The following is a 72,089-nucleotide window of genomic DNA, read 5'->3' on the forward strand; positions in this document are numbered from 1 at the left end:
GTAGATGCTTTGAGTAGGAAGAGTTTACATTCGTTGTGTAGAGCTATGTCCTTGTTGAAACTGAGGGATGAGATGTCCAAGATGGGGATCCATATGATTCGAAAGGGGATGCCATCGGGGACTTGACTATCGAACCTGACTTGTATGATGACATAAAGAGAAAACAAGAACTTGATCCCACGATTCAAGAGTGGAAGTCAAGGGTAGAGAGTGTCACAGTTTCGAGGTTTTCTATCCATACAGATGGGAGTGTTCGTTTTGATTGGAGATGGTGTGTTCCTAGTGATACGGACTTGAAATGGCGATCATGACGGAGGCTCATTGCTGTAACACCCCATTTGTTCAGGAGTCTTTAGCTAGACATCCCAAGTAAATAAGAGCGTTATCATCTCGGTTTTCCGAGGTAGTGAATAATAAAGTACAACAAACCAAAGTACTTTAAATTAAAACTTTAAGGAATACATGTTTATTACAACTTTAACCAAGTAAAACTGAATATAAATTACAATACATCTCGCAGCGGAAATAAATAAAGTGATGTAATTATTCTATGTGATCTAGACTTCAACTATGGTCCAAATCAAGCTCTCATCCCAATGCTCCCAAGTCAGCTAATCTTTAGTACCTGTCAAATCTGCTCCCCATAAAACGGTTCACCGCAGGTGTTCACGAATACACAGTCAACCGCGAGGTTGAGTAGGAATAAATTCTAACAACAAAAACATACGATAAACAATCCAATTTCTTTTTTTTATTGCACAACCCCCTGACAACGTGCTTCTTCTTTTACTACTCGTTACACTAATCATCCCGCCAATCCCTGGCCAGGGCAGCCTCAACCCGAAGGTGAGTAAACACAAACTACATTACCAAAGGTAATGTCTGCCTCAACATATAGTTGATTAAATATCCACCAGATGGCCTGCACCAACTGGGCCTGCCGAGTAAATACGATAAAATATCGTCTGCCAGAATAAATCTGAAGTACGCCACCCGAAGGCTCTTACCATGACGTCTGCCAATATAACCGCAATAATAATCTACATCACCACGAAGGGATGTCTGCCAGTATTAAACTGAATAACCAATGCAAAAACAGTAACTCCATCATAACTAATCCAACCAACATATACAATATAACTTCTCCCTTCTAACAATTTCAATGATATCATCCAACACAATTCTCATATGATCAATTCACTTTAATATAAATCATCCAACAAACATTATCGAGTAAAAGTTGAGTAGGATTTATCCCTACCTGGCAAGCAAGCAATTCCAATTTAAGCGGCTCAAAGCGATCCAATAATTAAGCAATCAATTTAGAAGTACTATTCTTCAATAAATCTGTTCCACCAATTCCGTCACCTATACAAAATATTATAATTCAATTATTTATATATTTATTCCTTTTATTATATTAATTATTCAAATTAATTATTTATTATATTTGTTAAAGGTTACAACATTAAAAACCCGACTCAATTACAAACCCGAGTCATCCAAATAAAAACCCGACTTTTATAATTATAATGAAACCCAAACCCAAGTAACTACCCACGCATAAATACCCAAAACCACGTACAACCCCCCTTTAGCTCGTGTAAACCCGTCACAAACACTTACACCTATAACCCATTTAAAATACCAAAACCCGACACCACCAAGCTCCACCACCAGGCCCCACCGAGAGCACCCACTGCCGACAACCCAGACACACCACAACCACCAGCTACACCCGCCCCAATCCGCCACAACCTCGCCCCCTAACAACAACAACTACAAACACTCACTCACACACCCATAAACCCGACACCATCCTATACCCAAACCATACCACCTCTGGCCACCACCGTCATAACCACTGACCAACGGTGGTTTAGGGGTGGTCCTACATCCCCATGACCCGACGACAACACCCCAGCATCAACCCAATACCAACAGCAACACAACACGCAGTCCCTCCCCTGTTTTGCGTTTTTCAGACCACCACCACCACAACCCGCCACCTTTAACCACCAATACACCTCCACCATTTTCTAACCAACCACCAAGTCACAAACCCACCATACCCAAGTCAAGTCGAGTCGAGATATGGTGGTCAAACAACCTGGTTTAATACAAGCATACAACAATCAACAACAACCCACAACCCATACGAAATTCCGACCAACCACCGCATAAACCACCATGTCCGACCACCGCTAACCACCACGGTGGTCGACTATCATCCCTGGTCCCAACCCTAGTCACGGTCAGGTCTGGGTCACACGCAATAAGGGTCAAAAACCCATATTACCGATGATACATACACCCTCAAACACCTACACGAAAACCCATAAAAACACCTCTGCCCCGCCGGTCAATGGTGGTCAAACGGAGGTCCGGCTACCCTCTGGTGGTCCACGGTCACATTCACGGTCAAAGCAAGTCCTATGGTGGTCTAGATAACAAGTTATAACGAAGCGAAGTGTATACATGAGACGGTCTCAAAGTATTACCTTGAGGCGATAATAAAATTAATTCCTTTGCTTTTCTCTTCCTTAATTCCTTTCTTAGATATCTTCCTTGTTCTTTTATGAATTACTTTCAGATTTATTATGGTATTTATAGTCTATATTTAGAGATTATATGAAACCAATTAGAAAACTATTATAATTTACCTTATTCTAACTAGTATAGTAATTATTATTATAATTGCCATTATATTATTATTATTATTATTACATGTATTAGTCTTACCATAAGTAGAATTTCCTCATACAATATTTACTACTTTATTATTGTCATAAGTTTATTATTATTATTAATATAATTATTATTACCTTTACATATTAGTATTTCCATATTATATTATTATTAATTCCCGATATAAATCCCGATTACACTCATACCAATTTAATAAATTTCGGTCCAACTATCAACGGCATACGGCCCAATGCAAAATATTAGCTAAACCCAATTCCCCACTTGTATGCCTAATTTATTATTTAATTACTTGTCTTATTGTAATTATTATCAGAAATGTGTTTAATCAATTATTAATTTACATAAATTACTTCCATAATTTATTATCAAAATATGGGGTATTACAGTCTTTCCCTCTTAAAATGAACTTCGTCCCGAAGTTCGCCCACAACTACCACAACAACATTTATAAACAACCACACAACTGAACCTCATTCGAACTTATGATCATTGCAACGTAATCAATTTACTTAATTATTATGAAACCATATCATACTTATCAAAAGTGCCACAATAAAAATTCAAAATATTTGAAGTATCACAATTGCACTCCTTATTCAGTTCATCCGGGTGGTGACAAACTTTACAAGCACTTAAAGAAAACGTTTTGGTGGCCTAAAATGAAGAAAGATGTGGGCGAATTCGTGGCTAAGTGTCTAAATTGTCAAAGAGTAAAGGGTGAACGACGCAGACCACAAAGTAAGACTCGGTCACTTGAGGTACTAGAATGGAAATGGGAGTCGATCTCTATGGAATTTATCGTGGGGTTACCAAGGACTTAACAAGGTAACAATATGATTTGGGTGATCATCGACCGTTTAACGAAGTCAGCTGACTTCATTCCGTTGAAGGATACTTTGACCAAGATATAGTTAGCTTTGGGTTATAGGAAGCATGTGGTTCGGTTACATGGGGTGCCAAAGGACATAGTGTCAGATAGAGATGCGAGGTTCATATCACGGTTTTGGCAAGAGTTGCAGGATTTGATGAGAACTACCTTAAAGATGAGTACAGCTTTTTATCCTACGACAGATGGTCTGACTGAGAGGACTATCAAGACTTTGGAAGACATGTTGAGGGCTTGTGCCATGGAGTTTGGTGGACGTTGGGAAGATAGGCTGGACTTGATTGAGTTTTCATACAACAACAGCCATCACACCAGCTGTAACAACCCAAGAGTTTGAGATGAAAGTTGTCCCACATCGGGAAAATTGAGAGGCTTGGGATATATTTATAAAGAATTCCACCCACTACTTAGTAACAAGGCCTTGTGCTTTTGGGCTTAAGTGAGGACAAATATGGGCCCAAAGTAGACCTGGCAAAACGGGTCACTCGGGTCGGGTACGGGTCGGGTCAGTTTGGGTCGGGTCATTTCGGGTCTGCCATATATTTCGGGTCGGGTTGGGTTGGGTCGGGTCACTTTCGGGTTGCGGGTCAATTTCGGGTGACCTGTTGTCGGGTCATTTTGGGTCGGGTCATTTTCGGGTATAGGTCATTTTGGGTCGGGTTGCTTTTGAGTTAATGGCTAAGCACTTAAGTTAATACTAGTTTGATTAAGAAATGCTATTTTGCAAATTTAACCATTTATTAGGGATTATTGTAACCAATGAAACTTTATTTTGATATATATAATATTAATATGAGTTAGTACTAGTCGTTTTGGGTCACTTCAAGTCATTTGGGATCAGGTCAGTTATGAGTCGGGTCTTTTCGGATTGGGTCACCTCGGGTCGGGTCAACATTGGGTCAGACAATGTTCGGGTCGGGTCTGGGTCGGGTCGGGTCAATTCGGGTTTCGGGTCATATTTGGGTCAGGCAAGTTCGGGTCATTTTCGGGTCTCAGGTCAGCCTTTTAGGGTCGGGTCATTCGGTCTGACCCATTTTGCCAGGTCTAGCCCAAAGGTACACATCTTATCTTATTGGGGTTGTGTTAAGTCGGTGGTGGGTCGAGTTGTTATAAATGGTATCGGAACAACCCTGCGACCGTGTGGTGAGCCCGTGGTTAGGAGTACTCGGGTCACCCACCTAGCGGGAGAGGATTCTGGGCTTGGCTTCGGTCAAGTTCGAGGAACAACGAGGATGTTGTGTTCTTTAAGTGGGAGGGTTTATAACAACCCAAGAGTTTGAGATGAAAGTTGTCCCACATCGGGAAAATTGAGAGGCTTGGGATATGTTTATAAAGAATTCCACCCACCACTTAGTAACAAGGCCTTGTGCTTTTGGGCTTAAGTGAGGACAAATATGGGCCCAAAGGTACACATCTCATCTTATTGGGATTGTGTTACGACGGTGGTGGGTCGGGTTGTTATACCAGCATTGGGATGACACCTTTTGAGGCTTTATATGGCAGGAAGTGCGGGAGTCTGGTATATTCGGACGATAATGCTGAGGCTGTAGTTTTAGGGCCACAACTGGTGCAGGATATGATTGAGCAGGTTTGCATGATTCACTAAAAGATAAAAGCAACTCAAGATCGCCAAAAGAGTTATGCAGATTTGCACCGCATGGACATTGAGTTCGCAGTAGGTGACAAGGTTCTTTTGAAAGTGTCACCTATGCGAGGGGTGATGAGGTTTGGCAAGAAAGGGAAGTTGAGTCAGAAGTTTATCGGTCCTTATGAGATCCTAGATCGCATAGGTGAAGTAGCCTACCAGCTAGCTTTACCACCATCGCTTGATCGGGTCCACAATGTGTTTCATGTTTTGCAACTCCGGAAGTATGTGAACGATCCATCACATGTGCTTGAGGTTGAGACTATAGAGTTAGATGAATCTCTAACTTATGCGGAGGTTCCCAAGGACATCTTAGATTGGAAGTTGCGCAAGACAAGGAATGGTAGTGAGACCGTCTTACTAAGATACTTTGGTCTAATCACAATGTGAAAGAAGCCACATGGGAACCAGAGGAGGCTATGGGAGAGCGTTTTCCTCACCTTTTTGATCAGGTATATTTGGTTACAAGGACGTAACCGTTAAAGGGGGTAGGAGATGGTCGCATGCATGTTTTGGGGTTAGTTGAAGTTAACATAGTTGTGTTTTTGTCATCTTTTGAGTCTGAGTCGAGTCTTTTGTCATGTATAGTTGGAGTTGTTGGTACCTTTGAGTAGTTGTGGTTGTTGTCTTTAAGCAGTTAGTGTTGTGTTGGGTGTTTCGTTTTGAGTATGGTACGAACTTCGGGGACGAAGTTCTTTTTAAGGAGGGAAGACTGTAATAACACGGTTTTCTGGGTTCTATCACTCGGCCGAGTAGTGTGTCGTGTCTTTTCTGCTCAGGCTACTGTCCAGGAACACTCGGCCGAGTATGGTAATACTCGGCCAAGTAAGGGGTACTCGGCCGAATACTCTCAGTACTCGACCGAGTATCCGGTCTGATGGGAATTATTTCCGCAAGTTGGTTAAGGATGATTAGAGTTATAAATTACGTTTAACAGTTTTACTTTTCGCTTTTTACCAAAACCTAAATCATTTCTACGTTCTCTAATCATCCCTAATCTCTTCCAAGACCTTTGATTGTTCGTGAGTCTTTGTTCATCTCTCTCTCTCTCTCTCTCTCTCTCTCTCTCTCTCTCTCTCTCTCTCTCTCTCTCTCTCTCTCTCTCTCTCTCTCTCTCTCTCTCTCTCTCTCTCTCTCGCGTCAGTTGCATCGGTAAGTCACTAGTCTTGTATCTTTTGTTAGATTTGTCTTTTAGGGTTTTACCCTAGTATTGGAATTGGGGAAAAGGGGTGATTGCATGTTGTGATTATATTGTTGTGATTGTTGTTAAGTAAAGTATTTTTAGAAGAACGTTTCTAGCTTCTGCCTGTAGACTCGTATTCGGATCTGTGCTAAGGTGGTGTTTCCTTATTCAGTTGATTGCATAATGAATTTAAGATGTGGTGATTATGATTGTAACTGTAGATTAGTATTGTGTTAGCTTGTCTTTCTTGTTGTTAGAGTTGTGGTGGATTGGCTATGTTGATGAGGTGTGTCCTCGGCTGAATAGAGTCACTTGCGGGAGTGGCTTCAGGCCTTTGCACTACTACGAAAACGCGGGATACTGACGGCCAAAATCCATCCGTAATGACAGATTTTCCGTCAGTATTTCCATTTCCTGATGAACATTCCGTCAGGAATCCGCGTTTTTATAGTGATGAGCGTGGCTTAGGTGGGTAAGGCTACGGTCCCCCACTGGCGGTGAGGATTATCGGTTGCGGCAGTAATCTGGCAGGACTAAACATTTAAGTGTGTAATCAGTTATGAGGCATGATTGGCAATTGAGAATGGTTGTTGTTGTAGTGGTTTGTGTATATTGCTTATCTTTATTATGCAGTGAATTGACCCCATTGTTGTTTTATAAAACTGTGGTGATCCATTCGGGGATGATGAGCAGATTGTAACAGGTGATGGTTGACTTTAGCTGCGGGGACGAGGATGGGTTGTCATCACTTCGAGTCTAGCTTCCAATGTTACGAGTTTAGATGTTTTGGTTTTCAGTTGTATTGAGATTTTATAGACTTCATTTTGGTATTTCTTTGAGACAGTGTAATAGTTAAAACTTTATACTTTAATAAATGTTTCTGAATGGTTACTTTTGATATACTAACCTCGAACAACCGAGATAGCTTCGAATATGGTAGGCTTGTATCCTAACCCTAATGGTATCTTCTGGGAATAGCCTTCTTTGAATGATGGGAAGGCGTTGCTTCGGATAGGGTTTAGTGGCATTCTTGGGAAGTATCCCTAGGATTTGAGTATGTGGTTGACCACTAAGTTGGATTAGGGGTTGAAGTATAGAGGTGCCAATTCACTTTCCACAAGGTTGATGATTTGAAACCCTCCCAACTCGTGTACTCGATCCGACACGACCTGATTATTAGACATCTTTTCGATGACTGCTTTGATAGGTGACGAAGTGATTGTCACTATTCAGCCATCTAGAGAAATTTTGATCTTTTGATGTAGCGTGGATGTCACGGGTTTGGAAGCGTGAATCCATGGCCTTCCTAGGAGTATGTTGAAGGATGCCTCGATGTCTACTATTTGGAAGTTGACATTTCTTTCGATTGTCCCACTGGCTATAGTAAGATTGATGAGACCTATCACTTTGCGTCGCGTCCCATCGTATGCGCGAACACCTTGATTAGTTGGAGTCCAGTCTGATTCCTTCATGCCTAGCTTGTAAGCTGTCTTTAGTGGTATAACGTTCACTGAAGAACCATCATCCACTAGTGTCATGGGTACATTCTTCTTGAGACATGTGACTGTAATGTACAAAGCTAGATTATGAGTGACACCAAAAGGTGGCAAATCATCATCTGAGAAAGTAACTGGGTTACTTAGCTTGATTGAGTCCTGGAGGACTAGGTTGACCACATCTTCTAGAGTAGAATAGTGCGCTACATTGAGTTTTGCCAATGCTTGTAGCAAATCTTGGCGATGTGGAAATGAGCTAGCAACTATTTGCCAGACTGAAAGATCAGCCTTCGTCTTTTGTAGTTGCTTCATCAAGTGGTCAGTAACTGAGTCTTCGTTGTTCTCTGTTGGAGATACGACATTCCCATTTGTAGCTGAATTATTTGTTTGCACTGGAGTGACATTTTTATATGGGCGACCAGATCGAGTTAGGTGATCTATGTCAAGATCCTCCAAAGTTTTGACCAAGGGATGTTCTTTGAGGTAGACATCTTCGTCATCGTCGGCCCAAACGTCATTGATAGTGTTGAGTTCTTTGAGGTATAGGATTTCGGATTCTAGATGGATAATATATTTAACCAAATCGTCAACTACCGTGATGACTTCTTGCATTGTAGACTCACAGGATAGGATAATGACCATTTGTGTGGCTCTTGGTGTTGGGAGTTTTAACTTTTGCAAAGATGATACGATATCTTCTAGTTTAGTAACCTGTCTACTCACACTTCTTGCCCATGCGACAAAATCTGAAATAGTTGGTGTGATGTTAGAGTAGGTTTCTCCATGGTCGACAATATTGATCTCGTCTTCGACTGGAGAGATAAGGTGTGAGCAATACAAGGTGGATTCTTCATTCGAGATCATTAGAATTCCAAGAGGATTATTTGTATTGTTAGGCTTACTTGTAGGAGGGATAGGCAAACGTCCATCTTCAATCATGTCTTGGAGAGCATGCTTCAGCCTGTAACAGTTTTCTGTGTCGTGTCCTTTGCCCCCTGTGATACTCGCAATAAGCATTATCGTCCTAGAATTTGGTCTTTTTGTCTGAGTCAGGTGTAGGTCCTATTGGTTGGATTCTTCCTTGCTTCATCAACCTCTTCAGTGCATTTGTGTATGTGTCACCGATGTCAGTGAACTTCCTTGCTGTAACATTTTTCTTGGATGGCTCGACAAGGTTGACATCGTTGGTCTTGCTAGTGGAACCGTAGGAACGACTTCCAATTGATGTTGACCCTTGATATCTGCGTCCTACTGTTTTGGACAAGAGCCCTTTGCGAATATCGTCTTCAATTCCCGTACCTAATACTGTTAAGTCTTTGAAAGACTTGATATTTTGGTACCTCGAATGATTTGCATAGATTGCCCTTAATTTGTCTACAAAATTTTGTACAAGAATCGCCTCGTCTGGACGTTCAACTAGTTGGGTGCTATTCTTCCTCCACCTACTCAGGAAGTCGGTGAATCCTTCCTTTTCATTTTGGGTAGGAACCTCCAAGGTGCGCATGCTGACTTGAATTTCGGCGTTATCCGCATATTGCTTGGTGAACTCGATGGCTGCATCGTCCCAGGTAGAGATCTTCTTGTGGTCTAGAGAGTAAAACCATTGTTTGGGAAAAGTGTCGAGAGACGAAGAAAAGATCCTTAAGAACATCTCCGGCTTAATGCCCTTGATAGACATGTAATTTTTAAAAGCACGAATATGGTTGAGAGGAATTCCGTGCCCCTTGAATTTCGGGATGTCAGTCATGTTAAAATTAGTTGGTAGTTGGGCATTTACTTCTTCATACTTTCGGCTATTTTCCATGTAAATGTCATCCCCTTTGAGGTACATCAGTTGCCCTTCTAAATATTGAAGACGCTTTTCAGCTTCCGTGAGGATTGGGGAAGAATCATTTACGAAAGGTGGAGGATCGTCATTCATTGGGACGTTGAGAATATGATCTTCCGTAGGAGGGAGCCTTGCTTCTACAGCCACTATGCGATTTTCGATCGTTTGGAGGCGAGCATAGGCGACATCTTGACTAGTCTGAAGACGGAGTAGTGTGGTCAGGATTTGACTATTACCATTTCCTTCGGGGCCATGGACGCTTGCTACGCTTTCATTTGTTCTGACCATCTGGGGCTGAACATAAGAACCGACGACGAATCAAGACACATTCGACTATTTTGCACACTTACTCAGACAAGACTCGTGGATTGACTAAAAAAAGAAAAGAAGAGAAGAAAAGACACATGTGTGTCACGTGAGTTGGAAGAAAGTTGATTTTGAAATGTTGTCCTAAACGATCATTGTGTGTGCTCGTAGGAGTGTTGACTCTGAAGTTTGATTATTTTTTTTAAAGAGTTGACACATTTTTGAAATTTTGACAAAGTTTCGACTTGACTTTGTTGATTTTGAGCTATTTAGGCCGTTTTGAAAGATTTGCATTTTTGTATTTTGAAGAAGGATTTTTTTGAAAATTTCGTCAGAGTTTTTTTTAATAAAAGATGATAACATACAAGCTATAAACACAAACATGGGCATTATAACGGTATGTTGAGTGCTTTTCGAAGGTTTTGGTTTAAAGGGTGGGTTGCCATACCAAGCCATCATACCATGGTCTGTGAAGAGGTCCGTGCCAAACATGAGTCGGGTCGGTTCCTAGTCCATTCGCACGAGTAGTGAAAGCTCTTGATACAAACATGAGTAAGCATCATGGTATGGTTGACGTCAATCTCTATCCATCTTTGGATGCAAATGGGAACTTGCACCTTTTAGACGAGGCGATTGGTCGAATGGGTTGGGTTAAGCCTAGGAAGGCTGGCTAAGACGACCTAAGAAGGTCGAGTAATGAAAACTGACAACTGTCTCATATAAACTATTCCCTAACCTTGTTCAAGTTTTACCCTAGGTAATACTAGACTTAGTCTAAGTGTATCATCCCCAGCGGAGTCGCCAAACTGTGGACACAGCCACCCGCGCTGTGGGCACCCGCGCGTTGGTTTGGAGGCGGCGACACTTCTCCCACGGAACTCCGGCGCGAGGCCAAAGGCACGTCATGGGCCGTTACCGATTTGAAAGGCATTGAAACCGGTGAAAGGTTTGACAAGCCTGCATTTGTGGAGTCGCCACCAATTTTTATGGAAAATTGGAACCGTTCGAATACTTCGCGCCATGTCAAGACACAAAGTAGTGACATGAACACTAAGAAATCCGTTACCCTTAGCATTCTATGTCTAGAATGACTCTCGTGATGCCAGTGAACACGGATGTTCACAGAGATCTTAAGTAAGGGGTAAGGGTACGTATTAGGAAGCTCGTTTATTTGAACACCTAATAATCCCGCCCGCCTCGATAGCGGCCTCTACTAATGATCAGGGAAGCTGTTTATACTTGATATGTTGTCAATTATATGCACGCAATGCAACATCCATAGATTAATCCTAGCATGTGAGAATTTGGACTAAGTCGGTGAACAAAGAATTTAGTAATTAATTAGGTCGAAGTTAGATTCAATACATGTGAATTACCAAGTAAGTAAATCATACAAGAGCAATATTAAATAAATACATTGAAATAAATTACAATGGAATTACAATGGATAATTGAATTTACATCACAAGTACGCTTGAAAAAGGATTTGAAAAGAAAATAAAAGAATTAGAAGATTGTAAAATACGTCGGATTAGTAGTGATAATAAGAATAATAACCGAATAAAACCTAATTAGAAGGCCTACGTCAAAACAAGACGAGTTCAGAGGCATAAACCACCTCAGAACAGGCGCAACATCTGCTGCGTCCCTTAGAAGAGGCACATCAGTTCATACGACTTTTCTTAAGTTGGGTTTTGACTGTGAAAGTCAGACTCGTTAATTGTTATCGTTGGTTGATTGATTAGTATAAATTATATATATATATATATATATATATATATATATATATATATATATATATATATATATATATATATATATATATATAGAGTCAAGATCAGGTGAGAACGAACACTCGGTGCAAACGGTGAGAACGACCCTTCTCCCTTAGATTAAAAAAAATCTACGACCCACGTGACCCACTACTTATTTCACAATAACCCCCGCAATTCCAAATTTCCAATTACAAAACTCTCAATCATCACACATCCACATATCAGCCAACAAATACAAGCCCATCAACCCGACATGTCGGGTCGCCATTGTCAGAGGTCCGACATCACCTCGCCGGCGCCGGCTGTTGATGAGACGCTGGCGGAGAGACAACCACCGTCGCCACCCCTACTGGCTACTGCGCATCCGACCTCGCCCTTACTCCGTATAACAATCGCTGACAGTGACTGATTGAGAATGGGAGGGTAGTCAGTTGTGATCTTGTTGTCGGAGGTAGAAGCAAATGAGATTGTAATTGCATGATCAAATTTGATCTATACGAAATTAGTGTACCTGGTTTTAAAATTAATGTATCTCAAACCAATTTTAATGTACCTGATAACTAATTTTGTGTATTAATGGTAGATACATTAAATTAGTGGTTAGATATATAATAGAATAGTGTAGATACATGTAATAGATGGGAAATAGAGGCTGCAAGCATGTCGGAGTTACCACCGGCGTGGGTTTATAATATGGGTCGTCACCGAACTCAAGGAAAAGGAAGATGGTGCTTGCATCATCTGCGTGGCATTGGAGGGAACGGACCATCTCCGATGACTACCACCCAACCCATACATATTGTCGGTCACTTTTAGCCACCCCGTCGCCGGAGATTGATCAACGGTGACGAAGGTGTCGTTGTTGTTGGTAGCAGATAAGGTGGTGATTAGCTGTAGTTTTGTAGTTTTGCTGTAACTGCATGGTGGACGCCGACATTGGAGGTGGTCGCTGTCGGCAATTCGCCGGCGGCAGAGGCTGTCGGAGTAGTGACCGGTGATTCGTGAATGTGAGGCTGTGGGGGTTAGTTTGTGAGTATTTGATGGAGCACGTTGGTGTTAATAACAGGGGTATACATTTATATTTAATATTTAAATTTAGTTAAGCGTGAGAGATAGATAGTTAGGCGTGAGATAGATATGCGTTCTCACCGTTCTCACCGAGTGTTCGTTCTCACCGGATCCTAAATCTATATATATATATATATATATATATATATATATATATATATATAACTCGAGTGAAGGTGATTTAGTCAGATTATATGCATCGGGAGCCGTCGTAAAGCAATAAAAACGAATTAAAATGAAGGATTACAAGTTAGTCATTATATGATGTCGGAAACGGGTTTATATACAAAACTTCAAATTAAATACGGAAATTAGAAGATAAAAATTGAAGAAGAAACAGAATTAAAACCATATATCAAAGACGAATTCAAGGGATATGAACAAATCGAGCCTCTTAAATCCGGGTTCGAATTCAATGACGAAAACCCGCAAATATTGAATTATAAGGGATTTAAGTCGGAATTGTTGAAAAGTATCATTGAAAACGAATTTGTAAACTGGAAAAGACGAAAACTTGAAAGGAATAGGAAATAAAACGGAAGAAGACCTTTGAATGAAACAATAAAGAAACACGAGGAAGAAGAAGAAGAGCAACAGCGGCTAAGCAGCCTCAGGAATAGGCACAACAAGTGTTGCGACTGTGTCAACTATATCCCATGTGAAAGGATTTTCAAAGGATTTTAAGGTCTCGGGTAAAACCTCATCCTTTTCATGGTAATCGGGCTCAACCTCATCCATAGCTCGTGTGTCAATTACCTCCTCCACGAAATGGTTAATTGGAATGACAATAGGGGGAATTTCAATCAAGAAAGTCGGACCATAGTCCGAGTCATCCAATAATTCAAAATGGTTAGGAGGAGAAGACTCACATTAGGAGGTTGGGAGAGCATAAGGAAAGATAATAAGCTCACATTGGCTCGCTTCCTTTTGAGAAAGTTGTTCCAAACGACTTGAAGCACTTTGAGCTCCTCTTGCATACGACACACATCGAATTGGTACGCTAACTCTCGACATTCGGTAGCCATGAAATCTAAGAAATTCCAAAGTTCCGGCCCGGCCATGTAGTAGACACTCCCATTACTCAACTTTAGAGAAAATTCACGGGTCTCAAAATTCATGCCACAAAGCACGAAATGACCCAAGTAATCCCCATTAAGGACATGCCCAAGGTAGATGAGACCATCGCAAAAGTAGTAGAATCCGTCAAAATAGTCATGAAAAAGCTCATCTTGGAGTTGTGGGACGAATTCGTAATTCATTATGAAAGGCCAGGCTTTATTACGTACAAAATAGGCACTAAAACTACAAGGAAACCATGAGATGATCCCAAGGAACAAGTGTTCCTCGAGACAAAATAAAAAAGATAAAATTCAATAACTAATTAGCAAACAAAACCGTGCTCCCCGGCAACGGCGCCAAAATTTGATAGGCTTTGTCGCACACCTAATCAAAGATAAATTTCCCTAGACACAAATGAATGTAGTGCGAAGGGGTCGAACACAAGGAGACAGGAGTTGCTATATAAGTTGTTATGGGGTGAATTTTATCAAGGTCGGTTATCGATTAATTATTTTGTTTGGGTTTATGAAACAATAATAATAAAGGGAGAGTCTAGGGAGGTCAGGTCACACATGCAAATTATGTAAATGCTCAAATTAAACATAAGAGTTGCTAATGTCGCTAATTGTTTAGGCTTAAAGGCAACCACCTCTCGGCCTTATTGTCAACCATAGATCGGGTCCTAGAGAACTCTCGTTATGTCTAGGTTGTTCTACTAACACATGTTTAGTCTAATTCATTTTCATGTCTCTCGACTTATAAAAGTGAATTAACAAATTAAATCTAAGATAGTGATCAATTATTAAAGACTAACAATACAATGCAAACATGTGAAAGAAACAATGAAACGATATTATAACATCATAGTTCAACAATTGCAAAAACTATTTATGCATGGCTTCCCTTATTCCCTAGACAAAGTAACCTACTCTTGCATAATGTAAACTAAACTAATGACAAATGATAAAGTGATCATAATAACTAATTGATAATGGAAATGACAAGGGAGATAATAGAACAATCTAAGAAGTAGAATTACATTAATAATTGGAAATGAAACTTGGAAATGAAGAATAAATGCTTGAATGAAAATTGTAATACTCCCTCCTATCCATCGTTTTTTTCCCCTTTGAAGTGGGCACGGGAATTAAGGGTGGGGAGTATAAGATTGATAAATATATGAGTGGGGTTTTGGTAATTGGAGAGAGGTATGAATAATTATGATTAAATATTAATAAAGGTGATGAGTGAGGTTTGGTTATTGGAGAGAGGTAGGAATAATTAGAAATAAATATTAATAAAGTATATAGTTGGGTTTGGTGAGTGGAAAGAGGTAAGAGTATAATATTAATAAAAACTTTCTCAAAAAGGAAAGGGGAAGAAAAAAACCTGAATAATCCGTTTTAGGAAATAGGGAAGAAAAGAGTGGATAGGAGGGAGTATAATATTGAAATGCTAAAGGAAATGTAAATAACATAAGGTAGTGTTTGGAAACGGAGAATTGATTTCATTTTCATGATTTCAATTGTAGCAATTCAAATGTTTGAATTCAATTCCAAATCCAATTTCAATATTGCGTTTGGGAAACCCATGGAATTGGAATTGGAATTGAACTTGGGCGAGACGGATTTGGGTCGAGGTCATTGGATGTTTTATATTTGAAAAAAAAAATATTATCTCGGAAAATATTTGCGATCGGAAAAAATATCATAAATAAAAATATTGCGATGAAATTTGCATCACAAAATAAAACGTAAGAAGTGATGGAATTGAAATGACTACTATATGGTAGGTATTTGAGAACCCCAAATTTTAACTAGCTTGGAATTGATAAGGAATTGAGTCAATTCCAATTCCAAATTCTAGGGGTTCCCAAACACTTGAAATGTCTCAATTACGGAATTTAATTCCAATTCAAGGTTCCCAAACATACCATAAAGGAAATCTAACCTACATTTTATTCTAATCTAAGGACTGAAATAAGAGTAAGAAAATGGTGTAGGAAAGAGGTGTGTAAAAAGTGTTGATCAACACCTTTTATATAGGGGTCGTGATGTTCTAGCTATTTTCTCTTAATTTCCGTCTTTAATTGCAAAGGAATCCAATGTGTAGTCTTAATGCTCCTTAATTTTTCCGGTTGAAGGCTTAGTATGCATCCTAAGAGCATCAAATGAGCATCCCAAAGCTTGCTTCAAATCTCTTCACTTCTTGATTAAATGCCAAGGGGATCCAATGTGAGCCATTAATCCCATCTTAAGTCACCCGGTTAAATGTGATATTAGCATCCAAAGAGCATCCTAAGCTTGCTCTAAATTGACTTGGTCTTTGGACTTTCTTTTGGGCTTGACTTTTATTTCTTCACTTATTCATCAACCCAAGCTCGATGCTTCTTACTCGGGCTTGGAAATTACCAAAACACCATTCCGCGGTCATGCTTAGTCTTGTTAGCTTCGTGAACTTGTATGCTTGCTATTTGACGGGAAAAAGCTACTAAAAGCTTAATTTCCTACAAAACATAATGAATACAAGCAAATACAATTAGAACACGGAATTAGCTCACATAATCACTAATATTAGTGCAAATGACATTTAAAAATAGAGCTCAAATAGGGATAAAATCATATATAAAATGGACACATCAGCATGTTTGCATCCGTCTAAGGTTGGTAAAGTATGGTAAGTTGTGTTGGGTTTCATGAGTATAGATGATCTCAAATGTTTACTGGTTGTACATTTCAATTGTTAATGATTGTTGGTTGTATTCAATTGTTGCAAACATGACTGGGAGAGCATCTAGTTACTCCCGACTGATTATCGACCCCCCATTCTCAAGTTGTTTGGATGGGTGCTCTGTTGATGATGCTTGTTTGGGATGCATCGAGAGGCGAGATGAATAATGAATTAGGACTTTGTTTTCAGTTGAGATACACTTAATAATGTAATGGCTTTGGTTTTGGATTTAGTAGCGAACCGGATTGGTCAGGTGTTTCCGCCACCTTGACCCTATTATCAGTGTTATACTCTGATTATTCTTTTATAATACGTTTTTCCTTTATTATATAATCTGGGTTGTTACACCCAGCAGCACCATTAGTTGAAGCTTCGGCACTATATCCCTTCCTAATGGCGCTGCTTTTTGTCAAACGAGTTAAGTATTTGTATAAGTTGTACGAGACTAATAGTACGTTTTAGATTCAAAATTAGTATTTTTAAAAATTATTTTATTTGGAGAAAGGTAATTTGGCGGGTTAATGAATATCCGCGGGACGGGTGCGGGTTTGAAAAGTCCCACCCACACTTGTCGTTGGGCTGGTGTGACTTGTGAATATGTATTATAATTCGCAAATGCAGGTGCAGATTGCCCAACCTCCACATCCGCCCCGTCCCATTAACAACATCCCTATGAAAGACCAACACTCTTAGGGGGCGTTTGGTTCAATAGCATGAAATGAAATGGATTGGAATATGAATCTATAATGATATTGGGTTCTAAATCCATTCCCTCATAAACTTGTTTGGTTTATCTCAAAATTGTAAAATGGAGGAATGAAGTTTGATACCAAAGGGGCAAATTGAGAGGGCGTTTGGTTCGACGGGAAGGAATGAAATGGATTGGAATCTCATACCAATGTGGTATGGATTCTAAATCCCATACTTGGTTTATATTGTTTGGTTGAACCTTGGAATGGAATGAAATGTTAAACATTATGGAATGGAGTTAGAATCTTGGGTTAAAGGTTGGGTATGAGATTAGAGGGGGTTGGAATGGATTTAGAATCCATCCGGATTCTAACTCCATTCCAAAATAGCTCAACCAAACACTAGAATGGATTAAATCCATTCCATTCCATTCCAACTCCTCCAACCAAACACCCCCCGAGTATGTGATTTTAGGGGTTGGAATGAAGTTAGAATCCATTGGGTATCTAACCTCATTCCAAAAGACTCCAACTGAATATTAGAATGGAGCAAATCATTCCAATCCAGATAGTCAACCAAACGGCCCCTTAATTTAATGGTAAGAATGACTCAAGAATAAAGTGAGGTCTTCTTGCTACCCAAGACATCTGTTGCATTGTGTGAGCTCTTCTTTAAAAACCTTATTCCGAGTATTATTCTTGGTTCTTCTTCACCAATCTCCGTCTCTCATCTACTCACACTCCCACCATCTTCTTTCTTTCTATCCGTTGCAATGTCGGTAAGTTATTCAATTCCTCCGTCAAACCCTAATTTTAAACTCTATTGTTGTTCGATTCAACTTATTCAATTCATGATTTCTGCAGATCTTCGAGTACAATGGGAGTGCCCTTGTCGCAATGGTAGGCAAGAACTGCTTCGCTATCGCTAGCGATCGTCGTCTCGGTGTTCAACTTCAAACCGTTGCTACTGATTTCCAGCGTATTCATCAAATCAGTGATCGTCTCTTCATCGGTCTCGCTGGTCTTGCCACCGATTCTCAAACCTTGTAAATCATTCATTCATCCTCTTTGTGCTCTTACTTTCCCCTTTCCCAATTTTTCATTAGATTATGTAGGGTTTAGGTTGAAAATCACGTTGGTAAGACTGTTTTTCTGTGATTTGTTGTTTAGGGGGAAATATGATTATGTGACAACCTTATAATCTTTGATTTTAGGGTATTGGCTGGCTGGATTAATTAGGTTTTTCAAACTGCGTTGTCCGGGTTTTTGCATTTTATTTGTTGTTTTCGAGGGAAAATGATGTTGGAAAAGCTTATGGATTTGAATTTTGGGATGTTTTTTTTGAAGGTGCCAGCGTTTGAACTTTCGGCACAAGTTGTATGAGCTGAGAGAAGAGAGGAGCATGAAGCCTGAAACTTTTGCGAGCCTCGTTTCTGCTATTTTGTACGAGAAGAGGTTGGTTCCCTTGTTTTATCTAATTACATTCTTTGATTTTAGGTTAGCTGTCATTATTTGTATGTACCTTTATTTCTAACCTTTTGGTTCTATGAGATCTGTTAGAGCTCTTTGAGCTTAATATATTAAGAGTTTCCTAGTAGGGTTCAAATCTCGTTCCTTGCAAGGAAATTCCTCGTCCCTTCCCTTTCAAGGAATAACATATCTACTTACCGAAAACAAGGTCATATAGATTATTTCCTCATTATCTTGCTGAAGAGGATTCATTGGTGTTCAATACTCTTAGGCTCTTAGCATGGTAGTTCCTGGGATGCGTAAGAGGTTTATATACTTATTATTATGTGGTTGTCATGTTGCCACAACTGCACAAGTGATCTTGCTTTCTCTTCTCATCTAGTGGATGAAACCTCTGTGAACTGGAAGTACATTGGAACTCAAGTTGTTTGATTTCAGTATTTGTTGTCTGATTATAATATTTTTTGCACAGCTTATGGATGTGATTGATGTCTTTAAATGTGACCAAAAGTTTTTATTAATTTTTACAGGTTTGGGCCATACTTTTGCCAGCCAGTCATTGCTGGACTGGGTGATGATGACAAGCCGTTTATATGCACAATGGATTCCATTGGGGCCAAGTATGCTCTCTCTTCTCTGTAACTTTGTCTTAAGTTTGTATGAACATTGACTGTGATCATGAGACATTGAACTGTTTTAGACTTTTAGTATGGTAAAAGGAAAAAAAGTAGAGATAAAACAAAAGGCTAAATGTAATGCACAAATCCTTCTGCTGAGGGTTTGGTTTTACTCTTTTTGAAACTCCTTGGCTCGGCATGAGTGCATGACATAATCACCATGGAAATCTATATTTTGCAGTGTCATTTTAATCACTGGACACATCGCAGTTTTGTTGAGCTTTTTAATTTCTATTGTATTTCAATGTAGATTTTGATAGTCGTTTCTATGTATATTACTACATATAGCTTTTGCGATCTAAACTTGGATCCCAGCTAAAAGTATAGAAAATTGGAATGAAGTAATATAATAATCGTTCTTACTAATTTATGTTCTAAATTCTAGGGTTTTGGTTATTCTTTTTTCAACTGGACCATAAAAACATTTGTTTTTCTAAATCCACTACTGAAATAATTTGCATCCATTTGTGCCGAAAAAATTCCATGTTTCAGAGTAACAGTTGTTTATATGGTTTGGACTCTTTGAAGGCCTCAATTTTATAGTGATTTTATTAACAGTGGGTAATGTGTAAGTGTAAAATCCTGGGCAGCAGGGCTTTGTACTCCAGGAGATATAAAATGTAGGAGTACTTAGTAAGTTTGAGTTCCTTATAAGCAGCATACATACAATAGTATTTGATAAGAAGCTATGATTTTCCTTATTGAAAACTAATGATTGTGCAAGCAAGCTAAGGGTGTGTGAGAACAACCCCCCCCCCCCCCCCCCTCTCTCTTATTAGCACAGTCTTGATATTAAATTGAAGTTTCAGCCATGCCATGGGAATAATCCCGCTCGTTGCGCAGCCTAATTTTGGGGTTTTAGTCATCTTATACCCCCTCAAAATGTGGTCACCGGTTACCTTAAAAAAGATTATAAATGGGTTGCCATGAAGTGTCGGGATCCATGTTCGATAATGTTAGCCCTAATTCTTGTTCACATATCTAATACGGACTCTCTCCTTCAACATATTTGATTTGCCCTTTGAAAGTTAGGCATTGAAAGACGCAGGAAGTTGTTTACTTCTGATGAATTTCTATCACCCCTTTCTTCTTAGTGTGATGCAGTGGTTAAAACTTAAAACTCCTACAATACGGCCAATTTGTGGTGCTTTAATTGTGTTTCTCTAACACTCCGAGAGTCTGCAGCTGATCAATAATTCAAGCAGTTGACTTTCATAAAATGCCAAGTAGGAAGCATATATGCATATAGCCCCTTTTCCATGATGTAGGCCAACTCTTTAGATTAACTAGCTCCTGCTGAGTGCGTTTTTACTCTTAAGAAATATTGGCCTGATTATAAGAAAGGATTTGTTCTTCAAGCAATGCCAGATTGATCACTTGTGAAATAGTCATTCCAGTGTTAGTGTGTTACACGGTTTGGGGTGCAGCAGTGTGGCTCACGAATTAGTTCGTCTATACAGGAATGGAGGGAGTTCGCAACCTAGAACGTTGAGCCAAGCAAATTCCAAGATAAAAGCATTTAAAAAAATAGAAACAATGACTCCTTGGAGCTTGGAATTCATTGATGAAGGCCAGGGGTTTTGGCCTTGTGAATAAATTTATGAGGGAATAGGATACAATATGTATTTCTTTTTTACCTAGCTATTATATATAATAGGAGCTAGGGGTTGTGTTTGGTGTGGGAAACTGATTTTTTTTTTTCACACTCCTTTTTCGTTTGACTGTTTGACATGACTGGTTGATATTGGTTGGTGTCTTCAATCTTATTGCATTTTCTGCATGGCGGTTCAGTGGGTAGGCAGGTAGAATCATTGGGTCAAATATAATCCTGGAGTTTTCTTTTTAAAAAACTCAGTGCCAACAAATCATCTTAAAGTGACAATAACCCATCCGAACACGGTCAACATTGGTAGGGTAAGCTAGGGTTCTACGAATTCAAACCCGTTCCTTGAACCCAACTGAACTGGTAACCAACACTAGGTCATCCTCCCTACAGTCTTCAAATGTTGCTTCTTCCAATTTCTTGTAAATAATGTTTGTTGTCTTTGTTGATGATTTTGTCAAATGCAGGGAGCTTGCAAAAGATTTCGTTGTTGCTGGAACTGCGTCGGAATCTCTTTATGGTGCTTGTGAGTCCATGTTCAAGCCTGACATGGTTAGTTCATATCTGTTCTTTCTGCGTTTGAATTCCATAGGCCTGTGTACTCTAAATCTGAATCGATTTTATACACTGTGTTGTCATCTAATGATATGTTAAATGTGTTGGTGCAATATGCATTATCAATGTACTGAACTTTAAATGGCTGGTTGGATTTTGACCTTTGACTTGGCATCGCTGTTGTGGGATTATTGATTAAATCTCCTAGAATTCCATCTTTAGTTGTTGACTACAGGTTGTTGTCTTCGGGTTATGTGCTTCAGTTCTCGATAATAATGTTGAATAGAGGTGGAGTTTTCTGTCGTGATGTGTTTATGAGTATGTTTTGTATAAGGGTTGGGGGGAGGCTGTTGATTCCTTTTCTAGATTTGACAACCAATTATCCGATCCAAAAACACGACACAAAGTTAGCAGGTTAATATTATGAAGTTGCAACTCATTGAAGATTGGGGTTGACATGGATAAGATGTGAAATTTATTTAGGTTGGGTTCGAGTCAGGGATTTTCCGAAATCCTAAACAAACCTGGCACAAATAACCCATTTATTTAAATGGGTCAAAATACATAATTGGGATGGGTTCGGTTGGGTTGACTTGGTAAAAAACCTAACTTGTCTAAAAGTAAGCATCATTAATCATTTCTGAGCTAATGAGTTTGATAGGTTATACTGGGTAGTTGGGTTGTAAATCCTTGTAATACTAAAGGGTTATATGGGCTAAATGAGTTGAAAATGAGCTGCTTCAAATATATTGGTTGCATAAGTGGGTTGAGTTATAAAAAAAGTTAATGGGTCGGGTTAGGGTTAGCCAATGTACCTTATGTAATTGGGTCGAGTTGGGTTGGTGGAAGAGTGACCCCTTTTGAAGTTGACACAGACACGAACACGAACACGAACCCGTCTAGCTTTTCTTGTCGATGTCTTCTCTGGTACTTATTAGGAAAGAGTGTGTGCCTCGGTTTATTGGCAACATTTCCATGTAGGCTGCCTTTTACTTCTCCTGTGGCGGTGTATTGCATGGAGCATGTGTACTGTCTTAATTCGTTGTTTCACATATGCTTAGTATCTTTTTAAATTTTTAGTCTCTTAGAGACTAAGATATTAAGGTACTTTCTTTCAAATGTAGATCTCTATTTGGATATGTCATTCCTTTTAAATCGAGTATTTGCTTAGCTGTCTCCAGCTGTTTAGATTTTCAGTTTTGAAATTTCAAGATAATCCGGTATAATAAGATGTTTTCTTGTTGCACAGAACACATCCGCCGATAATTATATAAGATATTTGGAATCTGACTGCATGAAATGTTTGTATCACAGAATGGCTGATTTGATTTTCATCTGGTTTTGATTCAGGAACCTGAAGATTTGTTTGAGACAGTCTCCCAGGCTCTGCAGGCCTCAGTTGATAGGGACTGTCTTAGTGGATGGGGAGCACATGTTTATCTTGTGTGAGTAAAGTGGTCTTATTTCTTTTTGGTTTTGGAAACTTTTGCTCTTTGTGTTCAGATGTTTCGTTTCTGCTAATATGGGGTTGGGGAAATTGAATGTTTTTTTTTTTATCTTGTGTGAGTGAAGTGCTCTTGTTTATTTTTGCTTTCGGAAACTTTTGCCTTTTGTGTTCAGATGCTTTGTTTGCATTAATATGGGGTTGGGGAAATTGAATGTTTACCTTATGCTCATTGTATCAAATCTCGGCCTCTACACAGCATAGTAACCAGAGTACATTGATGATATCGGACTCAACTACTGAGATCACGCTGTACATTGTATATTGTACCCTAAAACTATACACAAATTCAAATATGAACTCTCGTGAGAATGTCAGATATGATTATTAAATAAGTTAATTATTATGAGTTAGTGGGTTAACATTTAGTGGATTAGTCTCACGCTATAATAAATCACGTATTCATCTCTCAAGGACCACTGTACCCTCCTCAACTGCTTTGTGTGTGTGTGTGTGTGTGTGCGCGCGCGCGCGTGTGGAGAATGAATCACGTGTGTGTGTGGGTTGGATACAAGTTTTTGGATGTTTATAAAGTCTTTTGTGGATGGTTTTGGCATGATTATTGATTAATTGTATGGTGAATGTGTCCAGGACGCCAACTGAGATCAAGGAGCGGATCTTGAAGGGCAGGATGGATTAGTTTCATTAATTAGTGTTGGAACCTGGTTACTCTGTTTCGATACTCTCGTATGCTTGAATTTGATGTGGCTCATTTTATCTTGATTTTTAATTTTCTTAGGGGTTCGAGTGTTCTATAGGACCTGGATTTACTATGACAAACCATTGTCACTGTTGGTTCTTGTTGAATGTAACCATATGTCAAATTAGTGGTGGATCACGCCATCTTGTCTGAATAGCGTATCCTAACTTCTCATATTACTTTCCAGCGATCTTACATTTTAGTATCAGAGCCATACATATATCAAGTATTATTGCAATGTACCGGGGTGGAGTAGGGGTGATAATGAGGCTAGTCGAGCACGTGCTTGGCCTTTTTCCCTCGGCTTATGTTCATGAAACAAAGAAAAGGGTTATGCTCTTTCATGAGCATGATTTACTCAATCATGGACATAATTGAGTATTCTACCCTTTCATTTCAACGCCTTTTTTTCAATTTCATTCTCAATTTCTTCCCTCTACTACTCAACCACAACCTTCCTAAATAAAAAATAAAAAATAATAAGCTACCACCACCTACAACCACCACAAACCATCCACCCTACTGGGTCACCACCACTCCTTCCCTGCCCATCGGTGGCCAGAACAGCCGCTAGGCCCGCCCTTCCCAAATTCATAACCCACCCAGAACCATCGCCCCTTCCATCACACAGCTAGACCCACTGCCTTTCGCCACTCACAGACGACCACCCAAATTCCGTCATCATGCCTCCACCTCGCAACCACCAGCCCTCCCCACACACTATCATCTTTCCCCAAAAAAACCATAATTGAAAAATTATGCTAAAAAACACCATTAAATTAAATTAATTCAGGAACTCAATGTAATCAATTATAAAACAAACTAATTGGTTGTTCAATTTGAGAATTAATGTGCATAATTGAAGAATTGGTGAATTTTTATTAGGTTCTAAGAGAGTAAAATTACTAATTTTTTTTTGTTTGGAAATTTTATGGAAAAATATCCATGAAAACATAAAATTGGTCCATGAAAGAGCAATTACGAAAAAAAAGTGTTTAATTTTCTTTTTTATCCTTTCATATTGGGATTTGAAGGTATAAAATAATTTGCCAAATGAATGACAACTAGTTATATTACCCGTGAAATTCACGGGGCGTTTTTATTTTATACTCGTAGTATATTTGATGGTATGGATTTTTTTTAAAAGAGAATGTTGTTTGTACGGTGGTTCATGTGTTTATTCTTCATCGTAATTTAAATGTACTCTTGTCAAAAATAGACTCAAACGCTTTTTAATTACGCGATAAATTTTTGGGTTTTATAGTTCTATAGTCTTTAGCATAGGCAACTTAATAATATGCCATAGTAGCTTTCTCACTTTTGTAGGTTTAAATCTTGGGAGGTGCTATTTGACAACTTTTAGAGTTAAAAAATTGAAGGCCAATTATTTATTTTTATTTCGCTTTACTATGTACAACATTTAGGGAAAAATAAATTTGAAAACATAAGATGTCACAAGATGGAAGATAATTATGGGAAAAGAAATTGTTGCCGCGTACCAAAAACCTATGTTCGTCAATGACAACCTGTTATGAAAGAACCTACATCTAATTTTAATTGAAGTAATAATCATGGATCTTTTTCATTAACAAAATTTTAACTCATGAGGTGCTCTTTGTTGGCACTTGTTGATTATGTGGGGAACAAAATTAAGAACTTTGCAAAATGAAACTTTTAAAATATGACTAGTTTTGTGGCCCGTGAAATTCACGGGTTTTTATTTGAATTGTTTCTTATTTCATGATTTTATGTCAAATTTCGCAGTTAGAGAATGATATGCGTCATACTTATTATTTGTTTATACACATTGGGCGTAATGTTTGAGATTAAGGTTTAGGTGAGGTTCAGTTCCCAAATTTCTAGTTCAAAATGGGGTTAAGCCGTTAAGTCATTCAGAAACAAAATTATTAGTTGATCACTCTAATTTTTTTTAAAAATTTAGTTGTATTTGTGTTGGGTTCATCTTTAGACTCACTCCCACTGAGTTGAATGTTTTACAAACTCTTAACATAAAATTACAACACAAACGCAATCAATAGTATACACTATTATACATTAATACCACTCTTGTAACTACAAATTTAATTATTGTTGAATACAAATGCTCTTATATGATTTTTTGTGGGCCTACTTTTATCACCGCAACAAATTAAGAACCACAAATTAATCAAGTAATCGCAATATATCAAAATTGCTAGCCCAAAAAATAAATAACTCACATACTACAAAATCGTTCTTGCTATTAAACCTGCCTACGAAATAATAGAATGCAAATGACAAACATCAGTAAAATATCTTTCACGGAGTCAAATTAAGCAAAACAAATCATATAAATTCCAAATAAAAACAACCATATTTCAGCAACTATAATAGCAGGACTAAATCCATAAAAAATAAATTGGAAGAAATTAAATTTACAACAAAAGGCAAGATAAAAATAGAGTGGAGATAACTTACAAAGGAGGAGGAAAATCGTAGAATGGTGGTCATCTTATATGAATTGGAATAAAAGATGAAAACTCATTTCGTTATTATCAGTGGTATATGAACGGTCAAGTTTAATTGAGATCATTCGCTTGCCCATAAATAAGCATTAAACTTCAATTAAATGGATTTAAGAATATCAAGCAACACAAGGTTATCAATGCAATGAAGATAATCATTATCAAAACTTGCATGGTAATTCAATTATATTTAGCTTTACCTTTTAATTTTAATAATAATAATAAGAAGAAGAAGATCATAATAATCTTGTATGAATAATGGATTATAAAAATACCATGTGAAATAAAATTAAACGATTTAGGTAGCGATTTAAGAATATCAAGCAAACATAATATCAATGCATGCAATAAATATAATAATTATTAAACACAACTTGCATGGTAATTAAATCATCTTTAGCTTTACCTTAAATATAATAATAATAATAATAATAATAATAATAATAATAATAATAATAGTAATAGTAGTAGCAATAGCAATAGCAATAAACTTCTTTCGCACGCCATGATCTAGAGAGAGAAACTCTCTCAAGAATTCGCCAATTCACTCTCACAATAGCAATCAAGTCTTAATACTCTCTTAATCTTGTAATCAATTCTTAATTTAGCATTAATACAAATCTCATTTCTTAACTTTTCCTTAATTTCTCTATTGTTCATCATTTATTTGGGTAATTAGAAGATTATTTGGGTTTATTTGGAGGATTGACAACCTTCCATCAATCATCAAGTACTTCTATTATTCTTTTCTTTATTATTTGGAATCATCTTTATAGGTATAATTCTCTCTTAATCCCTTTTTAATTATTGTTAATCATCTTCATTTGTTCATCATGTTTTGCCTTGCTAGTATGATTGACAACCTTGTTAGCATGTTATACTTGATAATGAGTGAGTAGTTTCCTTAACTAGGGTTAATGGGGAATTAGGGGAAACCAACATGGGGATTGATTCATGCTTAATCTAATATGTTTTTATAATTAATTTTCTTGCTTGTTGTAATTCCAACTTATGCACATGTTATGTTTGATGAAATGCGAGCCTATGAATCCTTGCATTTTTTACCCATCACTTATCTTTTCAATGAGACTTGTAAGACATAAACCAACTCGAGTCTCATTAGACCATGCATATAGTTGGATAGGGAGGGTTAAGTCGACTTGTAGGTGTTGTACAATCTAATCGATTCGGCTCCGGGACCCAAACCTTCTTAGGGATTGTAAGATATACACTAACTCGATCCCATCACAACAATAAGTGCTTGCATCTAGTAGAGAACATGTTTGTATGATCAAATCCCATGAATCCCCTATGAACCCATGACACCCTAGTGCTTTTAATCAATTGTTTACATCTCATTTTAATCATCTTGCTTCTTTTCATTGCTTTGCTTTTATATTATTGATTAGTTTAGTTGATCTCCTACCTCAACCCAAATTGTGACACTCTTAGACACAACCATTTGCAATCGAAAATCCTACATCAATACCCGTCCCTTGGGATCCGACCTTTACTTACCTCTTTACTAAGAGTAGAGTAGTTTGTGAAGTTATAAATATTGTTTTGGTCTAGATAACTTTTGACGACGAGTAACAAAACCGATCCGACCAAAAATGGCGCCGTTGCCGGGGACGGTGTTAACTTGATTTGATTTTCTTTGATTGTTTTTAGTTGCGTCTTTCTTTACCTTGGGGAAGTCAAACTCCTCAAGGTTTGTTCTAATTGTTTTCGAGTTGTTTGATATTTTGCATGTCTAGGAGATCACAAGGTAACTTATTACCCATTGATCTTGAAATTGAAAGAACCTTGACTAACAATAGAAGACTTGCTAGAAATACTTTGAGAGGTATTGGTGAGATTGTGGACATTCAACCAAATAACATTGAGTTCATCAACCCTTTTGCAAGAGAAGGAGAGGATAACCCAACACAAAACCCACCACAAAATCAACCCACAATGCCTAAATTTTCATCACATTCCGTACCAACCGAGGAGAAGCTACCAAATGGTACTCCTACCCCACAACACTTAACCGGTAATTTCATCGCAATATCCGCATTCATACAATTGGTTGAGAGAAGTCAATTTGGGGGGATGCCTAGTGAAGACCCTCATTCTCATATGGAGACTTTTTGTGACTATTGTGATGCGATTTCTCAAACCGGAGTTACTCAAGACCAAATTCGATGGGTCTTATTTCCTTTTTCTTTGATTGGTTCCGCGAAACAATGGTTGAAGAGCCTAGACAAGGCTACTCTTGGTATTGACTCTTGGAAGAAATTGACACTTGTTTTCTACAAGAAATTCTATCCTCCGGAAAAGACTAACATGTTGAGAGCCCAAATCACCGGGTTCAAATAAAGGGACGAAGAATCTTTGTATGAAGCATGGGAGAGATTCAAGGATACTTGCCGATCTTGTCCACATCATGGATTTAGCGAGTGGTTCCTTGTATAACAATTTTGGAACGGTCTATTTGAAGACTCCCGAAACATTCTCAATATGGGATCAAATGGTATGTTTACCGAAGTTGATGATAATCAAACATGGAACAAGATTGAGGAAACGGCGGTCCATAACTCACAATATAGTAGACCTCGGAAGGCTACTAGAGGAGGAAAGCATGAAGTGGACTCTATTACTCAATTGGGTGCTCAACTTAGTGCTCATATTGACACCATTAATTTGAAGTTTGAGAAGGCTATGGCTAAACTTGAAGAGGCCTCCAAATCACCTAAGCAACATGTTAATGCCATGGTGGCATCTTCATCAATTCCAAGTGGAGTATGTGAGAGTTGTGGAACTTTGGGACATGACCAAAGTGAATGTAGGGGAACAAGTGAACAAGTAAATGCTTTCCAAGCATACAAGAGTGGTACCCCTTATTCCAACTATTACAATAAAAACACCAAATTCCATCCCAACCTCTCATACAAAAGCCAAAATGTTCAAAACCCTCAAACAACATACCCACCCCACCTCCAATGAGAAACCAAGCTCAAAGACCCCTTTACAATCAAAACCAAAGTTATCAAAATCAACCTCCATACAATCAAACAAATGACCAAGGTTTTGATATTAAAAAAGCGGTCCTCCAAATGCAAAAAAACCAACAAGAATTTTTCACTCAAATGCAAAAGGATAGCCAAGCAAAAGACATCACCATTAACAACATACTAGTTCACACAAAGATGTTGGAGACCCAAATGTCTCAATTAGCATCTTCTAGTTCACGAAGACAAAAGGGGCAATTACCGCCTCAAGGTAATCCCCCAAGACAAGAATCGGTGAGTGCCATCCATTTGAGGAGTGGTACAAGGTATGAAGGGCCGAAGAGGCCCATTGATGAAGATGTTGTGAATGCTAGTGACAAGGAAAGAGTTATTGAAGACTCTAAGAAAGAAGAAGAACCCACCACCATTCAAGAAGTTTCAAAGGAGAATGAAGAAAAGGCTAAAGAGAAGGAGCTTATTGTGATTCGGCTTCCATTTCCAAGTCGTCAAGCTAAGCCTAAATTTGATGAACAACTTGGGAAGTTTATGGAGATTGTGAAGAACTTGGAAGTCTCAATTCCATTTACGAAATTAATCAATCACGTTCCGGCCTATGCGAAATACATGAAAGATATTCTTATAAAGAAGAAATCCATCCGGAAACTTGAGACTATTGCTTTCACTAAGGTGAGTAGTGCCATCCTACAAGGAAGTTCACCTCCAAAACTAAAAGATCCGGGAAGCTTCTCTATTCCATGTACCATTGGCGATACCACAATCAACAAAGCTCTATGTGACCTTGGGGTAAGTGTGAGTGTCATGCCATATTCAGTGTGCAAAAGGTTAGGAATGGGAGAGCTTAAGTGCACTAATATCACACTTCAAATGGCGAATCGATCAACGAAGACACCTTTAAGGGTATGTGAAGATGTGCCGGTAAGAATTGGCAAGTTCTTCATCCCAGTGGACCTTGTTATTGTTGACATGGAAGAAGACTGCAACATTCCTATCATTTTAGGAAGACCTTTCTTACACACCGCGGGAGCGGTGATTGACGTGAAACATGGAGAGCTCACACTCGAAGTGGGAGATGAAACGATCACTTTTAATCTTGACAAGACAATGAGAGCTCCCCGACTACATGAGCCATGTTTCATGGTTGATCATTATAGCCGAGAAAGTGATAGGAAGAAGTTGGCATCTCAATGCAAAGAACAATATATGAGTAAAGAATCACCACCTATATGGAAGAAGAAAATGGGTAATCTCCGCTCTATCCAAAGAGCAAGAATGTTTCAAAAAGAATGAGAGCTTGAATAGCTCACCACCACTCATGACAAGAGAAGAGGAAGGCCTCATTGGCCATAATGACAAGAAGAAAGAGGAGTTGTTCTCATCAACTCATGATACTATTGGGCAACAAGTAGACGAAGTATGCGGTCTTTGGGATAATGAGTTTGAAGGGATATTCAATCCCTATATCGGTACTGCTATGACCCAATGATGAGTCGTATTTTAGTCATATTTTACCCCGCATTTATACTTTATTACGACTCGATTTTGTGCGTTTCATTGATTAAATAGCTCATTTATTACTAATTTATAATAATTAGTCGTACTAGTTGTATTTAATAATTAGTCGATTTTATATAATATTAGTATTAGTATTATTATTATTATTATTATTATTATTATTATTATTATTATTATTATTATTATTATTATTATTATTATTATTATTATTATTATTATTATTATTATTATTATTATTATTATTATTATTATTATTATTATTATTATTATTATTATTATTATTATTATTATTATTATTATTATTATTATTATTATTATTATTATTATTATTATTATTATTATTATTATTATTATTATTATTATTATTTATTATTCTAATTTAATGTGTAGGTGAAACGGGAAAGCAAGACGGAGTTTGAGACGAGATAAAGAATGGCATGAATAAAGTCAATATTTGACCTTGTCAAAGTCAACTCACTCACTTCACCATCAACCTTTTCTCGCATCACCAGCAGCAACATTGCAAACAACTTCATCAATTACCACCACTCACCATTTCACCATCACCATCAACACACTCGCATAAACCACGGCCTGCCACCATCTGATATCAAGCCTCGCAACCCAATTAAATTCCCGACTCCGCTAAACCAGAAAGCCCGTTCCATCACCAACCACCTGCACCGTACCTGCAAACTTCACCACGCATCAACCTAGCACCCGACACCTGCTCACACAAGTACCAGCAGCAACAACAACACGATGTCATTACCACCATCAAAACTCTAACTCTTCACCTCTGCCTCACCCCCTTTGCCTATTTGCAGCAACTAAGATCTCCATCATCAGTCATCATCATTCGTGTCCCTGCATCTTCATCATTGTTTCATTCCCCTGCCATCTCCACTCCTTTCATCACCATCAACAACACCACCATATTCGCCCACCATAGCAACCATTCCCCATCGCCTTTTCCGATTCCCTGCCTTCAATTCCACCACAGACCACCACTCAATCACCACCATTTCCTATATCAGCAACAACGACTAGCAGCAACTGTACACCATCAGACAACCACAGTTGCAGCTGCGACCTTGGCGCGAAACCCGACTTGGTCATCGCCATTCAAACTCGACAACAGACGACCTCCAGACCACGAGTCTCCATCTTTATAACAACAGCTGCTCTCCGCCATCATCAAGCATGAACTCGGGATCGAAACCGAGTTAATTGGAATAGAAGCAATCGTTCTCTGAGTCGGGTCACCGGCTGCCGCCTACCCAACCGGCTGGGAATACGCAAAGAATTGACTCCATTTCCCAGAGAACTCCCAGTCGGCCTTGTCACCGGTTGCCGGCCAACCGGCTCGCGGCACAAATCGTATCAAAATTGATTCCCAGATGGGCAACCATCTGCCGACCTACTCACCGGCTCAGAGCACATCATTTTTCATCCTTTGTTTCCAAAGACTTCCCAGCTGGTGTCAAGCCCGGCGGACGGCCGACCGGCAGCCACCCCTTGCTGCGGTTTTGTCGATTAAATTCCCCTTCCCCTTTTTCCTTTTCTTTGTTTTTGATTGTCTTGTTCTTTTTGATTGGTGTCGTTGATTGAAGGGGAGTAGGATTATTATTATTATTAATATATGATTAATTTTATTAGATTAGTATAAAAGGAACACCTCATTACAACACACCTCAACATTTAGACTACACTACCTTAGAAATTAGATTAGAAAATTAGATTAGTTCATTCTCCTCTCAAATATTTGTAGAACCCTAATATTTCCTCTCTCATTTTCATTCAATAAAAAGTAATCTTTCCTTAATTATTAATCTAATTATTCTATAATTTATGCTAGTTCTTCATTTTCTCAATAGTTTATATTTAGTCATTTAGGTTGTATTTGGAAGACAAGAAGAAATTAATATTCCATTATTATCCAAGTTTGTTCCTTTCCTCTTTGTTGGTACAATTCTCATCTTTTATTTACAATTAGTTCATTAGTTTACATTTATTGTTCTTTACTTGTTGTTTTCATTCAAAGTTTCTATCTTTATTATGTTTAGCATGTTTGTGTGTGTATTGCTCCATCTTATTGTTAGATTTTCATCCTTAAACATGTGTGAGTAGTCCTCATCTAGAGCTTAGGGGGATCTTGGGTAGTAAATGGGTGTGAATTTGGGTTGATAACATATAGATTTGGGTGTTTTAATGGTTGTCACTTTCTTGCACATGAAGTGTGTGTAGAATTGCTCCTATGAAAGTTTGAGTATTTTCTCACATGTTTGGTTATCTTGGTGTCTATACTAGTGGATGAACAATCTTGGTGTGTAGACTATTGGATGATCTTTGTGTATGTGTGTGACGAGATTTGGTTAATCGCATGAAAGTGGGTTAATGAATTTCTAGATGTCCTAAGACATTAGGCATAATTCCTTTGACTATTTGAATCACCTATTTCCCATATTTGCCTTGTTTCATGCCCAATAACCCGAGTGAACCCGAAAGCTCTAGTCTTTCTCATATTGATCAACTACATTTTCATTTAGTTTAATTTGATATCTTATTCGCATCTTAGTTTACAATTTAATCAACCTCTTTCATTTGTTTGAATAAACTAAAGACTAAAACGGACTAAGTATACACCCCTGCCATCTTTGTGTTCGACACTCGACTAAATACTACTTTTAATTGGGTTTTATAAATAGTTTTTGATTGGGAAATGACGGTAAATCCCTATATCAAAATGGCGCCGTTGCCGGGGATGGCGTTAGGTTATATTTAGTTTATCAAGAGTCTTAGCTTTAGTCTTATCTCACTTGTTAGTTTTTTTTAGTAGTTGTGTGTTTCATTGTAGAGTGTATGATTTCTTGCCTTCCTCTAGTGTGTAAAGACACTAGGAGACTAACGGTTTATTGAGTGCATGCCTAGGAGGAACCACCAAGCTCTACTCTTCAATTCCGACCCCGAGAGGCTTTTTAGAACCTTGAGGACAAGGACCCTTGATAGAGTTCGGAACCCTCCACGGGCAAACATTGATCAACCAAACTCACACACCCCGCAAAATATTGATACCACAACCACACTTCAACCAAACATCACAATTAAAACTTTAATAGAAAACCCTTTTCATAACTTCCCTATTCCAAATAACCCACCTCAATCACCACCCCCTCATATACCAAATCCTCCACCACAAATGGCTGTACGAGATCACAACCGGCCTAACCATAATGATTCATGTAACCCTATTAATTTTGGCACCTTGGCCCCAAACAACTTTGAAATGCATCCCGCCCAAGCCGGGTTGATTGAGAAGGATTTGTTCGGGGGGCATATTGAAGAGGATGCCCATGCTCACCTCCGGAAGTTTAAGAGGAAGGTTTCAATGATGAAAAAGAATGGGGTGTCCGAGGACACCTTGAGAATGATGTTGTTTCCGTTTTCATTAACGGGCAAGGCGGACCGGTGGTTGAACATTCACCCCCCGGATACCTTCACGACCTGGGATGCCTTGGCTAAAGCATTCATGGCCAAATATTACCCTTTATCGAAGACCGCAATGCTCCGTAATGAGATTCATACATTTCAACAAGAAGACGGGGAGTCTCTAGGTGAAGCTTGGGACCGATATCAAGACTTAATAGCAAGTTGTCCCCATCATGGAATCCTGGAATGGTACATCACTCAAACATTCTTTCAAACTTTGCTACCGAGGACTAAGGAGATGGTAAATGCCTCCGCGGGGGGAGGATTTGATCACTTGAATGATGAAGAAGGCACGACATTGATCAAGAAAATGGTAGACTCGGAAGCAAACTATGGGTCGAGAGGAAACATGCTAAGAAGGAATGGCAAGTTCCCTAAGGAAAACTCCTCCAACTCCGAGACAAATGCCAAGCTCGACTTACTCACAAAACAACTTGAAAAGCTACAAAGAAATCAAGTGCACCAAGCCTCAACCTCACATGGGCCACCCATGGAAGAAGTTGTACAAACTTCAAGTTGTGAGCTTTGTGGAGGGAGCGGTCATACCTTTGATTTGTGTGCCAATAACTATAACGGTGACTATGAAGAGAATGTTCAAGATGTTAATGCTTTCCAAAGCTATAACAACAATACAAGACCACCAATACCACCCTACAACAATCCCAATGTCTACAATCCAAACAATAACTTCTACCATCCCGGTTTAAGGAACCACCCCAATTTTAGCTACAAAAGTGCCAATGTTCAAAACCCATAACACCTTCAACCACAAGCCCCAAATAATCCACCCGGCTTTTCTCAACCAAGGGGAACATTCCCCAACCAAAGGACTAACCCCGGAAATCAAAACCAATGGCCAAACAACAATCAAAACCAAAACTATGGTAACCAACCACAAGGGTACCAAGATTTTGGTGGAAATCAAAGCAAACAAGGGTTTTACCAAGGGAATCAAGTGAACCAAGCAAATCAAGGATTTGGGCAAGGGTATGTTCAAGGGTTTTAAGAACAAGGCCAAGGATCAAACTTCAACAACAATTGTCCTAGAGCTAACTTCCAAGGGGGACAAAACAACAACCAAAATTCCAACTTTAGAGATCAAGGATATGACTTTCATCTTCCAATTTTAAACCAACCTTTTAACCAAGAGCCACCACCCCAAGCTAGTAATTCCATGGGAGATGATAAATATGACAACTTGGTGAAGTTGATAGGGGATTTGGCAAGTAATACACAACAACAAATCAAGAATCTTGAAGCTAAAGTGGCTTCCCAAGCTCTCATGAGTTCTCAAAAACCACCGGGTGTATTTCTAAGACAAGGGCAAAATCCAAGGGACCCTATGAAGGCAAAGGAAGTTAATGCTATCATGGTTGGAGTTGAAGAGGAAAAAGAGTCATTTGGTTTGCCAAGTCAAGGGGAGTTACCATACACTACTCCATTTTCCATGGCTATGGAAACATTTCAAGAAGTTGACCATGAGCCCGAAAAAGAGAGCATGGGAGATTATGTGTTTGAGCAAATAATGACAATTTATGGAATAAGCTTGGATGTTGAAGTCGGCCTGGATAAGAGAGAGATGGTTATGACTACACCAACCACTATAAGTGAAGAATTTGTGCTTGATGAAATTGTGGAAGCACCAAATGTGGTTGTAGAAGTTAAGAAGAACCCGGAAGAAGAAGAGATGGTGATGATAGAAGAACACTCTTTGGCCAAGCAAGAAGAAGTCATTTCTAGAAGAGTGGACATGAGCTTGATGCCTCAAGTGAGGAGTGCAATGTGCTCAAATATAAAGAAATCCCCATCAAACTTGATGACCCCAGAGGTTTCTCAATTCCTTGTACCGTTGGTGACCAAAAGGTGGATAGTGCTTTATGTGACTTAGGGGCAAGTGTGAGTGTCATACCACTTGCCCTTGTGAAGAGGTTGAATATTTCAAGTTTAGCCCGCACTTCCATTACAATCAAGCTTGCCGACGGGACAATCAAATCTCCAAATGGGATTCTCAAGGATATCATGGTTCACGTTGGTAAACTCTCAATTCCTACCGATTTTGTTGTGTTGGACATCCCTATGGGAAGACGCTCTCGTATCATTCTTGGTAGGCCATTTTTGGCCACGGGAGGAGCTACCATAAATGTCAAAGAGGGACTATTGTCATCAAAGTTGGGAAGAAAAAAGTGGAATTCAAGCTACCACATGCTTCAAAGAAAACCGTGGTTCAAAACATGTTTGCCGTGGAAACATTAGAACTCCATGAGAATGAAGATGAGAACATGGAGCTCTTAATTTCTTGTGAGCCGAAAGTTTATGATAAGCTCCCGGCTAAATTTCTTGAAGAAGAAGTGAATGCTAAAGATAAGTGTGGGGAAAAGAGCAAGACTTGGGAAACCAAGTTCAATTCTAGCACCAATGCCCCTCCAAAATTAAAACCGGGAATTGAAAAGAAGAAGCCAAAAAGATGGAGGAAGAGATCGAAAGGAAAGAGGGTATGTGACCCTAGTGTTGACAAAGAGACTAAGGAAAAGCTTGAAGAAGAAATGAACCGAAAATGGCAAGAAGTTCAAGATGTCATGTGTAAGTTGCATGCTTTGATGATGAAGACCAAGGGTTCGTGTATTGTTGATTCTTTTGTTGAAGGCGGAAGGTTGGTGGGATCTCGGGATATTGATCCCGGTTGAGTGAAGTCTTTGAATGAAGAGGTTTGGTGGAGTTACTTAAGAACCACCGCAATGTATATATTCTTTTTCTCTTTAATTAAGTTTTTACCGCATTTTGCATTTAGTAACATGATTCTAAAAGGAGCTAATCTAAATTAGCTCTCTTTGCATTCATATAGTATAGCTTGCATCGTATTTCAATATTGCATATAGATTAAATCATGCATTGCATACTTATTTGAAAATCACTAAAAAATTGAAAAATCAAAAATCAACAAAAACATGTATTTCATTTCCGAATTTCCTCCACACATTTATTTCCGTTGGAAATATGTAAATAAATAAGTGTGGGGAGGAAATTCCATCATTTTAAAAATACAAAAACATGTTATTTATTTTCAAAAATTCAAAAAAAAAATCCAAAAACATGTTCTTTAATTTCGAAAAATTCAAAAACCACCAAAAATATGTTGTTTATTTTTCCTATTCTCTCCCTATACTTTGTTCCATTGAGGACAATGTAAATTTCAAGTGTGGGAAGGGAAATATCCACTTTGTGAATATTGTTTATATTTGTACATATACATATATACTTGTTAATTTGAAAAAATTATAAAAAATACCTAAAAATTGAAAAAATTCAAAAAGATCCAAAATATTGCATTGTATATATATATGTTTGGCTAACATTTGGCATAGGCATTGACCATTTGAGGCAAAAAGGAGTTAGAAGTCGCTTGGTAAACTCGTTATAATCTCTTACTCCTTTACCGTTCTTTCTTTATATATCTTGCATATTTGAAGGAGGATGGGAATTTTTGTGCTTGGATGTTCCTTCTGGGAACTTTTGGATTGTTGGTGTTGATGTGTTGCTAGGATTAGTCAAACTTGTTGCACGTTTCAATTCATGTTTGTTTAATTTCCGCATGCATTATATCTTGTATATATTTGTTTGTGCTTAATTTGCGTTTTCATTGAGTTTGTGAATACATGTTTTCAAAAAAATGTGGTCTAGAGAGGGATTATGATACCCCAATGATGAGTTATGTCTTGACCGTGCCTTCCCCCTCCCCATGGCTCGCACCCGTGTCACATGGTTAGCATACGGGAAAAAGGGCATGTCCACCAAGTTTTGGCCGCCTTGTGAGACCGAGAGGACCGTAGGCTAGACCTAGACATCGACCTAGCTACTAAAATTTGAGGATTAGAGCCTCCTAGGGTCGGTGCATTCATACCCGACCCCCACTTAGGATTGTGAGTAGGTCTCCTCGCGAGACGTGTTATGTCTAGACGCATAAGTGTGTCATTCCGTCCTTAGGCCATGATTTGCATTTCATTTTTTTGTGCACAAGTTATGAAATAAAATTTGTTTCCACATGCATATGAACCTCACATAGCCAAATTGCCTTGTTTTGTCCCTTCCATTATTTCCCTTTTTGATTGACCCCCTTTGAGCCTCAACCTATTCATTTGGCAAACTCACTAAAATAGCTACATCCCATAACCACCCTTCCTTGATCAAGAATTGGTCGGTTTTGTAGTGGTGTTGTAGGAGGTGATTTGGGTCATAGTGGTGGATAGTATACATATCCACTTGGGTCGGAACTTGGTATGTATTTGGCATTGTATATAATTAACAGGTTTTGAAAAAGAAATGAAAAACAAAATAGAAAAGTGAAAAAGTTGTGAAAAATTCAAAAAAAGGAGTTGGTTGTTTTGTATATATTTGTGTTAAAAGAAGAAAAAGGCAAGCAACACCCCTCCTCATCATTAAACGGGGTAGAAAGAGCCGTTGCTAAATAAAAGGGCAAATTGATGTTTTTCCAAAATGAGTCGGGTTTACACAATTTTTGCATGACTTGGGAAACCGGGTTTTTGTTAGGGTGTAGACGTTACCATTTGTTGAAATAAGAGGAGTACTTTCAAATTTTTCCAATTTGAGTTGGGTTTATGTAATTTTTGCATATTTTTGGTGATTCATTCTATGTTAGGGCATAGACGTGTCTCAAGTGTTGCAATAAGGAAAGGGATGTGATGTGTCGATAATTCTTAATTTGAACTCCACATATCCAAACGGTTCTTGCACCAATCCCGTTCCGTCCTACTCCTTAGCCCCATTACAACCCTTATTTCATGGCTTGCGCATTGTTACATTTTGCATCTCATGTGGACATAAGACTGTTTAATACATTAGATTGCGGACACGTTCTCACGAGTCGTAGTAGGAGAGTGTTTGGCTACTTTTTGTACAAAAACACCCGGTCTTTAAATGAGTGACGAGTGAAATCCGTGAGGTTGTCGATGGTCTAAGTCCCCTTAGCCATGGGTCTCTTTTGGTTGAATCTTGCGCGTGTCATGTCATTCTTGGAGGACTAGCCTTGCTTCCCTTTTCCCCGCCTTAGAATGTGTTTATTTGGCTTGTGTGAACATATTTGGGTTGCTTGTGCCACGTTTAGGGAGTTGGCACCTCGTTGAGGTTTTGAGACGGTTTCACCTAACCTAGACCTTTCAAATTTGAAACAAAACCTCGCTTAGATGAGGAAAGTGGGTGACTTTTTGTTAGATGCATTCTATTACTTGCATATGTGCTTACATGTTAGATGCATCGCCATTTTGGCAAGACCCCACTTGCCTTGCAAGGAGGCACTTTACCTCATAAGTGTCTCGTTGTTAGTTGAAGGGACGGAGAAGGCCCGTTAATTGCCTTTCATCGGATATTATTATTTTATCTAGTCCTTTTATATTACGGGTCTTAGTTTAATTTAACGAGCTTACTCGAGGACGAGTAAGGTTTAAGTGTGGGGAGATTTGATGAGTCGTATTTTAGTCATATTTTACCCTGCATTTATACTTTATTACGACTCGATTTTGTGCGTTTCATTGATTAAATAGCTCATTTATTACTAATTTATAATAATTAGTCGTACTAGTTGTATTTAATAATTAGTCGATTTCATATAATATTAGTATTATTATTATTATTATTATTATTATTATTATTATTATTATTATTATTATTATTATTATTATTATTATTATTATTATTATTATTATTATTATTATTATTATTATTATTATTATTATTATTATTATTATTATTATTATTATTATTATTATTATTATTATTATTATTATTATTATTATTATTATTATTATTATTATTATTATTATTATTATTATTATTATTATTATTATTATTATTATTATTATTATTATTATTATTATTATTATTATTATTATTATTATTATTATTTATTATTCTAATTTAATGTGTAGGTGAAACGGGAAAGCAAGACGGAGTTTGAGACGAGATAAAGAATGGCATGAATAAAGTCAATATTTGACCTTGTCAAAGTCAACTCACTCACTTCACCATCAACCGTTTCTCGCATCACCAAAGACAACATTGCAAACAACTCCATCAATTACCACCATTCACCATTTCACCATCACCATCAACACACTCGCATAAACCACGGCCGCCACCATCCGATATCAAGCCTCGCAACCCAATTAAATTCCCGACTCCGCTAAACCGTAAATCCCGTTCCATCACCAACCACCCGCACCGTACTCGCAAACTTCACCACGCATCAACCCAAAGACCCGACACCGCTCACACAAGTACCAAAGAAGAACAACAACACGACGCCATTACCACCATCAAAACTCTAACTCTTCACCTCTGCCTCACCCCCTTTGCCTATTTGCAGCAACTAAGATCTCCACCATCAGTCATCATCATTCGTGTTCCTGCATCTTCATCATCGTTTCATTCCCCTGCCATCTCCACTCCTTTCATCACCATCAACAACACCACCATATTCGCCCACCATAGCAACCATTCCCCATCGCCTTTTTTTATTCCCTGCCTTCAATTCCACCACAGACCACCACTCAATCACCACCATTTCCTATATCAAGAACAAACGAGTAGCAAAGAATCGTACACCATCGACAACCACAAAGAGCAAATGCGACCTTGGCGCGAAACCTGACTTGGTCATCGCCATTCAAACTCGACAACAGACGACCACCAGACCACGTGTCTCCATCTTTATAACAACAGCTGCTCTCCGCCATCATCAAGCATGAACTCGGGATCAAAACCGAGTTAATTGGAATAGAAGCAATCGTTCTATGAGTCGGGTCACCGGCTGCCGCCTACCCAACCGGCTGGGAATACGCAAAGAATTGACTCCATTTTCCAGAGAACTCCCAGTCGGCCTTGTCACCGGTGGCCGGCCAACCGGCTTGGGGTACAAATCGTATCAAAATTGATTCCCAGACGGGCAACCGTCTGCCGACCTACTCACCGGCTCAGAGCACATCAATTTTCATCCCTTGTTTCCAGAGACTTCCCAGCCGGTGTCAAGCCCGACGGACGGCCGATCGGCAGCCACCCCCTGCTGCGGTTTTGTCGATTAAATTACCTTTCCCCTTTTTTCCTTTTCTTTGTTTTTGAATGTCTTGTTCTTTTTTATTGGTGTCGTTGATTGAAGGGGAGTAGGATTATTATTATTATTAATATATTATTAATTTTATTAGATTAGTATAAAAGGAACACCTCATTACAACACACCTCAACATTTAAACTACACTACCTTAGAAATTAGATTAGAAAATTAGATTAGTTCATTCTCCTCTCAAATATTTGTAGAACCCTAATATTTTCTCTCTCATTTTCATTCAATAAAAAGTAATCTTTCCTTAAATATTAGTCTAATTATTCTCTAATTTATGCTAGTTCTTCATTTTCTCAATAGTTTACATTTAGTCATTTGGGTTGTATTTGGAAGACAAGAAGAAATTCATCTTCCATTATTATCCAAGTTTGTTCCTTTCCTCTTTGTTGGTACAATTCTCATCTTTTATTTACAATTAGTTCATTAGTTTACATTTATTGTTCTTTACTTGTTGTTTTCATTCAAAGTTTCTATCTTTATTATGTTTAGCATGTTTGTGTGTGTATTGTTCCATCTTATTGTTAGATTTTCATCCTTAAACATGTGTGAGTAGTCCTCATCTAGAGCTTAGGGGGATCTTGGGTAGTAAATGGGTGTGAATTTGGGTTGATAACATATAGATTTGGGTGTTTTAATGGTTGTCACTTTCTTGCATATGAAGTGTTTGTAGAATTGCTCCTATGAAAGTTTGAGTATTTTCTCACATGTTTGGTTATCTTGGTGTCTATACTAGTGGATGAACAATCTTGGTGTGTAGACTATTGGATGATCTTTGTGTATGTGTGTGACGAGATTTGGTTAATCGCATGAAAGTGGGTTAATGAATTTCTAGATGTCCTAAGACATTAGGCATAATTCCTTGACTATTTGAATCACCTATTTCCCATATTTGCCTTGTTTCATGCCCAATAACCCGAGTGAACCCGAAAGCTCTAGTCTTTATCATATTGATCAACTACATTTTCATTTAGTTTAATTTGATATCTTATTCGCATCTTAGTTTACAATTTAATCAACCTCTTTCATTTGTTTGACTAAACTAAAGACTAAAACGGACTAAGTATACACCCCCGCCATCTTTGTGTTCGACACCCAACTAAATACTACTTTTAATTGGGTTTTATAAATAGTTTTTGATTGGGAAATGATGGCAAATCCCTATATCACCCAAGACCACAATGAAGAACAACATGTGCAAAGGTCTATTGAGGATCTTTATCATGACAATGAACAAGCTTTCGACTACTTCTTCAAGGTGTTGAGCAACATCAACAACACCTTGGCTATGCCCCCTTGACATCTCATTTATGGATGAGAGTTTAGTGGAGTCCTCCCTAAACCACCATTTGTAAATATTCTAACCTCTTAACTTGCATTTTACTTATTGTATTACATTTTTGTCAATTTTGGGTTTGTATTTTTATGCCTTGATCAAGATTTTCATTTTGAGAGAAAGTGAGGGAGGGACTAATATGTTTATTGATGTGTAGTGTTTTGACATAGTGTGGGTATAGCAATACAAGCCTTCGTAGTGCCTCCACAATGAAGAACAAAGGAATGAAGAGTAAATGACACGGGTTATGAAATACCCACGGATGGAACTGAATTCGTGAGGTAGAGGGACAATCCGAGCGGCCCGACAAGAATCCGCTCGTCCTGACAAACAATCCGAGCGTCCTGGGGAGAAGACGCTCGTCCCGAGAGAGCTGGAAAGAAAAAAATTTGGTCTGACTGAAGATCCGAGCGTCTTCACTTAGAATCCGCTCGTCTCAGTCAAGACGCTCGTCTCACCAAGGATCCGCTCGTCTTACTGCTGGTAAAATTTGGGATTTCCTCATGACAAGGAATCCGAGCGTCCTCAAGTAAATCCGCTCGTCTTCCTCAGAAGACGCTCGTCTCAGCACGGTCTTATTTTCTGAAGCAAACTGAAGCAGAATTCGAGCGTCCCGACCCAGAATCCGCTCGTCTCCCCTATTTAATTCAAATCCAACGGGATTAAAACCCCACCTTTCCCATTTCATTTTACTCATTCAAAACACAACCACATCTCCAAAACCCTCAAAACCCTTAATCCCTCCATCCACAAAATCAAATTTCTCAACCAAATTCACCCAAATTAATTCCAAACTCCCTCAAAACTCAAACAAATAACTCCTTTGTCAACAACAAGCAATTAAAACACCAAAATATTCAAAGTTTGAATCGATTTTTAGGATACAAGGCAAAATTCAACTATCCTAAATCGATTTGGGTCTTATTGAAACTTGAAGAAATCTGCATACCTTTGGTGTTACTACATACAAGGAGAAGATGGCTAGGACAAAAGGTGGAAGCAAGGCACCTCCAAAGAAGAATCTCTCAAAAAGGCAACAAGCTCTACAAGCTTCAAAAGCTTTGGTGGTTCAAAGTGCAAGTGTGGAGATTCAAGAGACTACTCCTCCTATGGTGGAAACTACTATTTCTACTCCGGTTGTTGAGAAATTAGATGATTATCCGGAGGTAATTTTCGCATCCGATGCCCATAGGAAGAAATTTTTATCTCTTGCTAAGAAATCTATTTTACCCACCAAGTTCATATGCCAAGAGACTTTGACCAAATTGGGTGTCTTAGAACAAACAAAGAATTTCTTCGAGTCCATGGGATTGTTTACTTTGTTTAATATGCAAGAGTTGACCTACTCATTCCTCACCTTGGAGTTTTTAAGCTCATTGAAAGTTACAAAGGTGGAGACTCGAACAAACATTGAATTCCGCCTTGAGAATGTTGATAGGAAAATGTCTTATGACGAGTTTGGTAAAGTTTTTGGCCTTAGCAATGACCCAACTTTTATGAAGAAGCCCCCAACCAAATATGATCCCGCTCTCTTATGGAAGGCTATTACCGGGAAAATTTTTACATCTTACCATGATTGTCGTGCCCTTTATGTCCATCATCCGGGCATAAGGGTATGGCACAAGGTTGTTGGGCATACTTTGATTGCTAAAAAGGGAACAAACCACCTCACCGAGCTTGATTTTATTTATCTCGAGTCAACCTTGAATGTTGGTAGAGAGTTCACCAAGAGGTACAATATTCTTCGACTTTTGATTGAGAGGTGGCTCAATATCGATCATGGCAAGGAAGGTACGGCCTTTATTGTTAATGGAGGATTGGTAACTTATTTGGCAAAACACTTCAACCGGAACTTCAACAAGGATGGAACCTATAAACCGGTTAAGGGAGGACATATTATTGATCTAGCCACCATGGTTCAAAAATTCAAATGGGTCAAGAATGATACTCTTGACGACAAATTTGGGTGGTTAACAAAAGATGCCAACGCCTTCACTTTACCGAACAAAATTTGCCGATTAAATGTCCATAGGCCAAACTACCTTCTCCCACTCTCCGAGGAAGCCGATTACATTATACAACATCAAAGGGAGGACATTGCCGAGCCCTCCTCCTCTATTATCACTCCACCCTACCCATTCACCTACCATGAGTTTCAAAATGTTAAGGCGGGGGATGACTACTTGACTCTTTTGATGCAACAAATGCATAAGCAAGCCCATGAGGATCGAGTCAATGAATATAGAGCACAATATCCGCCCCTCCTACATCTAGCTAGGCAAGGACTTCTTGACCCATCTTGTCCTTTGCCTAGTTGGGCGGATAGGGAAGTCTTCTTTCCTAGTGCTTCTGGTGGTCCTAGCTTGGGTGAAGAGGAGGTTGTTGTTGAGAGTGGTGGAAAAGAAGGTGAAGAAAATGAAGAAGGTGAAGAAGAAGAGGGTAGTGAGGAAGAAGAAGGAAGTTCAAGTGCAAGTGATGATAACTCCGGATCTATGGAGGTTGATTCTAGTGAAGAGGTTGATGATGATGGAGATGATAGTGATGACGCCATGGGAGAAGATTGAGGATTAGCAAGCTCTTGGGAGGATGCCACATTATTTTGTGAGTTTCCTACACCTCCTTTAAGGTTTGTTTATTTCTCTTGTTTTTCATATAATTTTTATCTTGATCATGATTTTTGAGTCCTAGCATCAATTAGAGGACTCACACCTCGGTCCCATTGAGGTGTTTCTTTTATTGTTCCCACATTCAAAATCCAAAATGACAATTGTAGTTTCATGCATAGCATCTTTATGCATGAACTCCCCCAATTTTTGACATTAGAAATAATGTCTATTTTGGTTTGGGGAAGTTTATGCATATGCATTGGGAGCTAATCTAAATTATGCTCTCCAACCAAAACAAAAACTCATGCATCATATAGCATAGCTTAGTTTGCATTCACTTGTTTATATGTCATATAGTTAGCATTTAACTTAGAAATCATGCATTTTCATATAAATTGCATAATTTCCTATCGTATTGGCCATTGAGGACAATGCCCATACTAGTGTGGGAATGGGAAATTCTAACATAACTTTTTAAAAAAAAAATGATAAAAATTGAAAAATTGTGAAAAATACAAAAACATGTCTATTTATTTCATAAATCATAAAAACCATAAAAATTTGAAAACTTCAAAAACCTAAAAACATGTTCTTTTCCTTTGTAGTGTAGTCTTGTATATATTGTGTTTGTTCATCCTTTTTCACATTGATCGACTACGCCACATCCGAGACATGAGGATATTGAAGACCGCATGGTATGATCTTTCCAATCTCCTTTTTCCTCTTTATGTTAATGACTATGTGGCTTTATTTTGATTAATGCGGTATAAACAATGTGAATTTAGGATTGCATTTAGATTATTTGGCATACTAGTTGGTAGAGGCATATGCATTAGGATGTATAAATGTTAGTTGCATCATGGCATATACTTGCATGTTAGGAACTTTTTTGTGAAAACCATCTATTTGGGAAGCTTGACAAGTGTATATAAGGCCCTTGTAGATACTTTTTCTTCTTAAGACTTTGCTTGTTAGAATGCTTGTAAAACACCCTAGGATGTGTCATGCTAGAATCCTTTGACCCATGGATTAAGGCCTAGTCAAGAGTACCTTGTGGTGTGATAACTCCTTGGCTACCGTTTATTCCAAGGTGACCTTGAAACCATGCAACCATCATCCATGTTCTACCACATTCTGTCATCAAAGGGAATGGGCACAAAAATTGTTCAAAGTTTGAGTTCAAGGAATGAAATGAAAAATTAAAAAGTTTGCAATTGCATCAAAAGAAAAGAGGAGTAACAAAATGAAAACTCCTATGCTTCAAATATAAACACCCTCCCTACAAATGGGGTAGCTTTGAAAATGTTCGAAAGAAAATGCAAGAAAAAGTTGAAAAGTTGTCAAGTGTTGAAAATGCCAAACATCAAAAGAAATGGCAAAAGAAATGTTCTAAAAAATGTTAATGCCACAAATTGGGGGGAAAAACAACAACAAAAAGCAAACTCCCATATGAAACTCAAATTCTATTGATCCCTTTTCCATCGTATCCACTTTTGTGCATGGTAGAGAGGGGACGACCCTTCTTCTTGTCTAGGCAAGAAGGGGAATTCCGCTATCCTCCAGTGTTTCTAACACCATAGGGAGTATACTCTTGACGAAAGCATTTAACGATTGAGGACAAAAGTATCCTAGCTTGACACAACTTGGAGGTGATTTATTGGTATCCTTCTAGGCTTAGTAGTTTGAAGAAACCGTATCTATGATGGAATATGTACCCTTAGATTGCTTCCCTTGTAGATAATTTCCGCCACTTAGATGAAGAAAGTGGCTATTCATTTTTGTAGATGCATCCATTACTTGTTTTGTCTGCTTTAATGCTTGGATGTATCGCCATTTTGGCAAGCCCCACCTTGCCTTGCAAGAAGGCATCCTACCTCATGGTTGTCTTGTTATGAGTTGAAGGGGCGGAGTGAGACCCGCTAATTGTCTCACATCGGTTATATTAGTAGGTTAGTTTGAATAAGGGTCCTAGTTTTTGTCACCTCTTTACTCGGGACGAGCAAAGGTTCGGTTTGGGGATTTTTGATGCGACTCATATTTAAGCATATTTAGTCCCCGAATTAGCCTCGTTCCTATGCTTTTTAGTTCATAATTGGGTCATTTACTGATGTGAATACGGTACGGTGTCTTTAACGAAAAATTCTACGGGAAAATTACCGTATAACGGATTGCAAAAAAACAAAAAAAAAAACAGTGGGAATAAGCTTGAGGCTCACGGTCAAGCATGAGAAAGAGGGAGAAGAAGATTAATGCATCATCATTTAATCCCATTTTTAGTTATTTGTATTTGTTTCTAGTATTTTGTTATAGTATGTTTTTCCCATAAAAATTAAATAAGCTTGTAGAAAAACTAGGATAGATTAATTAGCATTTTAATTAAGGGTCCAAAACACCACCAAAACCCCCTTGGGTGTGCCGTGTGGTGTAGGCTATATATAGCCTCTTTGGTGTAATTTTTTTGATATGTTGTTTTGATAAAAATTGAGTTGAATCTCTAAAATCTTGTCTCGGTTATTTGTGTCGTTACACAAGTGCTTTGGCTTAAGAGGTCGAAACGAGTATTTCGAACCTTGCTTAAACGAGGGACGTGCTCCTTAGTTTGAGTCGAGTTATTCGACAAGTATCGGATAATTCAACCATTGGCGTGGTTATAGGTCTAACCGCGACAAATATCTCTTTCTTTTCCCTCATTTTCGAAAAAGCTAAAAAAATACAAAATTCAAAATGTCGAGTCAAAATCACGAGTCTTCCGCTTCCGCTAAATTCACATCAAAAGTGGTATCAGAGCTTCGGCTCTCGGATATCTTGAGCATAGAAGATCCTGTGGAATGCGATTCCGTCTTCAACCAACCATCTCTCGACCTTTCACTACCACCTATCTTTGACACGTACAACGACAAGGACGGACTTCGTTGGTCGAAGCTCCAACACGGGTTAGTAGACCAACATGATGATTGGTGCAAATCAGGCCCCAACAACCGCGACAATGTTGGTTTAATTAACCCAACCCATGATGGTTCATGCCCACTTCACGCGTCAAACAAGGCTGCCAAGGAAGTTGGCTAACCCCTAGTATCGATCTTGGTGGCGAGCAGTCCATGCCGGATCAACTCACGGCACAACCAGGCCGCAACCCAGAGGCACTGGCAGGCCACGGTCCTGCACTACCCAACCATCCCACCATCGACATGGCCGTCCAAAAAGACGGGTTCCCTTTGCCGCCCCATAACGAGACTTGCCAAGGTGGATGGCTCACGACGCAAAAGGAGAAACCGTCCGAGATTGCAAGCATTTATCGATTTGAAGCGAAGGGTCAAGGAGGTCTTAAGTTCGTCCTTAGACAAGTTCGGACTAATGACCCACCAAAGATGTGCGGGACTCAAGGGGCCATGGAAAGGAGAGTCGAGGGGGAGACCGATTGGATTGGATTGAATCCTTATGCTAGAAGGGGCAGGGGCAAGACGATAGCACCGTGGACAAGGATAAGGGAGTCGGTTGGAAGCAACAAAATTGAGTCGAACGACGAAGGCAGCACGGCCGCGTCAAGGGTCGTAGATAAGGCGTTACAGCCACGACTTCCTAGGCGTTTTAAGAATGTAAACCGCAAAAGGAAGCGACGAAGAATTGGGAACCATAAAGAATCGGGTCGATTCTTCTAAAAGAAGGAGGAATTGATGTGAATATGGTACGGTGTCTTTAACGAAAAATTCTACGGGAAAATTACCGTATCACGGATTGCAAAAAAACAAAAAAAAAAAACAGTGGGAATAAGCTTGAGGCTCACGGTCAAGCATGGGAAAGAGGGAGAAGAAGATTAATGCATCATCATTTAATCCCATTTTTAGTTATTTGTATTTGTTTCTAGTATTTTGTTATAGTATGTTTTTCCCATAAAAATTAAATAAGCTTGTAGAAAAACTAGGATAGATTAATTAGCATTTTAATTAAGGGTCCAAAACACCACCAAAACCCTCTTGGGTGTGCCGTGTGGTGTAGGCTATATATAGCCTCTTTGGTGTAATTTTTTTGATATGTTGTTTTGATAAAAATTGAGTTGAATCTCTAAAATCTTGTCTCGGTTATTTGTGTCGTTACACAAGTGCTTTGGCTTAAGAGGTCGAAACGAGTATTTCGAACCTTGCTTAAACAAGGGACGTGCTCCTTAGTTTGAGTCGAGTTATTCGACGAGTATCGGATAATTCAACCATTGGCGTGGTTATAGGTCTAACCGCGACAAATATCCCTTTCTTTTCCCTCATTTTCGAAAAAGCTAAAAAAATACAAAATTCAAAATATCGAGTCAAAATCACGAGTCTTCCGCTTCCGCTAAATTCACATCATTTACTATCTTTAGTTTCCCGTTCTGCATATTCTTTGAGGTTTTGTTCCCTTGGTAGGAAAGGAGTGCAAACCTTGCATTTTTATGGCAAAATGGAGCTAAATTGATCAAATTCAATGACCAAGCATCAAAGGGAAGACGATACTATAAGGCCTATGTAGATAATAAAGTAGATTGGGAAATGATGAAAGGATCCTTGCATCCCCAACAAGATCCCCGAGGATTGTTGAGGAAAGAAGAAAAGAGAAGTGTTGACCCAGGATCCGAGCGTCTCCCTGCCCAGGACGAGCGTCTCCCTACCCAGAATCCGAGCGTCCCCATGCCAAGATGCTCGTCTTGAGGCCAACAAATCTGAGCGTCTCTCCCCCGATCCGCTCGGATTCCCTTGCAGAACCCACCGTGCCTACCGCCTAGACGCTCGGGACGAGCAGATTTCCTGGAGACTACCAAAACGGAGATGAGCATCTCCTTGGAGAGGAGCACTTCCTCAACTTTTCTTAAGGGTCTTAATAGTTATTTAACCCCTTAGTAACCCTAATCCTTGTACCTAATCTCTAGTATAAATAACCCATTGTACTACCTAGATTAGCATGTCATCTTAATAGGATCTTAATCTTATCTTAATCAAGTCTTAATACTCTCTTAATCTTGTAATCAATTCTTAATTTAGCATTAATACAAATCTCATTTCTTAATCTTTCCTTAATTTCTCTATTGTTCATCATTTATTTTGGATAATTAGAAGATTATTTGGGTTTATTTGGAGGATTGACAACCTTCCATCAATCATCAAGTACTTCTATTATTCTTTGCATTATTCTTTGGAATTATCTTTATAGGTATAATTCTCTCTTAATCCCTTTTTAATTATTGTTAATCATCTTCATTTGTTCATCATGTTTTGCCTTGCTAGTATGATTAACAACCTTGTTAGCATGTTATACTTGATAATGAGTGAGTAGTTTCCTTAACTAGGGTTAATGGGGAATTAGGGGAAACCAAGATGGGGATTGATTCATGATTAATCTAATATGTTTTCATAATTAATTTGCGTGCTTGTTGTAATTCCAACTTATGCACATGTTATGTTTGATGAAATGCGAGCCTATGAATCCTTGCATTTTTTACCCATCACTTATCTTTTCAATGAGACTTGTAAGACATAAACCAACTCTAGTCTCATTAGACCATGCCTATAGTTGGATAGGGAGGGTTAAGTCGACTTGTAGGTGTTGTACAATCTAATCGATTCGGCTCCGGGACCCAAACCTTCTTAGGGATTGTAAGATATACACTAACTCGATCTCATCACAACAATAAGTGTTTGCATCTAGTAGAGAACATGTTTGTATGATCAAATCCCATGAATCCCCTATGAACCCATGACACCCTAGTGCTTTTAATCAATTGTTTATATCTCATTTTAATCATCTTGCTTGTTTTCATTGCTTTGCTTTTATATTATTGATTAGTTTAGTTGATCTCCTACCTCAACCCAAATTATGACACCCTTAGACACAACCATTTACAATCGAAAATCCTACATCAATACCCGTCCCTTGGGATCCGACCTTTACTTACCTCTTTACTAAGAGTAGAGTAGTTTTTGAAGTTATAAATATTGTTTTGGTCTAGGTAACTTTTGACGACGAGTAACAAAACCGATCCGACCAATAACAAGACTAGCTATCAATTCTGCTAAGCTTGAGCGTCGAGGACTTATACTTCGGTAGCGTGGTGACTCGAACCCCTTCCAAGCCCGTAAGCACATGACTAACTCTACCTGACCAAACAACTGCTCACCATTCCCGAATGGATCACTACAGTTTTACAAAACAACAACAACGGGGTCAATTACTGCATAACAAAAATAAGACAAGTACGAAAGATAAACACTGATCATCAGCCTTCTCCAACTCCCAATCACAACAAGCAGCGGTGGGGGACGGCAGCCACACCCACCAAGGTCCCGCTCATCAACGAGCAATCATCCTTGTCCCTTAATGTGCACATCCCCTCCCGTGACGGGTTCCACGGAGGGCGAACTAGGATGTGAAGCCACTCCCGCAAGTGACTCCACCACAATCATCACAATACCGAAACCAACATCATACCATCACCAACACCAAAACCAAAACCATCACCATCACTAACACCAACATCACCGATGATCACAATATCAATCACACAACAATTACCACATAAGCTTTAATTCAATTAAACAGTAAAACTGAGTAGGAAACCCTACCTTATCGCCAAGCCATGAAAAATGCATTCAGAAAATAGCCAAGCAAGACTCTGAGATGCATCCTACAAACGGTAACCACTTCCTATTATGAGACTACCCCAAAGGCCTAATGAAAGATGACAACAAAACAACGACTTACCTAGTGATGCGAACCGAGGACGACAACGACGATATCCTCGCTAGCATCCTCATATGTAACTCGATCCCCTTCCATGGTCAATGTCTAGGCTAGATGAGAGTGTAGGGGTAAGGTGGGTTATAGGTGAGAGAGATATATATTAGGGTTAGAGAGAAATGGAACCGTCGGAAATGAAATAGAACTCACGAACTCACGTTTTATAATTACGCATCCGCAGCGGCTATACTCGGTCGAGTACTCTCATACTCGACCGAGTAAGCCCTATTCGGTCGACTTTTACCACCACTCGGCCGAGTAGTCCATACTAGGTCTAGTACTAAATACGTAAGTCTCTTATCCTCTCACTTATCCCCCTTCTAAGGCCTTCCGTGGTTAAGAGGTCAGTCAAAGGGTCCTTAAACAGGGCGGGTATTACAGTGGGCTTAGGCAAGGTGACCCTCTGTCACCTTATCTTTTTGTGCTGAGTATGGAAATAATGTCTAGACATCTTAGAGAGAAGTGCTTAAAACCTTTGGTCTCTTTCCACCCTAGGTGCTCAAAATTGAAACTAACCCATTTGATCTTTGTTGATGATTTAATGATCTTTACTAGAGGAGACCTTCCCTCTATCATGGCTGCTAGGGATATTTTACAAGAGTTTGGAAAATGCTCATGGTTACATGCCAATATCAACAAGACACACATATACTTAGAGGGAGTTTCAGCACCTGTTAAGGCTTAAATTCTCAGACAAATTAGTTTCAATGAAGGATCTTTTCCTTTCAGATATTTTGGGCTACCTCTTAACACCCTGAAGAATAATACAATCTCCAAGATCCAACATTCTCTTCAGATAAGGGAAAATACATTTTTGACCTATGCTGACAGACTCCAAATCCTTAATACTATCATCTTTGGTCTTACTAACTTCTGTTGTGCAAGTGTTCTCCTTCCAAAGACCATAATCAAACTGATTGATAAGCTTTGTAAGGATTATTTATGGCACATTGGGCAAGGGGTCAGTAAAATGATATTCAAGAGTTGGAAAACAGCATGTTCTCCTTGGCATGAGGGAGGCTTTAACATAAAATAGTTCCTATCCTGGAATAGAGCACTGTTGGCTAAATGGATTTGGGTTTTGGATAATCAACAAACTAGCCTTTGGGCATTTTGGACAAAGAGCTACCTTCTTCCCAATGAAACAATTTTGACTGTACAACCAAAGGGATATCATTCTGATAGTTTTTGCAGCATATTGAAAGTGAGGGATGAACTAATTCAACTTGCTGGATCTTGTGGTTCAGGAGCTGTAACTCTGAACACTTGGATTCGAAATGGGAAGTTTCAAGTTCAGTTAGCTTATGAATGGTTTAGAATGAAGAATCCCATGCATCTTCACTGTTACTCTCTCATCAATCGAGCAATTATCCCTGCACACCAAGTTATAGCTATGATTGCTAGCCAAAAAAAGCTTGCTACCATTGACCTTATATCTGGCAGAGGGATCATAATCATTAACCGATGTTGTTTTTGTGAAGAGCAGTCTGAATCCCATAAGCATCTTTTCTTTCATTGCCAATTTTCCAAGACAATTTGGCAAACCCTGTTGAGCTGGATTCAACTTTCTGGTTGTAGCTTTGATTATTGGACTGAGCTTTACTGTCTCAACAGAGGATCAAGGAAGAAGCATTGGAAGTGTGGATGGGCTAAATGTTATATTGTAGCAGCTGTATACTACGTTTGGCAAGAGAGGAACTATCGAATTTTCAGTGGCAGGAAAAGGACTGTGCAGCATGTCCTTTACCAGCTAAAGACGGACATAAGGACTCATATACTTCATATATTGCATCATCATAGCTCTTTTGGCATAGCTAGTCAACTTTTGTCTTAGTGGTAGCATTGGAGGTAGTTTCTTTTGTGAGGAGTAGGTTCCCTACTCTTTAGGGGTTGATAAGGCTAAAGTCGTATCATCTTAATCAAAGTAAACCTAAATTACTACTAACTAATAGCTAGCGGTAAGAAGAGTCGAATTCACAGAGAGGCGAGCTAATTATTCTAGTTTGTTAATATTCAAGTCTGTCAAGTAACCAATTTTGGGGGTTTTGATTGTTTGTATGCTAACAACTAATCGCAAGTAAATAAAGATGAATAACAATAATATTAGAGAGTCTAGGGATTCAGGTTCACTAGGTAGTCATACGGGGTGTGACTTAATTCATTGATAGAGCTAATTATGTTGTTTAAGGTTATATGATCGGTCGATTCAATATTCCTTTAGATCTAATTTAACATGCAATCGCTATCATTAAATTATCTCTATACAGTTATCGTAGCCTATATTGATTCTAACCCAATCGGTGAAAGTTTCAATTCTCTATGCTAGTCAATTAACCCTGGCCAATAATTAATTTACTAGATGAAGAACAATAACATGAACAACAACAAACAAGCAGTTTTAACTATCAATTCATTAGTTTAATCTCCTTCTAACAACTTAGATTCCCCTTCTCCCTAGATTAGAGGTTTAGCTACTCATATTAAAGGGAAGAACAATAATAGCAATAATAATAAGAAACATGATTAAAAGCATAAAAGATGAATAAGCAATTGAATTATAATTGTTGAAGAAAGATTAGAACAATACCCTTCTTACAACTCTCTTCAGCTCTTTTCTTCGTGTTTTCTTCTTTGCTTCTCTTCCTTCATTCTTACGGATTATCGTGCCATACTCCGTGTATTCCTTCATGTCCACTCTGTGATGCCCATTTCATTTCTTTGCTCTTCAAATGTATCATTCCTATAATAAACATCAAATAGCGGAAGTATAAACGTTTTAACATAAAAGACATGTAATTAATATAAATTAGCACGAAAACCGTATCAAAAGTAATTAAGGGGAGGCAGAAATATGTATATAAATATGACTCATCAGGGGTTATTCTTGTAAGTCTTTTACCTCCTTTTTTCCCTATATGGAAGAATAAAATGAGGTATAATTTCTTGCAAAAATAAAAATAAATAAACAAATAATAATAATGTATGGATTAATGGATTACAAAAATGCCATGGAAAATAAAATTAAATGGTTTGAGTAGCTTTCTATGTAAATTGTATAGATTTAAAAATGCTTAGAAATGCTTGGATTAATTTTAATTTGCCATGTCATATTTTCCATGTCATATTTAATTTGCAATGTCACATTAATTAGAGGTTTTATGTAGCATTTTAATTAGATTTTATAAATACGTGTCTCACAAAATAAAATCATTCTAAGTATTATTTTTAATAGGAGGAGTACTTTTTATGATATTAAACTTTAAAACTTAGTAGAAGGTTTTAAATTGTAAAACTATTTACTCTAATTTAACATTCAAAACTGTTTTACACAATAACAATAGAGAAAAAAATAAAAAAAAATAAAAACTATTACAAAAGATAAGCTTTTTATTAATATATTATATAATTATTTGTCATAAAACTTGTAGTACATTTCTTATAGAGTTATATGGCCTCTATAGTTTCAACACAAAAATTTTAAAAAAAAATGCTACATTTTTTTATTCATGCTTCCATATTGTTTGCTCGCACGCTATCAAACACCTTAGATAATAAGCTTTACTACGACAAAATATTGAAATGGTAACTTATTGTAGTCATTTTCACAATTATCCCTCTTCTCGTTGACGAGTCACCATTGTAATGTAATGTAATAATAAGAATGAATTTCGTGATTAGCCAACCACAAGAAAAGTTGTAAGTTTACAAATATAAACTTTAAAAATAACTAACTAAAACATTACAAATGCAAATTTTCAAAACCAAATATATTAACATGTACATATACATGATGAATTTCCTAACACAACTTTGAATCTCTTGATTTACGTGAAAGTTGCTTTAAGAATTTCTAGATTATATTTATCGATTACAGAAGTCTTTTATATGGCCTAAAGTAGGCCCCTCGGGCTTACTCTGTCGAGTAAGTTAGTTTTGCATTCTGGAGTACATTCTGGCTCATGGGTACTCGATCGAGTGAGGGCAACTCGATGGAGTAGGCGGTACTCGATTGAGTACTGAAGTTACTCGATCGAGTATGTCGGGTTATACGAGCTTACAGCCGAGTTTGATAGCAACGCGTGAAAAGTTATATAAAGTGAATTCATCAATTCTTTTACCTTTTACTCTTATTTCTAAACGTTTTATAAAATAAAAACAACAACGTCAGTTCTCTCATTGCATTGCTATCAAATCAAAGGGGCTAGGGTTGTCGGATTTCAGAGTTCTTTATATCGTTGAGATCGTCGTATTTGATACCCCGTCGTTGTGAGTACCAAAGATAAAATTTACAATTCCTATTAAGACTAACCTAGGCTAGTGGTAACAGGGTCGAACCACAAGGAGGCAGATGTAAATTCTAGTTGATTTATATTCAGTCTAAGGTAACAATTGTGGGGGTTGAGTTGAGATGGTCTATAGCTAAGAACAAATAAAGATGATAAACTAAAAAGACGGTTTAACAGATAAAGAAAGGGGTACTAGGATGATCGGTTCATTATAGCTTCGGCGGCAAAAACTAAGTCGATCTCGAGTCAACACAGTGAGGCGGGAAATAAAGAGGTCCTCTCGGTCCACTCTTAACAAATAACATCTTTCGATCTCGCTATAGGTCCCTAATATCACTAATACTAACTTTCGTTCTGAAAAGTGACTAATGGTCTAAACTATACCTATCTTTCGATCTTAGCACAGTTTAGTCGATTCAATTGATGGTCTAACAACTTTCCCTATCTTTCGATCTATTGGGTCGATCATAAAAGGGTATCTAACTGGTCGAATGCATTCGATTCGTTAAATACAAAGAATTAAAATCAATTAAAACGAAATAAGCTCACGAGGTCGGTCGATCGACCGGGTAAGGTGGTCGATCGACCAACACGCGTTCGGGCCGTGTCTAATCTAATTCCGCCTATGCTACAATTACCTACATCCTAGTACAAATTATTTAGCTACTCATGCTAAGGGTGAAAACAATAACATTGACGATGAAACTAGCTACTGAATTCATGCTTAAAACGGTAAAGGAAGCAATTAACATAAACAATGAAATTGGTTGCGGGAAACTAGCTAGCAATTCTAAACTATTGATAAAATAAAGATGAACTAAGATTAGGGCAGAAGAATACCGATTTGCAGAGGAAAGATTAGTTATTAAGAACCGAAAATCCAATGCTCAACAATCCCAAACCCTAACTATCTATCAAGAACCGTATGCGGAAACTTAATGAAAATTTCTGAATAGAACTTAGGTTTAAAACTGAATGAAAACTGAATGAAAAAATTGATATTCTCAGTTACGTTATATAGAAAGTAACGTAGCAATTATTCCAAAACCTAAACTTAACGGGCTTCAAGTTCCTCGGTCTTTTAATTCACGTCTGGAACAAGATTGTGGTCGATCGATCGATCGACGATCATGGCGGTCGATCGACGTCCTCGTGTCTGAGCTTCGAACCCGAACATTGGTCAATCGACTGAGGGTGATAGTCGATCGACTACTTGAGCTGCTACTTGACTTCTTAAAACTCGTGGACTTGTCTTTTGGGCCCTGAATTGCGCACCAAGCTCGTTCCTCGGGTGAATACTTCACGTCAAATGCAATGTAGGATACTTGGGGACAGATTTAGCTCGATTTCCGCTGGATTCTTCACATTTCTGCAATAATGTACAAAATACGGAAGTAGACGAAAATAGGGAGAAATGCAGCATAAACTACAAGAATGAGCTCTGAAATGCGTGTAAAATGGGATGTAAAACATCATATAAAAGACACGCATCAAACTTCCCCAAACCGAACCCTTGCTTGTCCCCAAGCAAGAACTAGGCTCGATCTAATAACCTAATGGAACGAGTTCAATCTCAGAGCGAATTGCAAACTGTTAAGCCTAAACCAATTTAATGCACAACCAACAATCAATTAGTAATGTGAATCATGCAAACGAGTTATGTAGCCGTTAGAATTATGCTGAACTGCCAACTGTATAGACTTATCAAATTGGACTCTCACGGGTCGCTCAGATCACTCAATAAGTACGGGTGAATATATGTAAGATAGAAAGAATTAATTTTGTAGTGAATCTCACCTAACTACGACCTATGAAGACGTGCCAGCAATAAAATATGAAAATGATCTCTATGACCGTACATATGCATTCCAACCAAACAGATGACCAATGACACATGCCGAGGTATATATGGGATATGTGAGGTAATGGGTAAGAAGAGGCAAAACATTTTATGGTAAAGTGGAGGTACAGGTGATCAAGCTAGTACCAAAACGGAACCAAAAGGCAACATCCAACTTCTTGCTTATAATCAAACGAAACGGTTCTATAGCAAGCACAAAGCTCACAATCTCCAAAATACTAAATCAATAAACTCCCCATAAAATATAAATGGATCATGGGAGCAAAAATCGCCAAAAGATAAGGATTAAATTATGCGAATTGACTTCTTTCTCGGATCTTCAGTCGATCGACCCAATTGGGCTGTCGATCGACTGCCTTGAACAGTACAGAATTCTTTTTTTTTCTTTTCTTTTTTCGAATCATTTTTCTCTTCTTTTTTTCTTCTTTTGTTTCTTTTTTTCATTTTTATTTTCCAATCATCATCTCAACAGGGCATATGCCACAAAAAACGAGTAACAATCCCAAAAACTAAACTACTAGCTTGACAAAGGACAGGCTAAATGTAGGATGTAGTAAATGGGACAAAAAGGGATATTTTTCGTAGTGTGGAGTTTATGGGAAAAATGAATAAAGGAAAATCTCTACCACATGTGTCAACAAACCACAAACCGAATGCATTCAGGTATTAAGTAGATCAAATTCATATTTATGCAAATTAAGGAAACGTGTCTCATAAGGAGAACTACTCACATTCCTAGATGAACTGGTCATGAATGTCACCAGTTATAGGCTCTAAATCTCAGAAATATGATGTAGCTTGCCAATTTTTTAAGTCAGGTCTCAAGTCCAGCAAGTAATTCAACGAAAACTCGTAGATATGCATATACGATTCTACTAATAACATGTTAATCTAGCAAGGCTCAGGCAAAATAGGTGCAAATGCAAAATCATCATAGAAATACTACCGTTTCGACTCGACCTATATGCTAGAATAGACGTGCATTTTATGGGAATTTTTTGAAATTTTTTCAATTTTTTTTTTGGAATTTTGTATATATAAGAGAAATGAAATAAAACAATGCAAAACAAAATTAAACGTGAATGCAAACAAATGATATGCGACGCAAAACCCTTCCCCAAACCAAATCGCACAATGTCCCCATTGTGCAAAATCATATAATGAAGAAAAGAGAAATGGGAATTTGCGGGAAATAAATAAATATGACATGAAGTAAAGAAATCAGGAACTCACAAGACTTTAAGCACAAAGGAAACCTCCCCAAACCAGCGTGAGCTAGGAGGTTTCGATGAGCTAACGATGCTACCATAAGTGCCTGAAAAGACAGAAAATACCACGCATAAGACTGAGAAAACAATTTTGAAGCGGTAAAATTGTGCATAATTGAGAAAATAGAAGAAATAAGGAAAGCGACGGAAAGTAAAGTGGAGTAGAAAACTCCCTTAAGTCCGCATATCGACCAAACACAGCAGGGGAGAGGTCGTGAACAAGTACAGCAGCATCAGCGGTCGATCGACCACTTAACCCAGTCGATCGACCAGGTATACATGAACGATGTCGCGCTGGAACTGCGCAGATCGATCGATCGACTACTGGAACCAGTCGATCGACTGGAAGCACTGCTGCAACCTCATATTTCTTCGTAATTGCTCAATGATTTGAGCTAACAAGCTCTAAATGCCTGCAAGTACACAATAATACGCGCCCAAAATTGCGCAAAACCCAGAATAAAGTCTAAAGTGCTTAAGAATCCTAAACAAACGAAATAAAATGCGAAGTTTTCGCGCACACAAAAAGCAATAAAAATTGTTTTAACAAAAGCAAATAAAATGAAGTTTATAACGAGCTCGATCAACTAATAGTTGATCAAGAAGGACCACGGTATGGCCCACTTCGTCGGCTTCTGGCTACTAGAGGTAGCCTCAATGGTGCTCATCTTATCAGTTGCACCCTTCTCAGCTTCAACAGTCGGAGAGCTCAACGGATCAACTTCGTCATCTCCCCAATCAAGGACTTCCTTGGAATCTTCAGAATCCAAATCAGCCTATCTCACCTTGGCTGGCTCATCTTCCACTTCCTCATCAATCCCATAGCTTAGGCATCCAAGGCCTCCTCTTTGAATGATAGGCTTTGTCGCAGCTAGAGTGACTTGCAGCTCATCCGTCCCCAAACCGGCTCCTGCAATGTCTAAAATAACAGATTCTTCCTCCTTTCTGCTCCCAATCTGGGGCGGAGGGGTTAGCATAGGAGTAGTAATAGAGACAGGCAATTCAGGAAGCACAAAGTACGATTTCTTTTCAGAAACCGTATTACAAGTAACAGGCCACATGGGATCCTTCTTTTTAGCAGGTTGGGCAAAAATGATAGAATGTTTCCCAACTTTGAAGGTCAAAGTTCCGAGCCTACGTCAATAATCGCACACCGAGCGGTGTGCGAAAACGGCCTACCTAGGATGATCGGTATATGGGCATCCTCAGGCATGTCAAGGACAACAAAGTCAACAGGGAAGAAAAACTTCCCTATTTGGACGGGTATGTCCTCTAGGACTCCTATAGGCTTGACCGCAGATCGGTCGGCCATCTGAACTGTCATGTCTGTGATAGCAAACCGGGTCAACTTGAGCTTCCTAGCTAAACTCAAGGGCATGACGCTTATGCTAGCCCCTAAATCACACAATGCCTTCTCAATAGAGAAGGTACCTATTTTGCAAGGAACAGAAAAGCTACCCGGATCCTCTAACTTATGGGGCGCAGTGTGAGACAGATAGGAGCAAGACTCCTTAGTAAGTGCGACAGTGTGCACTGTTTCAAGTGACCGCTTTTTGGACAAAAGTTGTTTCATAAATTTAGTATAAGCGGGCACTTGGTTTACTAGCTCAAGGAAGGGGACTTGTACATTCAGACTACGGATAACTTTTTCAAATTTGCTGAAAGATACCTGTTCCTTGGTCGGCACTAGCCTCTCCGGGTAAGGGGCTGTAAGAAGGACCTTAGCCCTCTCCTCCAATTCACGCGCGCCGACATCCTTGGACTTAGGCTGAAAGTCCGTCACCTTCTCTTTGTTGAAACTAGACCCCTCTTCAGACCGTCTCAAATGTGAGCCATTAACCGTCATTAGGTCGAACTTCAGGACCGGGACTGACCCATCAGCACTCGGGTCTTGTCCTAAAGTCTTCGGGACTGTGGTACCCCGAAACAAGTGGTCTCGCAGATTATTTGGCATTAGAGGACGAAATTCCTCGGATCGGCGATCTCGGTCGATCGACCCGTGTCCTCGGTCGATCGACCGAGATGTACGATTCGAAGCTCCTGTAACCCGTGCTTGATCGATCGACTAGGTATATCGATCGATCGATCGATATACCCGTAGACAGTTTCTTCTTTGATTTGTTCGTTGAAGCTTTCTTTTGACTTGTTTCCGGCTCATCTTTTTCAACAGCGTCCTCGACCATGGAAGGACCATCAAGGGTGGACCCTCTCCACAAGGTGATGGCATTTAAGGTCTCCTTTTGGTCAGTTTGGGTCGGCAAGTGTCCGGGAGCTCGAGTGTCGCTTTTGCTAGCCAATTGAGCTATTTGGCTCTCTAGTAGCTTCATCCCGGCTTCTCGGCTTGGACTCCTTTAGCAACAGTTCTTAAGCTCGGAAAATTCAGAATTCTGCGATTGTTTCTTTCTGCGGCTTTATAAGGAGGTTTCTGATATTGTTGTTTCTTTTGATGAGGGGGCACATAGGGTTCTTTCTTTGCTGTGGGAGCTTGAGTTGGGTTCAGGACATTTTGGCTCCTCCAACTCAAGTTCGGATGGGTATTCGGCTCATAGTAGGTGTTGGTCTGCCTATAGTGTTGAAAGGCGGCCAAGATTCAAAGGGGCTAGGCGGTTTTTCGAGACATGGCCCTCACCTCCACACCTTTCACGAGACGAAGGGACCGTCGACACAAAGATTGACTTGGTACATCCCACCTTTAGAGGCTCCTCCTAGTTCATACTTGTCAAATCTCGCGGTAAGAGTCTCAAGTGCGGAACAGAGGAAGATTCAAAGACTCTCCTCCGGTTCCCTCTAGAATTCCCATACTCGGCCTTGTGGGTAGCTAGATCGTCAATAATCTTCCACCCCTTGGTTGCTCCCAAATTCTCGAAGAAATCGTCCATTGGGCGCAGATCCAAAATGGCCCTCTGATCGTCGTACAACCCATTGTAGAAATGATTGCACAAGCTCCACTTTTCGAACCCATGGTGCGGTATGGTTCGCACCAACTTCTTAAATCGGACCCATGCTTCGTGGAAATTCTCATCTGGCCCTTGTTTAAAGCCCGTGATTTGAGCTCTAATAGCAATCGTCCTTGAAGCAGAAAAGTACTTCTTGTAGAATGCCAATGCCAATGAATTCCAATCGGTGATCCCCTGAACGGTTCGGTCCAAGTCTCTATACCACTCCCTTGCGGCATCACGAAGAGAGAAGATGAACATGGTCTCCTTGATCTGGTCTTGGGTCACGCCGGCTGGTGGTGGGGGTATGGAACAATGATGAGTCAATAAAGGTCTCCATATGTTTAGCTGCATCTTCATTTGCAGCTCCCCTGAACTGGTTCTTCTCAACCATGCTAATGTATGAAGGCTTTGGTTCGAACTTCCTGGCATCTCCGGGTAGTTCGAACCCCTTATATAAGTTTTCAATTTGTCGGCTCGAATGACTAGCTATACTCGCTTCCTCGGCCATGACCGGAATTTCGGAGAAGTAACTGCGTCTCGGTGAAGAAGTGGAAACGGTGAAGATCAGGGTCTTCTTGAACAGTTGTTCTCGTAATAGCTTGACAGAGTACTCAGCTCTTCCTCTGTCGGTAGTACTCTTTGGGTTCGTCTCAACTCGCGCAAGGATTTCTCTATCTCAGGGTCAAATGGCACTAGTTCACCACCCTGTGACCTGCGCATAAGAGGAAACTACAAAAAGAATATAAGAAGAGTTTAAGGAACAGAAGTCCCTTAAACTAGGAAAGACTAAAAATAAAAACAACTAAAATTAGGACTATTGCCTCCCCGGCAACGGCGCCAAAATTTGATACCCCTTCGTTGTGAGTACCAAAGATAAAATTTATAATTCCTATTAAGACTAACCTAGGCTAGTGGTAACAGGGTCGAACCACAAGGAGGCAGATGTAAATTCTAGTTGATTTATATTCAGTCTAAGGTAACAATTGTGGGGGTTGAGTTGAGATGGTCTATAGCTAAGAACAAATAAAGATGATAAACTAAAAAGACGGTTTAACAGATAAAGAAAGGGGTACTAGGATGATCGGTTCATTATAGCTTCGGCGGCAGCAAACTAAGTCGGTCTGAGTCAACACAGGTGAGGCGGGAAATAAAGAGGTCCTCTCGGTCCACTCTTAACAAATAGCATCTTTCGATCTCGCTATAGGTCCCTAATATCACTAATACTAACTTTCGTTCTGAAAAGTGACTAATGGTCTAAACTATACCTATCTTTCGATCTTAGCACAGTTTAGTCGATTCAATTGATGGTCTAACAACTTTCCCTATCTTTCGATCTATTGGGTCAGTCATAAAAGGGTATCTAACTGGTCGCATGCATTCGATTCGTTAAATACAGCAATTAAAATCAATTAAAACGAAATAGGCTCACGAGGTCGATCGATCGACGCCAAGGTAAGGTGGTCGATCGACCAACACGCGGGTTTAGGCCGTGTCTAATCTAATGCCGCCTATGCTACAATTCGCCTACATCCTAGCACAAATTATTTAGCTACTCATGCTAAGGGTGAAAACAATAACATTGACGATGAAACTAGCTACTGAATTCATGCTTAAAACGGTAAAGGAAGCAATTAACATAAACAATGAAATTGGTTGCGGGAAACTAGCTAGCAATTCTAAACTATTGATAAAATAAAGATGAACTAAGATTAGGGCAGAAGAATACCGATTTGCAGAGGAAAGATTAGTTATTAAGAACCGAAAATCCAATGCTCAACAATCCCAAACCCTAACTATCTATCAAGAACCGTATGCGGAAACTTAATGAAAATTTCTGAATAGAACTTAGGTTTAAAACTGAATGAAAACTGAATGAAAAACTTGATATTCTCAGTTACGTTATATAGAAAGTAACGTAGCAATTATTCCAAAACCTAAACTTAACGGGCTTCAAGTTCCTCGGTCTTTTAATTCACGTCTGGAACAGCATTGTGGTCGATCGACTGATCATGGTGGTCGATCGACGTCCTCGATGTCTGATAGAGCTTCGGAACCCAACATTGGTCGATCGACTGAGGGTGATAGTCGATCGACTACTTGAGCTGCTACTTGACTTCTTAAAACTCGTGGACTTGTCTTTTGGGCCCTGAATTGCGCACCAAGCTCGTTCCTCGGGTGAATACTTCACGTCAAATGCAATGTAGGATACTTGGGGACAGATTTAGCTCGATTTCCGCTGGATTCTTCACATTTCTGCAATAATGTACAAAATACGGAAGTAGACGGAAATAGGGAGAAATGCAGCATAAACTACAAGAATGAGCTCTGAAATGCGTGTAAAATGGGATGTAAAACATCATATAAAAGACACGCATCAGTATTGTGGGTAAGATCTTGGTACTGTTTTTTATTTCATTTGATTAATGTTGTTTAAACCCTAATTGGGTGAATTGGGGGTTATTGGGATTATTGATGTTATAGATTATAAGTATGTGATTAATTGGTTATAGGAGGTGATTTCGTAGAGGAAGGCTTTTGATCCGCTGCTTGTGATTGATAATATGTGATTTCAATCCAGGTAGGGTTTCCCTACTCAGTTATTGTGCAAATGTTATAAGATTGTTTTTTGATTGATTGGCATGTTGATTATATCGTAATTGATTTTGGCATTGTTTACATTGGTAATATGGTTGGTTAAAGTATTCTAAAAGAGTTTTTAGAGTAATTCTACTAAACCTACGGAAAATAAAGCGTAAATAAATTTATGAGTTTAGGTATTTATAACAATACATAACCGACTTAAGGAAAATTGCGGAAAAGTAGGAAACACTTGGTTCGTGGATCGAGCCTAAGGCTACTCGATCGAGCACCATCTCCTCGATCGAGCCTGGGTTTAGTTGATCGAGGCACCACTCTCTTCAGCTCTTTTCTTCGTGTTTTCTTCTTTACGTCTCTTCCTTCATTCTTATGGATTCTCGTGCCATACTCCGTGTATTCCTTCATGCCCACTCCGTGATGCCCATTTCATTTTTTTGCTCTTCAAATACATCATTCCTACATTAAACATCGAATAGCGGAAGTATCAACGTTTTAACATAAAAGGCATGTAATTAAATATAAATTAGCACGAAAACCGTATCAAAAGTAATTAAGGGGAGGCATAAATATGTATATAATTATGACTCATCAAACTCCCCCAAACCATCTCTTTGCTTGTCCTAAAAAAAAGCACTACACATTACAAAATGCAATCATACAAATGGTGAATAAACAACTCAGAGCTAATGTTGATGCACATACAAATCAAAGCTATCCATATCTGTAACAAAGCAATGAGCAAAGTGTACCCATAAAACAAATTCAAAGGTACGGGAAAAAGGAAACGTAGCTCAAGTCTCAAGTCACCACACTATAGACAAATGCCAAATACCTTTCAATCTTGCAAGACAAATTAGTCGGATTCTCGCGGATTTCATTCATGCACTCATAAGGGGTGAGATATATGTGAAGATAGGAAGAAGTAGAAACACCCACTCAACTTATGAAACGTGCATGCAATCTAATGTGATAGAGATTTCCCCAACTAATATGCAATCACAATATGTAGACAAAAGTACATGTATCAAGGACAATAAGTGTGGCGAATGGGTTAAAGGGATAGAAATAATTTGTGCCAAAGCACGTTATGGATATGTGGAGCTAAGACGATAGTCGCAGCGCTAAACAAAAATCAAAACCAAATCTATGATAATAAATACACCCAACTTAGAGAAATAATGAATGAAGTATTCTCCAACTATACATTAGACTCTAACGACCATCCTTTTGATCCTTGACAAAACCAAATGAAGCAATCAATTTCTTTTCTTTTTCTATTTTTCTATTTTTTTCTTTCTTTTTTTCTTTTTCTTTTTCTTTTTCTTTTTCTTTTTCTTTTTCTTTTTCTTTTTCTTTTTCTTTTTCTTTTTCTTTTTGCTTCATATTTTTTTCTTTTTCCAACACAATTGTTAAATAATTCTACTACACCCACAATTGACAATAATAGTCCTAATCCCAACCATAGTAGTAAAATAGACATGATAAACAAGCAACTGCGACTATCACGATAAGGTAGACAAATTCTTGGATTATAGCTATTAAAAGTAGGATATGAAACGGCTACAAGGGTTCAAACGGGCTAAACTTTTTGTATTTTGGATTTTTTTTTTAAAATTTTTTATGGATTTTTATATGAAAACACACAACAATAAGTAAATCACACAACATAAATAAAGACTCCTCCCCTAAACCTAGATGTCACAGTGTCCTCATTGTGACGCCTACAGCATAGTAATCACACACAAATCCAGCAACCTAAAGGAGACTACTAACAAAAGGAATGGAAAAGAAGTAGATAATACAATTAAAGAAGGTACAAGGGAAGACAATACCAAGTAAGAGCAAAGAATTCCGCCAAATCGGCTGCAAAAACAGGGGAAAATATCAACTGCGCAATTCCTATCATCGTCTGGCTACGAATAAAACTCAACGAGCAAGGTTACTCGATCGAGCCTGCCAGCACTCGATCGAGGAACCATCTGGCGAGCACATATCTGCATTCAAAACAAATATGCACACAAACCACAATCAATACAACTTAAAGCATGTAACAGTAAATCGAAAAGTAGCGCATGTGCTGCACAAAGGCATAAGTAGCACCAATAAATAGTCCAAGAGAAAATAAATGACAAATAAAGTTCTTCCTTATCAAACTCAAAGTCAAATGTAAAATAAGAGCAATGTTCATTGTTCTTCAAGTCATCATCACTTGGTGGGAGATAGGGCACTTCATTGGTCGTAGGAACTTCATCAAAAACTTTGACTGACTCCTCTTTGAAAATCTCGACCTCCAAAGCATCCAACTAAGCTTCCATGTCAACACTCGCATCACAACTGTAAACCATCTCAGGAGGAGGTTCATCTCCATTGTGGACAAGGCCCTCGGGAACTGCATCCGCGGGATCCACACTAGGCATAATCGACTCGAGGTTCTTTCGAATCGAATTAAGACATATTAGAGTCGCCACCAAGTTTTTTGGGAACTTGGAACCGTTCAAGTCAACTTTACACCTTTCATCGAAAAGCATAAAGCCAATCGACTACGAGTGATTAAAGATAAAGACTTGTACCCTATATCACTCGATTTGAATGACTCTCGTAATCCAATGGTATTTAGACGGATCCACAAACCATAGATCTTGAGTAAGGGGTGAGGGTACGTGTTGGGAAGCCCATAAGGACACCCAACCCCGCCCGTCAATAACGGCCTCTACTAAGTCAAGTGTCGGATTTCAAACAAGGTCATAGCTACTACGATGTATGATATGCAAACGTTGTTTTAACCCTATCATGTGACAACAATTTCTATGTCGTTTTAGATGCAACTAAACTAACTTTGTCAAAGTTGTAATTTAGCATGTGGGTTGATTAATCTAACAACATACAAAACAAAGCAAACAAGGCTTAAGGGGGAATGGGGGAGCCGTTGGGATCTACCTATTACAAACCAGGCATTTCATGCCGACGCAACGGTAAATTAAAGATACAACTCGATCTAAATACAACGCTATACACACGACGCAATACACGGCCATTCGGCCTAGAAAACCGTGCACAAGAGGGGTGGCCCACGGCTTACATGACTCACGGCCTTGGGTCACTCCTCGTAATGTGTGCTTTCACTTAATCTTATCGAATTAAACATTGGGCTACGCACCAAAGCATGCATTAGCATAAATCGGGCCATGTTGCTTTAAACAACATGCGATTTACTGCGCTCTCACTTGCATTGGGGCACAACCGTTTAACCAAACAAGACTAAGGTTTTTGAAAGAGGTTTTGGACTCGATAAAATAAAACTAATTAGAAAATTACAATTCGATAAACAAATTACAAATTACAAGCAACGAAACCACGAAGAACAAAAGGTATAAAAAACGAAGCAAGAAAGACAAAGAAGACGGCCAAGCTCACGGCCCAAACCACGACCACCCTCACGGCCAAGACAAGGCCATCCTAGTTCCTAGGTTAGGTTCATTGGTTAGATCGAATGATTGCGAAACGGATTAGAAAACGAGTTAGAAAACAAGTTATAAGACAGGTTGATCGATTGAGAAGAAATGCGCGAGTGTGTATTCTACACGGCCTAAAGGGTCCAATTAGGTCACGATATCATAAGATTAATGCTTACTCGTCGAGTGTTAATAGGAAGGTGCTAATCACGCACTCCTATGCTAGCGAGAAATCAAGTGAAGAGAAAGATGTATTCAATTAGGTTATAGAATTGTTAATCGATTTTTAAAGCTACGTCGATGCCACCTAACATGTCTAATTAGGTTATTAAATTGATCGAATGTCGTCTAAATACGTCATATGTTAACAATCAGAGGTTAAACTAACATACAACGGATCCTAGGGTGTGTCGAATTGGCCGAAACAACAAAGGGGTCAAAAGCGAAGAGCGAAGTTAGAAATTCGTTTTATTTATGCCCTACCTTGAACACGAGGATATGTAAATGAGACGGGGTGTACGACCGACTGATGTAGCGGTTTCTTTCCCATCTCAAGTCAACGCGGTGTTCATGGTGGTACTTTAACTCATACTCGGACTAAACTAGTTTCATAGTTAATTAAACAATCGATAAACAAAACGATAAACGAATAAAAACAAACTATAAAAAACAAACATAAAAAAACGAAATAAAAGGGAGAAAGAGGAGGATTTGATGCACCCTCAACCTACATGTATCGTTGACACCATCTTGGGTCGTAATCGATGGTAGATTTTATCTCGAGAGGCCGTCGTCGACGAAGAAACAAAGCAAACACGCGTTTTTGGCAAATCTGGACAGCAACTTTCAAACAATGATTTCTCCCTCGTTTCACGACGAAAATTCGATTTAAAAGATGTTTTGAAAACTAGAAAGAGAGGAGAACAGAGATCTTAAAGCAACCCCTGCTCGTTTTGAGTTATTGGGCACAAAAAACGAGCACAAACAGAACTGGACAGACAAGAACAAACCGCGAAAACAGAGTGTATAACACTCTGTTTTTCGAGGGATTTCGTGTACTCTCAAGGGCAATTTGGCTCGTAAATCTTTGTCTAATGTGTAGATGGATGTTATGTGGTTAATTAGGAACAAGAAAATCGAGTTTTGATGGAGGTTTGAGGGAGGAACGAATTGTTTTTCGAGGAAGACACACAAACAGTTTCAGTTTGTATGTCGGTTTTGTGGAGGGTTTTTGAGAGGCAATTAGGGTTTGTTTCTGAGGTTTCAAGCTTGTGAGTGATGGTAGGATGTATGGAGAACTTAGAGGAATGAATGTATGGTGAAGGGGTGGTATTTATAAGGAGTTAAAGTAGGGTAAAAGAGAGGGAGAGGCAGTCGGGCTTGCTCACGCATAGCTGCTGTCCAGCAGCTTTTGTGAGGGTTTGAGAGGGGTTTTCTTGGTGATTAAGCTAGGGTAATATGGGTAGGATACTAGGGTATGGGTTAGGGTTAATGGGTACGGGTTTTGGTCGTATTTGGAGCGGGTTTTGGGCTCGGGATTGAGCTGCCAAAACAGGGGGGGTCGTTTGTATGCGCGGGCTGGTTGGGGGTGTTTGGGGATGGAATTTGGGCCGTGGTTATGGGGGTTCGAACAAGGGTGGATGGGTAGAGGCTTAGGTTGGTTAGTGTACTCGATATTCGTGCCAACTCGCAAAGAAAACGGGCCCAAAAACCGAGCTAAAAACGAGCTCAAAAACATGCTTTTAAAACGAGTTTTCTTCGCTTTTTAAAATCGATTTTTCAAATCAATTAATAAATTAAAATAAATGATTTTTCAAATCAAATGTATTCATAAAATGATTTTTCAAATAAATTATTTATTTTATTTTCAATAAAATAAACTTGGGAAAATAAATTCAAAATAAAATAAAATAAATTGAATTCACCTCAAAAAAACCATAATTTAAATATCATTTAAATTAATAAAATGAACTCACTAAAAAAAACATTAATTTAAATATCATTTAAATTAATAAAATGAATTCACTTAAAAAAACATTAATTTAGATATCATTTAAATTAATAAAATACTTCATCGACGACGCCCATTCTACATCGTAAAACGAGCTCCAAATAATGACAATGACAACTAAAGAATACATGTGTCCTATCATCATCGGGTGTTTGTCGGGTTCTCTATAAATTCCAATATCGACGGATACGGGTATCTACAGAGCCCCCACTTTGACTGAGGCTTGGACAAGGCGAAAGTCAAAGTATACCCCAGTCCCTTTCGACCGAGGATTCTTCGGGTCGTTTATAGTCCATTAGACTTGCGTATGTAAGCTCGCCAACCATAAGAAGAGATCATACCTGAAACTTCGTTGGGGATTGACTCTTGCTTCTGTTGTGTCAAATTATCGTCATTGGTCGTCGACCCACAAATTGCATATATGGTGGATTGAGCCTTATCCTTAGGCGCCTACGTATCCGTTTCTGACGGAATCAAACCCGCGTCGTAGTTCGGCCACTGCTGACACTTGCCCAAAGTTTATCATCTGCTGGCGTTTGTCCAAAATTCGTCATATGCTGACATTTGCCCAAAATTTATCATCTGCTGGCACTTGTCCGAACGGGACGGGACTTTCCAAGGAGGTTGCCGTCGCTTTCATCATTTGCTTTCAGCTACGGAATTCTTCCATTTCATACTCTTGTATTGAATTGAACTCTGAGTGGATGTCATCCTTTTCATCTTGATAATGGTCTCTGAAGCCAACGGCGCTTCGAGCCCCCGATTTCTGAATGGCTCTAAAGTCGAAGACTTTAGAGCCCCCAGTTGAAGCATATCCTGCTACATTTGAAACATAGAAAATGTACAAGCAATAATCATCACATAAGCACATTTGGATCATCGATCTTGAAATTGGATCATTTGAAAGATTGGGTCATCGACCCGAAAATTGAATTTGAAAATTTTGAATAATTGGGCCATCGACCCGAAAGTATGTTGGGCCATCGACCCTTCGAAATTGAATTTGAAAGACTGGGTCATCGACCCGAAATTTGAACATGTTGAAAAATTTGAGTAATTGGGCCATCGACCCAAATTTTGAATCTGACCTCACTTACGATGTTGGGCCATCGACCCGAAATTCGAATTTGAAACGACTCATTTGGATGTTGGGTCGTCGACCAAAAAAAGTTTTTGAAATTTTGAAATTTTGAAATCGAACCTTGATGGGTGAGCATGAAATGCGACTCAGACATTCTATATGACTCGTAAACAACGTGGGCGTAGCCCGCTACCGCAAAACAAAAAAAGAAAATAAAACCGTAAGTGTGTACGGGCTTTAATTCAAATATGGACTTGTCGAGGGTAGAAATGTAAATCGGCCGTTCCGGCGCTCCCCAAAACGCGATAGATGTGCGAAAACCCGATGCATCGTGCCAAAGACTGGTGTGAACTGGGGCGGG

At 38.8% G+C, this 72,089-nt stretch overlaps 1 protein-coding gene and 2 non-coding genes across 3 annotated transcripts; 1 reads left to right on the plus strand and 2 right to left on the minus strand.

The window, feature by feature from the left end:
• The first annotated feature begins 17,930 nt into the window (after window positions 1–17,930).
• On the plus strand, window positions 17,931–24,085 carry LOC141605609 (proteasome subunit beta type-3-A-like). The gene is made up of 7 exons (XM_074424456.1): window positions 17,931–18,153; window positions 18,239–18,420; window positions 18,722–18,829; window positions 19,375–19,464; window positions 21,592–21,676; window positions 23,030–23,124; window positions 23,775–24,085. Exons 1-7 carry the CDS (start codon window positions 18,148–18,150, stop codon window positions 23,821–23,823), a joined length of 615 nt encoding a protein of 204 aa, XP_074280557.1. The 5' UTR covers window positions 17,931–18,147; the 3' UTR covers window positions 23,824–24,085.
• Window positions 24,086–28,715: 4,630 nt separating this feature from the next.
• On the minus strand, window positions 28,716–28,822 carry LOC141610405 (small nucleolar RNA R71). The gene has a single exon (XR_012528315.1). It is a non-coding gene; the product is annotated as a small nucleolar RNA R71 (small nucleolar RNA).
• Window positions 28,823–34,475: 5,653 nt separating this feature from the next.
• On the minus strand, window positions 34,476–34,582 carry LOC141609610 (small nucleolar RNA R71). Its single transcript, XR_012527535.1, has one exon. It is a non-coding gene; the product is annotated as a small nucleolar RNA R71 (small nucleolar RNA).
• Window positions 34,583–72,089: the final 37,507 nt, after the last annotated feature.

The sequence above is a fragment of the Silene latifolia genome, chromosome 10 (genome assembly GCF_048544455.1).
Source record: "Silene latifolia isolate original U9 population chromosome 10, ASM4854445v1, whole genome shotgun sequence".
NCBI classification, from domain to species: Eukaryota; Viridiplantae; Streptophyta; class Magnoliopsida; order Caryophyllales; family Caryophyllaceae; genus Silene; species Silene latifolia.

Excerpts from the sequence above, each read along its gene's own strand:
- LOC141605609 (XM_074424456.1), top strand. Across the intron at positions 18,830-19,374 it reads GCTATTTTGTACGAGAAGAG|GTTTGGGCCATACTTTTGCC; the intron begins GTTGGTTCCCTT and ends TAATTTTTACAG. Across the intron at positions 19,465-21,591 it reads ATGGATTCCATTGGGGCCAA|GGAGCTTGCAAAAGATTTCG; the intron begins GTATGCTCTCTC and ends TGTCAAATGCAG.